The sequence below is a fragment of the Solea solea genome, chromosome 8 (assembly GCF_958295425.1).
Source record: "Solea solea chromosome 8, fSolSol10.1, whole genome shotgun sequence".
In the NCBI taxonomy this organism is placed as follows: domain Eukaryota; kingdom Metazoa; phylum Chordata; class Actinopteri; order Pleuronectiformes; family Soleidae; genus Solea; species Solea solea.
Window position 1 is genome coordinate 11,452,048 of NC_081141.1, and position 72,089 is coordinate 11,524,136.

The 72,089-nt window shown below is 40.3% G+C and overlaps 1 protein-coding gene across 1 annotated transcript; it reads right to left on the bottom strand.

Annotated features, from left to right (window-relative positions):
- Window positions 1–14,125: 14,125 nt before the first annotated feature.
- Window positions 14,126–57,450, bottom strand: rtn4r (reticulon 4 receptor). The gene is made up of 2 exons (XM_058636469.1): window positions 56,883–57,450; window positions 14,126–16,188 (listed from the first exon to the last, which is right to left on the bottom strand). Exons 1-2 carry the CDS (start codon window positions 56,902–56,904, stop codon window positions 14,807–14,809), a joined length of 1,404 nt encoding a protein of 467 aa, XP_058492452.1. The 5' UTR covers window positions 56,905–57,450; the 3' UTR covers window positions 14,126–14,806.
- Between the last annotated feature and the right edge of the window lie 14,639 nt (window positions 57,451–72,089).

Below are 72,089 nucleotides of genomic sequence, written 5' to 3' on the forward strand. Positions count from 1 at the left end.
TTTTTGCAATGAATTCTGATTTTTGGCTAAATCCCTATTCAATAAATTGCCTCAACTCTACACAAACATCCAAACGCAGTCTCTCCCCTTTTTTGTGCCACCAGCTGTTAGATGTGGGTGAGAATAACAGGAAGAACGAGACATGGAGGATTCACAATTTGATTGATAATATCCCTTTCTTTCCCACCCCGTCTCAGTCTCACTCCCCTTCATTTCCCCTCTCCTTACGAACATTTGCATCTGCACTGCAGTGCTTGCTACCTGGAAGTGAACAGGAACATTTTGATCCAGACTTTACAGGGAGTCTTCAGAAAGTCTTCAGAGTCTACAGGAAGGAGGATTCTATGGTAAAGTTTCGAGCCAGACTCATGAGTTATATTTAGTGTGAGTGAAATTCTGTTTTCTAAATGGTATAGTTAAAAGGAGACATTTGTATTGCAGGTGTTGATTGAAGTACACTCACTTGGCCAGAGTCACAGCAACACATAAAATTGCATTTTATGGGGCATCTGTCCTTTTTTCAGCCTTAATGAAAGTAAATGGAATATATAATTAAATCAGTCAGATTTAGTACTCAGGTAGTGATTAATTGCTCAAAGCCACAGTTGCTGTTTGGACATCTGCATACTTGTCATTGTGTCTAATTAAAATTATACACCATTGCAAATGCAAATATTCATCCCTGTAGATAGTGGGGGCAGCACACACATGCTTTTCTGGACATGTAGCTGGACTGTGATCTGCATTCATTGACTCATTGGACTCGGGGTCCTGTGTGGGACAGACCTAGCCCCAGAGTCAAATCAATGCAGAAACATATGAGTATGAAATCAGCCACACAGTTAACGTTATGTTGTTAGCAGAGTAATACAACATGTGTACTAAAGTTAATAAAGCCGCATAAAGTATTTTTTGCATCAATTTTCCCATGTGGTCAGCTGGGATTTGCACCAGCGCCCCTCGCGACCCTCATGTGGAGGATAAAGCTGCAGAAGATGAGAGAGTGAGCTTTTCATGCGTCTCATGTCCTGGCATCATTCATTGCAGTAAGCGCACTGGATATTGTTTGCAACCCCTGCTGAATGGTCAGAATGTGGTATAATTGTATAATTTTCTATCATATGACAGAAGTTAACTTTCAATGAGTGTGTTCAGATGGAAGTTTCAGCTAACCATACTCAGACTCAGTATTATTTTTAATCCTTGTTCGCTAAAATAGAGACTTGATTTGCACTATATCCTTGAAGATGACTACTGTCCATCTCCTGCAGCTACCGAGTCCAAGGCAACCAATCCACAAATCAGATGTCTGTCGCACTCACTAAAACATGCACACAACACACAGCTCTCCATGCACTGCATCTCCAAAATCCCCTGCTTAGGTTAGTTTAACAGGCCTGCACAGTCCCACAGTCACACAAACACCAGACAGTCTGGTTGTTGCACTGATAAAAGGTTCACAACAAGACTGAATCAATTTGCAACCAATGAATGGATGAACAAGCACGGGGAAGGAGGATCAAGCTAATGAACAGGATTTTTTTTGGTGGTAAAAGACTAGAAATTTCTCGATTAGCACGTCATTCTTCATATACAGTATGTTTGTTCATTGTAACACCGTGGGGCATATTTCTCATCTTGTTTTTTCTTCACTAATACTCGGGCAAGCCAGCAAACTAAAGAAAGACTGCAGCTATAAGAGGAGAAATCCTGGCTGTGAAGTGATACGGTGCATATCAGTCCACACAAACCACTCAGATTACACTTTTCAATCACATATCCACACCAGCAGGGCATTAAGTGGTGGATCTCATTGCAATGACAAAGCATTAAGAGTTCACTTTTGTGTGATATTCCATCACTGAATTCCCCCAGAGCTGCCCAGAGGTCCTCTCTGCTGCCGAGTTTATCATAACAGCTTGGGAGTAGATGACCTGCCAGATGTTTGTAATCTCCCACCGATAGGCTTGTGACTGGGGTCACAATCAGATAAGAGAACATAGGAGGGGATTAAAAATGTTGACAGTGGGGAAAAGGCTATAGAGTCGGCTATAATCAGTGATAGATGGCAGATGTCCCAGCACAGAATCTGATAAATGTGCCCATTTATGTAAAAAAACAAAACACCTCTTATGTTGATGGAGTTGTGAGTATGTGAATGTAGGGCTCACACACAAGATGCAAGCTCATTTCTTTTACTAGTGTGTAAGGCCCCATTGAGAGAGTATGGTTGTGTGGGCAGGTTAATGATATCGGCTTTGGAGTGGATTTTAATCACAAACAGACAAATGAGACAGGTTGGGCTGGAGGTGCTCCAGGAATATACAGCGCCTCGTCCCCCCCCTCCCTTGCTCCTTTATGCACTTCCTCACTCCATTTCTCTCCTGCTCTATTTTTCTTCCTGCTTTCTTCTCTGTCTAAACCAAATAATGAAGAGATTTAGGAGAAGCAGAGAGCGACCAATAAGAACACAATGGTCCAGATTAAAAGGAATCACTCATATTTACAGGATTGAACAGCAGGACAGATTCCCCTCTTGTGAGGCACTATAGGAGGTAATTGGCAGTGGAGGAGCAGAATTGAAAGCCTGTCCTGATGACAAGTAGAAAATAAAATACAATGCCAAGAGGTCTTTGTTTCCATCTTTGGAAAAATGTTAAATGTGATGACGGCAATAACAGGATTTAAGAGTGCAAAGTACATGTCTGTTCTTTAAAAGAACATCGTCATTTATTCATAGAATTATTCACGGTAAATCAACAGGGGAAAATTCACTGATATTTTGCTGCGATTCTACAGCCCTGCAGTGCTGCAGGAAATTGGAGCTCCCTTTTTCTGAACACCGTAGTACTGAGGCATGCTTCACTCCATTAGAGAGTGAAAGCTAGAGCCATGGAAGTGTAAAGAATTGGACATCAGTCCTCCTAAGCCCCCGAGGTACATCAAGAAATGTTGGCTTGCCCAGCTCCCCCAGTAAAGAGCATGTTATGCCTGTGAAGATGACTTTGCAGTAGAGCGTATATTAACATCCATGCCTGCATGCCTCGGCCTGTGGTTCATTTTCTTCCAGCAACTTAGAGATTTGAAATGATGGCTGGTTGTTATGAAAAGACATTCCAGTTTAAAGTAATAAACCATTGCATTTTTTTTAATTTTTTTTTTAATTATTATTAGTTAATGCTCAGTAATTATACCTGAGTACAGTATATTGTTAATATTGTGGCCAGCAGTGGCGAGCAACACAAAAACTCAACAGAAGAACTGGGTTTAATTCACAAAACCACAAATCTTCCGAATTAAAACCCTTGGTTGCTCATTCCTTCTCATGGATATGATCAAGTACACACCAATGTGTCTAAAACCATCATCCAGACTATCATCATAGAAACAATAATAACCATGAAGGCTGTAGAATATGAAAACATGGATTTCCATTCTTAAATATTCTGCTCATATAAAGTCTGGAAAAGTCAACATGTCTATTATGTGATGAGAAAGAACCCACTAGTCCATTTATATCAATATGTTGACCTGTTGGTTGTGTCAGCTGATACCAATATTATTCTAGTTTTTTCATTTTTCCACTCACCCTAACCCAAATTCATCATTCTACATGTATTCCAATTAGCTTGTGTTTGTTTGTCACAGTGGATTAGCTGCTGTGCTGGTGGGGCTTTTCTTTTAGAGGGTACATGTGGTGTGAGTCATGCGGACATTTAGTTTGGAGCAGATGGGACCGTGTGTGCTGTTGGCTTTATGAGGAAGACAACACATCAGCACAGATCACCACATGACCTGGATAGTGTGAAGCACTGTGTATGCCTTTGGTCCTGTTTGGACCTCACACCTTGACATGTGCCTTGGGTGATTAAATCACAGGTGGACAGCTCTAAATATGTCATCTCATACCTGGCGTTGGAATTAGACTAACCACTTGTGACTGAATGTCACATCTCTGCTGTAAATGCAAATAACCCCATATGTCATTACTGTTTACAAAGAAAGGTTTAATAAAAACATATATGAAGCTTATATAGATGTTATTTTTAACCAGTTTGACTTGAAGCACGGAAAAGTCAACGTATTTGTGCATGAAAAACACTTTTTTGGACAAAATGACTTATGTAGTTCAGTTTCTGCCAATCAACCTTTAAGATTTGGTTTTAGAGAGTTATGCATTTAACTGAGTTGGTTAATGTGTGGTCAAGACAAAATCCATTATGGCTGAGTGTCCTCCACAATTTAGAGTGCCATGTTCGTGTGTGTTTGCATGTGTATTTGTGTGTGTCTGCTCTATAATCATATTAAGTTGGATTATTAGATGGACCCATTTGCACAGTGCTTTCATGAGGTGTATGGCACCAAATCCTATTGGAAATCATCCTAATCTACGGCAAAAGCTCTGTACCTGCAGTTGCGGCATCAGTGGGGACGGTGTGTCCCTAAGTGCTAGCCTGGATATGGACATTTGTGCAGCATTAATTTGGCCCGAATTAGGATTGAAAACAAATTGCCACTCTACATTTCCAAATCCAGGGATGATTCAGAAATAATGAGAGGCTCAGCCCATATGAACGGTTCATAAGATTATCCCCCTACAGCTCAACCCCTTGGTAAGAAAACCCAACACTTTCATAACAGACTAATAACAAAACTAATCACGGACAAAACAAGCCTACACATGGTGTGAGTCAGATAGGGACATCCTTATCAGGCAAAGCTCCTCATATTGATGTCAGTCTTAAATATTCCAGTTTATAATAAATCTGGGCACATTTGGAGATGGTTTTCTAATCATGTATCAGTGTATCACACATTTCACATCATCTTCAGTGTTCAGATATTGTAATAGCACTGATATAGACTTTGACCTTCTCCGTATCGAGAATTCTTCACTCTACATCTGAAATGCTTCAAGATGATCCCATAGCAGCATTCCATGCTACGATAGCACTAATGGCAAAATGAGACTCATGATCCTAATCATTTAAAAGAGGATCAGGGAGAACGGTTATGCTGAAATGACCTTTGGATTGGGCCCATGGACAAAAAAAATAAATAAAAATACTGTGGCAATTCTGGAAATGGCTGAAGAGGATTCTGAAATGGAAAGTCACCATAGAAGCATTCACAATACAAAAAAGGAGCTTTAGAGCTTTAAGATTTAGAGCTGAGCTGAGAGAGGGGCCCAGGAGAAAGTCTGAGTTTGTTAGTTTACATCAATGACAGTTTCCCCATGTCACGAGCTTGCTGCCAAAAGGTTCATAATTTCAGAGTCTCAATGCATGAACCATGAAATGCCCAAAAAAGAAAGTGACAGCAAGAGGAGGGGAATAAATTGATTCTAAATGACTTATTATGCCAATTTGTAGCAGCAAGTCAATTACATGTGATCAACAGCTTGCTCATAAGAAAACAGCTTCTAGCTAAATTTACACGAATGACAAATATTACTGAAATTGCTGTAAATGTGGGGGTGAAGTCTGAAGCTGTGCTCACACAGAGCAAGGACAATCTCAGATGTAGTGTGTCTAAATTCAGGGCAAAGATGCAAGTCAAGGACAACCCATGTGTTTGGAATTAAACCTTTGTTTGTGTACTGAAATGGTTTAAACCTGAGTAAATAAAACCAAGATAAAAAAAAGAAAAAAAGAAGATAATTTTGTAAGATGCTCTCTAGTTGTAAGATCAGCTAGAGGCTGGGCTGTCACACAGCTGTAAACTCGCTATTAAGTTTCTAACAAGCTTCCAGCTAATATCTGTATGGTTATTGGCTCCCTGGGTCAAATAAACAGACGATGTTACAGGTCCAGCCATGTGTATCATGTGATAAACTGAAAGACACAGAAGCATGCAAAACAGATGCCCTCCTGGTGTTTTCTTTATGTCTATTTGCACTTTACTTGATGTTTTCTATTGTTGTAAAGATGTTTGCTCGACCATTTTTTATGAACAATGTCTGTTGCTGGTTTGGTTTGGGTGGTTGTCTGTTCTTCCTCGACTTGTGTTCGCCAGCACCGTTGAAAACAAATGCACACTGCTTTAACACGGAGGATAAAGCAGTAGACACAAGAGGGCGCTCCAGAGAGAAAAAGCGACCAGACAAAGTTCCGCTTTAATATTAAATGTGCAGGGGAGTCTTTACATTGGCTTTACTGGCTTTAAATGGGTTATCTTTTTTAAACATCATGGACGGGCGACGATAGTTCACTGGCAGAGCGAGTCGTCTTTAAACGAGGGTTGTGGGTATGATTCCCAGCTCCGCTAGTATACTACATGCCGACGTGTCCTTAGGCAAGACACTTAACCCCACATTATTCCTGAGAAAATGCGCTGCACATATAGATGCGCTGTATGAAAGCGTGAGTGGGTGTGAATGGGTGAATGGCACTGAATGAGTGAATGGCAGAACTGCAGTGTAAAGCGGCTTTGCATGGTCATCAAGATTAGAAAAGTGCAGACCATTGACTGATAATAGGACTTTATATTTTTAACTTCATTTATTGTTTTTCTTATCGATTACAGAATACAACTTGTTTCTGTCTCCATGGTTATTTTGTAGGTACAGTGTTATATACAAGTGATTTAGATGTTTAAAGTCTGGAAACACATTAAACACCTCTCTGAACGGCTTTATTCAAAGCGATATTCCAAGCTTGACTGTGCTCATGGCAATAGGTGAGTAGAAGGGCAAAAGAGGAAAGAGTGACGTAAGTAAATAGAGAGAGAGAGTGAGAAGGAACTGGGGTGAGATTTGATAGTGAGAGGGCTTGATAGTGTCACAGTATTTAGTATGCAGAAGGCACTTTTAGCCCTCTGTCATAGTCTGGGAGTCCTCTGCAATGAGCAGGCTCAACTTTCTCACATAAGCCTTTGCCTCGAGCCATGAACTCAAATATTTTAGTCACATTCACTGAGGCAAAAAAAAAAAAGCCTTATTATGATCAAAGGTTGGTGTTTCCTCAAGGAAACATAGAGTGTCTGTTAGAATTTGCATTGAGTTGAAGGCGGGTCATTTTCTACAGAGAGACATGCAGAAACAACTGGAGATTTGTTGTTTTTCCCGCTTTGAAACTCTTCCTTTGAAGAAAGTTTTAACAGTGCTACATTTATTGAGTATTAAAAATGATGAATTATATATATCTTTGTTGTCATATCAGTAAAGCAGTAGTATGTGCCCTTTGTGTTGTCATTTACAGGTCTTTCACACCGGCATCCATGTGAATGTTGAAATAGTAAGCCAATAAAATATCCAACTTGTAAATGATTTGTGACTTTTGGACCATTAAATCCTCTTAAATTTTTTTACTTTTGCCTTTCATCCAATTTCATCACTCAGACTGTCAGCAGCACGTGCAAAGAGATAAATCAATATCTTTATGCATGTATAGCTTCAGGCAGATAATGGATAAATAAAAATGGATGAATAAAAATGAGTTGAAAGTTTTTTTATTGATTCTTTTATAAATAAATCTCTACATGGATATGATTTGATTGACATTTTATATGCATTTTGTATTTGATATTTTGGAGTTTCAGCAGCTGGGCTGTGCACTCTGGAAATATCTTTACAAGGTTTGAGCTTATAATAATAATTTATTCATAAAGCATGTTTAACAAAGTTAAAAAAGGCTCTATGAGAAAAACAGATATAAAAGGAGAATAAACAACTGAACTTAAGCAGTGGAAATTAAATGTTAAGGAATAATATAAATGCATTAACAGGATTAGTCATTGTATAAAAGAAACATTTGTAAAAGCATGATGAAAAATGGGTTTAATATTGACCAAGTTCAATGGGAACCAACAGAAATATCCAGTATTACTGCTTCTTTGTAGCTGTTTCACATTCCCTTGACTTTTCCAAATTTTTTTCCACCTTCAGTAGAGGGAGGCAGTTAATGTAACCTGCCTGACCCCTGCTTAAAAATGATTTCTATTACTCATACAAAGCTTTTATGACACACTAACAGATTCAAGGTATCACGAGGGCCATTATTTATTCATTATTTAAACACATTTTATTCTACAACGGCTAATGTGACGTCACAAAAATTTGCCAGATTTCATACAAATCCTGACACTGAGGCACAACAAATGAATCACTTCTTGGGTGTTTGCATGTTGAAAGCGAAATGCACATGAATGTCAGTAGCTGATTGCAACATTCTTCTTCTTATTCCTCTGGTTTCTTCCATATTCTGCAGTTATTCAGGTTCCTCGCCAAAAGGCTAATCCGAGTCGCATCTGATAATTAGCTTCATTTCTCTTAATCAGTGCAACAGGAGGGTAACACTGTTCGTAACACTGAGTGGTGAGGTTTACCATCTGACGACATACTTCTTGATGTGTGGCAGGGACCCGCAGCCTCTGATCGTCATGTTTCTGTGCACTGTTAAATGGAGCTGTGGCCTTAACATGGCACTGCTGTCCGACCTCACAGTCTTTATCAGTACCCTTAGGGGCCTGTATCGGGAGCCGGGACTGATGGGGTTTTACTCTCCTTGGGCTGCTGACCGAAAGAAAATTAGAACGACCCCTCAGACTTGTTGTGTTGTGTGTTTTTGTGTGTTTGTGGAGTGGACTGTGAAAGTATTTGTGACGGCAAGACCAATGCTGAATGTCTAGAAATAAGGACATAAGTGTAAACCCATCCCTCCTTTTGGTAAAGAGTGTTAAGACAGGACCTGAGGGGAGAGAGAGTTCTGGGGAAGTACAGTTTGAACCTCTACTCACCAAAAAAGACCTCCGTTTTAAAGTTTTAGTGGGCAGTGTTAAAAATAGTTGATTGTCAATACTAACGTTCTGGGATCAAGGCAAAGTCTGATGTTTTTCAGAGAGAAGTCACATCCTTTTCCAACCTGGGAAATCCACGGACGTTACCATTTATTGCCTGGTAAAGGGTTAATTGTCTGACTCTCGTTTCCATTTTTTTTCTAGGTCGCTTTGCAGCACAGACAGTTACCGATGCTTGAATAGCGACCTCTTCACTGAGGGGATGAGTACATAGTAGAACAGGCAATTAGACCCAGGTTGCTGCAGAGGCACTTGGTCCATGGGGGGGCTAGCTCTACCAAATGAGCTATCCGGCACCCCTAAAATACAACAACTACGACAACCTTTTGTTTTGAATTTGTGATTCTGACTTTGTAAAAAACTACACCATAAACCTTGCTTTCTTTTGGCATCCAGTTTTTGGCACAGTTTTTGTGGAAATATGTTGACACAGTTTTTATGGTTGTTTTCTGCTTTGGCCAATAGCCTTGATGCTCCTTCTGCTTTATTGTAAAGTTACAGTTTTAAAGCACCCATATAAACACATTTATAAACACTTGTCATGACATGACACCATTTTATTACCTTGAATAGTTATCATATCCAAACACATTGTCTTGTCAGATGCTCTCAGGGTTTTTTAAATGATGCAAGGTTAACTTATATCCTCACACTGCATAAAAAAAAACACTGTATATAAACAGTGACAGCTATAAACTCTGGCTGCATAATAAACCCTAATATTAGCAAAATATAAAGGATGGTTTAAAAGTAATCTATAATATATTGAGAGAATAACGACATAAGAGGAGAGTTAGAGTGGAACGATGAAATCTAATTATTATGTGTGAATGTAGTGGGAAAGTATACTCAGACGTGAGAATGAGATGTGATGTACCTGTGGAGGCGGATCCTTGTTACTTGCCAAATGTTCCTAATGTTATTCATGCTAGGGGGAACTCTAGTTTCCTCTCAGTGTGAGTCTCTGCTTTAAAGTCTCATATCACACGCTTTGTGTTTGCCACCACGGAAGTGCTGAATATAATCAAGCTTATTTAAGTGTGCTTACAAAGAAGACACTTTATCATATTTTCATCAGAAAGGTGCCTTTTAAGTAATCAACCCTGATAAGAACTTTTACTGCAAAACAAAATGGGGATTACTCCTGAGTGCACCTGATTAGGTTTTTATGTTTGTAAGAGCATACACTTCTATCAAACAAAACCGCAGCAGTGATGATGACGGTAGGATATAATGTGTCTTACTGAAACAGTGCATCATTTTGAGGCATTGCATTTTCCACAAAGACCTAAACTTCATTTGGAAAAATGTTGCCGTAAAACTTTTTATTGAAGAATTTCCATCTGCGGGTGCATAAAATCGCACAGCTTGACAGACAGATGTGTGATTCGTGTACGTTTGGAATTCAAATATAATGAAAATTTTCACCGAAAATTGTGTTCCCACAACATAAACTGAATTGTTGTATATGTTTTTGTGAGAACACACTTTTAGCAGAATATAGTTTTGACATAAGACCAGTAGTGACATAGATCTATGTATTTGAGCCTAACTGTCATACGGATATAGAATAGAATAGAATAGAATAGAATAGAATAGAATAGAATAGAATAGAATAGAATAGAAACCTTGAGCCAAGCTGTGAGTGCTCTCAGCTCTCAAAACCTGCTTCAACACTTCCAATCATCACACATATCAATCATAAAAAAACAAGGCAGGAGAGAGTATGTCACATAGAGGGGATGATAGTGTCATGTAACAAAGTGAGACCTTGAGAGACTACAAGCAGCAGACCAAGGTTCGAGACAAGTTCAACACCAATCTCATAATGGAGCTGTGTCCCGACAGTCTGCATCCTCCTAGTGCCTTATTATTTTAGATTTTATTTCATGTATTTATTATTTTTTCCCGTGATTGATATACAATTCTCCAGGCTCCGCCAAGCCTGTTGTCGTGTTGTTGTAATAAAGGTTTTTTTTTAGGCTGTTGCTCTGCTGCTAGCGTGCAACAAATGCTGGGACATGGAAGGATACACCAGGTGTATCCTTCGCACGTTTCATGCAGCTGACAATTCATGTGATATTTGGGACAGTCCATGTTTGTGGTGCTGTGATGCATTTTGACAACATCCAGATGATAAATCTGTCAATCCCGGAGATGGATCCTCCCCGGTGTGGATTTGTCGTCCAGATGTTGGGAAATTGCGCCACCACACTGCGATTTGTGAAGGACCGTATCCAGAAGTCTTTGCGTGCCAGCAGCAGAGTAGTTTTGTTCACAACACATCCTTCTTGGAAAATTGGTTAATCGTAAATCAAACACAAATGAAAAAGAAGAAATAAATAAATAAAAATAAACTATCAAATAATAACAGCACAAAAATAAGATATAATTATGATATAATTGTCTCCTTATATCATTTTTAACCGTTTGTATCATTTAATACTGACAAGTACTTACTTAGTAATTTGAAATAATTTTATTTGGTCCAGCCTTATTTATAGTAAGTTTCCATAGTGTGTTAAGAGTCGTTTTCTGGATTATTGGATATTGACTCTGACTATTGGCCGTGTCTGTTTCAGGTGTACAAAACCTGAATTGTAATTGAAGGACTTGCACTTTCAACCTGTCTCGGAGCCTGTATTTCATTCATATTGTCTCCTTGGTTCAGTGTGATAGGAATGTATACTTTTAATTCAGAATGCACTCTGGTTGTGACAGAGTTTAAATAAGAAACTGTTTTGGGATATAATTGGCATGTTGCATTCTGAAGAGAAAAGTATTATTATTGTTCACTTTAGATGTAGTTGTAGAGCAGTGCAAAGTTTCAACATCTGATCCACATTATTTTAACATATTTTAACATGAATGGGGCTCAGCTGTGGAATGCTTTGCCAGTCAGATATACATGTACTGTATGTGTGAGGTTGGACAGTTACCAGCTTTCTCTCCGGCTGTAGCTGCTTGAGTATCAGCAGTTGGTAGAGGACTTTGTTGGAAAGAGCCTTGTTGATTATCCCTCTTGATTCCTACCCAAGATCAATATCTCCGCAGGTCCTTTTCATTTCTCTTACTTTCGAGGGTTAATCAACGACAATGGAAAGCTCTGAGGATATGGTCAACCTGCCGTCTAATCCTTTCATTTGTACAATATAAATTGCAGGCTGTTGACAAGATCTGAGTGCAATTTTCTTCCTGACTGACACTTCATTTGACTTAATTTGGTGTAAAATATAGATTCTTACATCATCCTGACCCATGGAAACACCACAGCAGCATGGACATACAACAAACAACTATTCCTATCGTAAACAACATTTTGAAAGGTCACGTTATGTTGAATCAAATCATTGTAAAACTGCAGTTGTCGTGTCAAAAAACAAAACGGTGGTTAATATGAGGCCTTGTGGGTCTTTTACAGCTCTCAACACCAAGGATGTGATGTGAAGCGTAAGCTTTTGAATAAGGAATGAATGGTGTGTGTGTTGGTAAACATTTTATGTTTTTTGTTTTTGTTTTTTTTATCAGTGTTTTCATGAAAGCCTTATTTTTTATGCATGTTTTTCATGACAAAAAAAACACAGTTACTATTTTCTTTTTAACATTTTAATCAAACCTTGAAATAAACAACTGAACACATAACCTGCACCCAACCTAACCAAACAACCTAACCCTGCTCTGAGCTTTGCAGTTTCCAATATCTTTGAAATGCAGCCAGATGCTGCTTCTTCTTTTTTTTCAGGAATAATACACAACTCTGGCCATATATAGGTCACATCTTCAGACTTTACAAAACATATTCTTTCGTCTTCTTAGGTGTTGTTTTTAATAAAACGAGAGTAGTGATAATTGTGCAGAAGTCACAAAATAGACCTTTTTTATTTTTGTTCATAAAAACCTTTTGCGCAGGTGTGTTTGTATAGTTGGTGAAAATGAAAAAAGAAATATTTTCATCTGTCCATATAGGTTGTTCTGAAAAAAAGAAATATATAAGACACTCTATATTGCACACAATACAGCCTCTGTCCTCTGTACATACGTTTTAACATAGTAATGCAAAAAAAGCTGCCTAAATTCTCTGTGTTCTGGATTCCCCATCTCTCTGTCCTCCCTGTGTACCTGGTCTGTACCAATACACTTGCTGTCCCCGGATTGTCTGCCCCCTTCCTCCTTTTACATAATGGTATGATCATAGTCTGTCCTTGCATGTCATTGGCCCACATGGTGTGTCCATCAAAGTAAAGTCCCGCCCCTGCCTGCATGGATTCTCAGCAGAGCTGAGCAGGAGCAGCAGAAGATGAGGCTCTTCCTGTCGCTACAAAGAATCGGCTCTTGGAGCCTGCTCGTTAGCGACCAACACATCACTAAAAGCCAGTGAATATGGGTATCTAGTAATGCAAATCATCACAGTTTAGTGTAATGTATTGACATTGTACTTGTGTGATGAAGAATCGGTATATCTACTGCCTTTCTCTGACCAAACAAAAGCTACTGCAAACTTCAGATTTTACCATTGGCTATTTAGAACTTGCTTTCATTACTGGTGCGCTCTTTTATCACTCTCTTGTCCAATCAACTCAAGGCTTATTGTCCTAGACTCCTCCCCCTTTTAAACAGGATCTGTTAGCACCTTGTTTGGTGTAAGATTTCATGACCAAACCACGTTTTGCACTGTCTCCCTCACTTAGGGCTCAGCCCACTTCTTTTGGCATGTTACAAATCAGGCATTGGGTAAAGTTAACTGCAAAAGAGGGGGTTTAGTTAGACTTTAATAATTCACTCAAAAATCAAGTGGCAGGAGGAAATGTGTGTCGTATAACTAGGTTTAATGGTATGCTTAATGTTGTTAGGCTGCCCGGGGCATTTCACTCAAAAATCTTCATACTGTATGTGCAGACTCAAAACTCAAATGTGCCAATATGCTGCATGAGTGGATGCTGGATGTTGGATTTGACCTTGTTTCAAATTGCATATTATCACATAATCATTTATTTTGTTTGATCCTTCACAAGATGAGGTGAAGGGGTTTCGATTGCTAAAGATAGAGCAGAGGCATATAATATGTATCCCCATGTGTTTTCAGTTAGAACGGCACAGTAATAACAGGGCAGAGTACATCTTCTTAGTACATGTTAATTAGTTCTATAGTTTGGCGTCACTGACTGCTCGGTCAGTGACATTTTAAAATAACCCATAGGATCATCTTCAGTTCATTTCTTTTTTATGAGCTAAACAGTTGTTTCAAATGTAAAAGCGTCATATTTGAGAGGCTGTGAAGTCCATGTGTTGTGTCCTCTTTGAAAGCATCACACCAAAAAGCGAAAGGAGCTACGAAATAAGAACTTTTATTCATAATATATTCATACTTGTACACAAGTAAAATAAAATGCATATCTATGGTTCCTTTGCCATTTCCATAAACAAACTGTGAGCATTCTTTTGGTAAATGTGATCGATTCACCCTTTCTGTCATGAAAATACAACCGAAACTGGAGAAGGAAAAACATTTGCTTTTAGAAACATAAAAAACATAACATTACCCAACAAATGCATCACTTTTATTAAATAATGGGAGGAGATCATTTATCTTTATTGAACAGACCCAACATTCTTGTGTGCACCCCGTCTCTGACTTCCTATTTTTTTTTTTTTTATATTTGTCTTTTTTTTCAGTCTTCCGGTGTCCTGTCTAAGCGGTAAAAGCTTTTAGGAGGGAAAAGGGGAGGAGTCTCTGAAGTTTAGCTTAGACACAGTACAGTTAAGTACATAGAGAACAAACAAATTTGGGCACCATTTCATTATATACATTGGATCTGTAGTGTTCTGTAAAGGCATCCATTATGTTAAATGTACTGTAATGTCTTCATTATTGTTTGTCCTCACCCCTGTTGGGCCATTCAGACTCTCTGCTTCTCAGTCACTGCCTGTTGTAGATGTCACTGCATCTTCTGTATCATTGTCATGAGCATCAACAATCTTGAGTCCTGTATTCAGAGTGAGATCAGCTGTCCTAAGACATGGCTAGAGATATCCAGATCAAGGGAATGAAGAAAAATTGAAGAGCTTGTAGGGTAGTAGCCTCGCTTTTGTTGCATTGGTTGTCTGATTTAGGCTTTTTGATACACTTCTTTTTCTTTTTATTTGAAGCTGTAGATGATTCCAGGTTGTCTATGAGGCCAGGGTCTACATTATCCAAAGACTCATCCAGGGTGTTGGACAAGGTGCCGAGTGGTCCATCATTCTGCTTGTTCTGGGTCTCATTTTTTGTTCTTCCTGGTTCTTTGAATTTTGTCTTGGACATGTTCTCCTTCCCTTTAAGGGGGTTGTTAGTGATTTGGCGGCTCTTGCCAGACAAGATAGAGGACTTGTCATTATCTCCAAGACAACACCTTGGGATTGTTTCCCCCAGAGGATTTTCAGTTGAATGGAATTTCCCAGACTGTGCCTTCGAGTTGAAGAGTCCAGTCTGGATTTGAGGCATTTCCACGCACCCCTCCAAGTCTTCACTTTTAAGACGTTTTAAGTCCTTACCTGCCAGAAGGTCGGGAACGTTGCACTCCAGCTCAGAGCTTGAACCTTTGAAACGTTTGAACCAGTCCCATAAGGTCCTCGCTCGGCAGTCACAGATCCACTGGTTACCATTTAAACGCAAATATTGGAGGGATACCAGTGGGTCCATGACCTCCCCTGACAAGACAGTAAGATTGTTGAAGAACAAGAACAGGGATTTCAGTTTACCAAGATCACTAAAAGCTCTGGGTTGGACATAGATAACCCGGTTCTCATGTAGTAGTAGCCGGTCCAAATTGAGTAATCCACGAAACATGTTGTCTGTCACTATCTTGATCTTGTTATTGTGCAAGTAGAGATAAGTGAGGTTGGCAAGGTCCAGAAAAGTGTCATCATGCAGGGTTAGAATGTTGTTGTCCTGCAGGTAAAGGTACTGTAGGGAGAACATTCCTCGGAAAACCCCAATGGGGAGCTCTGACAGGCCACACCTGTGCAGATGGAGGGTGTGCAGCTTTGTTAAGCCTCGAAAAGCTGTAGGACTGATGGTCCGTAGATTACTGTTGTCGCCAATGTCCAATTCCTCTAGCTTTTCTAAGCCATAAAAGGCTCCAGCTTCAATGTAGCTGATGTTGTTGGAGTACAGCCACAGAACAGTGAGATTGTGGCAAGAGCTGAAGCTGGTGGACCGCACCACTGTGAGCTTGTTGCTTTGGAGGAATATCCGCTGGCTCCGCACAGGGATCTCAGTAGGGATGGAGAACAGTCCTTGTTGTTGGCAGGCCACAGTGGGCCTAGGCTCGCTGTAGCACACACACTTGGCAGGGCAGCTGTCAGTTTGAGGCACAAGGTTCAGCCACATCACCAGAAACAGGAGTCGCCCTCCTACGGACACAGAAAACAAGGCAATTGATTAGTAAATCATTTTTGTAAATAGTTACAGGTAAACTTATCACATACTGTACATGTGTGAAACATAAAGCACATCAACAAAATAATTATTCTGAATTAGAGTATGTGGGCATAGGTATCAAAACATGGAACAAACTGCAGACAGCATCAAATCGGGGAAAAAAATAGAATAAAAACACTTTTAGTTCTTTGGTGACATATAAACTTAAAACAGCTGAAGAACCCTCTAAAGATAACCCCCATCTAAAATTGGGTGGGTGGTTTTTATGTTGAATTAGCTTGCACTAATGGGGCAGACATAACTAATGTTGTTGCAGCATTCTTGAGGCTGGCATTTAGCCTGATGCTGGGAGATGAGCTTTCATAAGAGATTGATGCCTTAGACCAAGGTGGTAAGAGGGCTACAGATGGCCTGCTAGAGTTTCCACTGTGCAGCCGAGACTGAAGCATTTTTGTGAAGCATGAAGATGAGCTATACCAGAGGTGTGGTAGCACTCTGTGTGAAGCTTGAAGGATTATTACATGTATTTTTGCAGAAGGCATCCATCTTTAAAATGATTGAAAATAGACTTTATTAATCCTCTTAGGGAAATTATTTCTCTGCATTTGACCCATCCTAGAATTAGGAGCAGTGGGCTGCCACACTGAGTAGCGCCCGGGGAGCAATGGGGGTTGGGTACCTTGCTCAGGGGTACCCCAGCCCTTTCGACCTGGTGGGGACTTAAACCGGCGACCTTCCGGTTACAAGCCAAGTGCCCTTTCCACTTGGCAGGCATATTCCACATTTGTTCACATTTCTGCCTATCCTCAGCCATGATTCAGATTAGCTTATTGCACAGCACCATCAAACAGTTATAATTGAAATGGCCTGGATCATTACATGGGAATGACATTACTCTGCTGTAGGTACAGCTGGATGAAGTGCATACGTCAGGGCTCACACATCCCTTGACATAGCGATGGAAGAGTCACAGGGATGTGTGGTATCACCATATAAAAGCAGGTACAGCTCCAAATCTCTAAATCCTCTTCGGCTCATGTCCTTACTGAGGGGTTTCCAATCTCCGCTCCCATGCACCCGAGAGGGATCCCAGATTTTCATGCAGTGGAATTCTGAGAAAATGCATGAGTCCTACTAGGCCCTTCCTCCACCCTCAAACTCCTCTCATTCGCCTGCAATATGTTTTGGTACAGCTCATCTCTGGACCTTGTTAAACGGTGCACTGGTGTGGCCTGACAGCAGCCCTCTGCTGCACTTTCCCTCCGGTCTCCCTGCTCAGCCGTCAGACCGCCACCGAAAAGCTGTCAAGATTTTCCACTCTCTCTGCATCACAGCATTTTTCCCTCAGCACTGCCTAACAATAGCAATATTTTATCGCACAGCACTCTTGCGTCTCGCTTCTGCCATCTTCATTCTTTTCACCCTTCTGCTGTCTACTCATTAACAGGCTATTTCCACCGATGCATTGCATGTCAAAGCCCGGTTTGCTCAGCTCTCAGCATAATATGTCTTGTCTGTGTTAGCATCTGCTGAATGACACCATACGCCCTGCAGTGTCATCAACTCTATCCCAATTATTTCTTTTTTTTCCCTCGCTAACAGCTTCTTCACATCTGTAGCACACTGATTGCATTAGCATACAATATGTGTCATACATCAATCTGGGACCAATCTGGAACTATTACATTTTTTTTCACGCAATAATAACGCCTCTGAGTAACCTTTGCATGACTTCACACAGGTTTTCCCCTTCTACTCTAGAGATTTGCATTGTATCTACAGTATACACAGCTGATGCATGAGTTGTGTTCACACTATTAATTAACAACCTGGAGTGCTGATCTTTGCACTTGTATTTTCATGACCATGTTGTTGTCTTGGCTTTAGATCTACAGCATAGGCAAGATTACACCAAAAGCAACTCTTTTTCAGCTTTTCTAATATTTGCTGTTGAGTTGTGGACGAAAACTTTTGACATCTTAAAATACAAGAGGGTTGTGGAGGAAACAAATCTGTTTCTTATCGTCTCCTACCAGCTTTGGTTTCATCGCTTATTCTTCCTCTATCTGCTTTAAAAGAACATGGCTCTGAGCACTGCAATCCCCTCTCACTTATATTATTGTACAATAGCAACCATCGCTGTGTTTAAGAGCTGACAAGCCTCTTTGTTTTCCTCCTGACTGACACTGTGGCTCCTTCACTTCTCAGTAAAGAACACAGTTTAATTCTCCCCTCTCTCTCCTCCTTGTAAAGACCAATTTACATTGAGAGCCAAATACAAAATAATGGCAATGGGGGTTAGAGAATTGCAGTATATGTAACCAATATATATTGTGATGCATCATCCTTCCCTGAGTAATTAAACTGACTGTTATAGATATAGCAGAGGATCTTGGCCTCTCTGTGTCCCATATAAGTGAGAGCGTGATTTTAACTCACAAAGCTTCGGGCATGGCAATCTGTAAGACTTGTAATGAAACCTGTTAACAGCCTACATACTTTAATTTATATGGATTTGAAAAAAAAAAGTTTAGTCAAATTGTTAAAAAAAATTAAACTGAAATACTGAGTTGGTCCATACCACTCCTGTATAAGCAACTAAATGTCCTAAGCCATTTAGTTGCACATACAGGAGTGGTATGAGTGGGTGCCGACAGGTTTCAAGTTTATCCGTATGCAAGACGCAGATGGAGGCGGATCTCAGGGGCATAATGGACCAATCAAATCACACAAAGCCAGACAAGCGGTCAGGCTGAGGTAAACCTGCTCTGTGCGGGCACTGAGAGCACTGCGAGTGCCCGCATAAGCAGAGCAGTTCACCACCAACAACTTCACTGCCAAACTATAAATATGTCATATCTAGATACATGAACCACATTTGAAAATTCTAAATGACACAATTTCTCACCTCAAATGATCTTAAAAATGTGTTCTGCAACACAGAAAAAGTTTTAATTCTAGTTTTCACTTCAATTGTGTGTTTTCTCCATAGACATAAAGATATAAATACGTAGACACCTCATGATCGCAAGTATATGCCTGCCCTTCTTGGCAGTTTCGTTTCCTTTCTACGTGACCAAATCACTTACCAAGACTCCAAGCTCATTTACAAAAGTCTGGCACGTGTACAGCACTAAACTAACTCTCCTTTCTTTTTTCCGTAAATAAACAACATGCCTTTAAACCCTTCCCCGTGCTCTGAAACCCACATTGAACCTAGAGGTCATGTTGGGACAGGAACAGTCAAAAGACCTCCAATTCATCATGGTGGCTTTACTTTGAGGGGCTGGGGGATTGGGCAAGGACAGCTAACATGACAGTCTCATCCTCTTGGTCCACAGTGGAAGTGATGTCTCTGTCACAGATGAATCACAGTGGTTTTCCGAAGGGACTTCCTGCCCCCTTTTCTGAAATCATGCATTATTGTGTTGCTCACAGGCAGACCTGCATTTAAAATAGCAATGATCCCTCGCTGTAAGGTCATGCATCTTGTGCGAATACATCTATGCATGCGTTGATATTGTTGTTTTTTTTTATATTATGAATGAAATCAAGAACATAGGAAAACTACTGAACATAACAGTTCCATGAATCCAAATATTTGCACATCCTATGCAGCTGAGTTGAATTATTGCATTATACAGCTTTGTATGTTTTTTTTTAAAATACCCTTTTAACTGGTATTTGACACCTAAATTGGTATTTGCTGTGTATCTTACCTGGACAGGCTGGTGAATGGCAGTTTACCTTTCTTTGAACCATTTAGGCCTATTATTCTGCAGTTTTTGTCTATGTTGAATTTGTTTTCTCTCTCAAGCCTATCATCTATTCTGCTTCCGTCTGCTTGCCCATCTGGCGCATAATACCAGCAATTAAATCTAAGTTCAGGCCCACTGTTTTGTGATTATAATTGGTACATTACTAATAACCCTGGCAATTTTTTCACCAAGGCGTTTTTCACAGTTGGGTGCAATAAGTCAGATATTTCTTCAGAGAAATCCATCCACTGTCTGACAGACGGACTAGCAATCGAACCACAAAGTGAATGTTGGGTGAAATGGGTTGTGACTCATCGAGTTTGTTCAGTTTGTCCTGTGTGTGACAAATACTTACATGTACATGCTATAATCACTACATCTACTTCCACTTATGGAGTGTTTGAAAGGTGAGATTTGGTTACAGTGTCATGGTTTGAACCTCATTTGGAGTAAGAGAATTGCAGAGGAATTGGACGGTTGGGTTTATTCAAATTGAAAAGGTTGTGGTCAAAATGCAGCATTGACCTTTTTATGATGGCACTGACAGTATAGTTTTCAAAAGAGGATTTTTTATTTGATTTTTTTTACTTTCATTCTGTCTGATTTTTTTTTCCTCATCGTGACTATTATAACATATACCTTTTGACATAAATAAATAAAGTTAAGGTTTAAGTCACTCAATAATCATCGAGTTTAAGGTTTTTTTCAACCCACTTACCAGAGTAAGGCACAGACACACACAAGAGGCACAATTTGCCTGTTTACCCTTTACAACATTTATGTACCAGATGCAATGGTGTTAAAAAAAAGATGTCCACATCAGATCAAACAGGTTATTTAGGACATGATGGGACTGGCAAGTCCCTTAGCTAACCATGGAGTGGGCATCCGTGACGACTTCAGCATGTCGATGAGGACACAATTGGAACATGAACGGGTGGGGGGACAGATGAGGTTGTGTTTCACACACATCTGACACAGCACTTGCCCAAGCAGATGGCTCATGAATAAGTGTAGGAACCAGCAGTTGGCTGGCAGAAGGAAAACAGCCTGTGTGGAAAATGATCATCTATATAAATCCACATGTGTACACACATGGAAAAAATGGAATCAATACCAATTCACAAACTGAAAATATGTGCCTACACATAATGGTGGCATTGGCACATAGGTTGTCATTTGTCACTGCAGAAAAGTAACATCAGTAACAACAGCCTGTGAGGCTTTTTTGTGACGTTTATAATCAGATGGCTGTCTGATCGAATCTTTGTTAAAGTGGAGAACAACTGGAAATGAAAGTGAATGTGAAGAGTCCTCCATTTCAACAATACAACATGTAACTAACTACAGTCCTTTTTATGCCACTTTTGAGGGCAACTTCATCACATTTCCTGGTCATCTCATCTGTACTCCACTCTGACAGCTATATAATTTACAGGCAGACACTATCATCATCTTAAAGAACATTGTGTTAACCTCAACACACTGCAACATGTTGTGTTCCCATTGCGTCTCCAGTAATATAATCTAACATTGAAATTCTTCCTGCACAAAGGATATTTGTACCTGTACATGCTTTTTTATTTGGGTTGCATAATTCAAAGGGATAATGGCACTTTTACTTAAGATTACAATGGTGAATTATTTCCATGTAAAGTTCCATGACATTTAGAGATGTAGAGAAAAAGAAGCAGAGGCCACACCAGTCCAAAACAGAGCTAACATTGACGTGAAGTGTTCCTTTAAGTAAAGGACAGACAGTTCTTTTTCTGGTGAGAGAATGTGCTGGGAGCATTCCACTGGCCGTCAGTAAATTTAGTTGTTGTCAATGGTTTATTTTGTTTTAGTTGAATCTAAAATAGCTGGGATGCAGTTACATGTGCTTAAATTCCACCACAGTGGATTCATTATTGCTTGATGGCAGCGTGCCAATGGATTAGAGTGCAAAATGGCACATTTTTCACAATTGTACTGTTGGCAGCAAACCAAGTCACCCTCAGTGCTGCTATGGCTCGTGAAATATTCCATGGGAGGCATCAGGAGTCAAGTCTACACCTAGGGTTTTGCAGAGGGTACAAAATCCAGCTTTGTGCCCACCTCCACATGTCACATGGCCTATATCCACATGTAAATCCATGAATAATTCAAGGGGCTGCAATAATGCAGGCATCCACCACACACTTGTGTGTGTAGGCAATACAAATAATACATTTTCAAGGATTTCATGAAAAGCATGAAAACAAAACAAAACTGTTGGTAAGTGTGTAAGGAAACACCCCCTTCATTTACAGGCTAACATTCATTATTCTCGGCACAGAATAATCGACTACTGCCAATTTGGAACATGGGATTGGCATAACAAATGTTTTAATTATATTATTTTCAATAATTATTAATCTGTTTATTTATTTCGGGGGGGGGGGAACTGTTGGCAGAGAATGAATTGAGGTAATTAGAAAAACTCTATTCCCACAACCTTCTGATGATAAACAGCTTATTTGCAAAATGTGATTGACAGAAAACATCATTTTGACCATACCACTATTGTTTTTTCATATAATGAGGATATGTTGATATTTTATGTATTTGGTGGCAAATATTTCATTGCTGAGAATTAGAACAAATACTTACATATATGTGGTCTTGCTAAATAATATACACATTGTGTGACTGTTCCACTTAGGCTCACACTGCTCTTAGATAAGGTAAGGGGGAGACTGCGATCTAGTTCAAAGATGGTAATTGTGAAAAGTTATCACATCACTGGAAACAGGAAGTGCTTGATGTCTGAGTGTCCTATTCGACCACATTCACAGAGAATCGTTGAGTCAACTTTCTGAATGATCTTTTTCGTTTGTAAAACTTGAGGTGTTCAAAAAACAGTCCATGATGCTCTGCTCCTCTCCTAGGCTCTCATGCAGTTCTGGGGCTCTCATCTCAACAATGTGAAATTACACTGGCATGAAAGCAAATGGGGCATAATGAATCACTGCTGGATAACAGCTCCAGTAAATATCGGATGATAGTTGCTGATAATGTTAACGCCGCCTCTTGTGAAGTGTCAGCTGGAGAGGGAGAGAGCAGTGACATCGCCTACAGGCAGCATCATATACTTTGGTCTGTAGAAATGAAAAAACACTTTGAGGTGAGCCGAGCGAAGAACACGCTGCAGTGGTTTATGAGTGAACATACATTGTGGAAGCATTAAAAGCTGCCCTAGGTGGATTGATTGTTGAGTCTCATCCCCAGGTCTTTAACATTGTAAGAATCTGTCCCAATTCCATTTCAGCAAATGACACAAAACACACATGCTCCATGTAAGAAAAATGATGTGAAGCAATCTCCCCATCTTTGGCACTCTCTGATGATAAAGTCTTTTTATGTTGCCACAGTGAAAGTTGTTGTTGCCAATGGTGGAATAATGACCTCTCTTTATTCACCCTGTGATTGGTCGATTTCTCCCATCGCAGGCTTGATTTCTCTAAAGGCTGCAGAGCCTAGAGGATTGGTAGAAGTCTAGATCTCGCTCAGAACACCTGATTTACATTGCTAAAGGGTTATAAAGTAATTATTGGTCAATAATATTTAGCCAGTTTAAACTAAAGCAGAATTGGTGTGTGGGTATTTCATTTAGTTGGAGTGTAGAATTGAAGGGAATGCTAAAAGGATTTTTAAACACCTTTGCTGCTTTGCTCTTGACATGGAGGCTCAACTTAACCTTGCAAAGCCTTTGTGCCCAGGATAGAAGCAACTAAAAGCACACACATTAGTCATTCCAAGGTTATGCTTAGGTGAATCCACCGTACAGCAAAGAGTATTCTGAGGAGGGAAATGTTCTCATTCCAATGAAATTACAGTGAGTAATACAGTGTAAATCCACTGGCTGGCGGTGAGAGGACAGAGTACTTCACAACAGAAACCATTATTGACAACCTTTTCTTTCATAATGTGTCGTCTAACCTTCATCAGTCTTCTCCAATATCACAATATCACACTCTACTGGAGTGGCCAGCTGACTATGCACACTGGCAGCCAATGTGACATCTGCAATCACCTCAGACCAAAAGAACTGACTAAGACCAGGCGAGCACACACACACACACACACACACAGCAAGTAATTGCATCACCTGCTCGCAATGTCCACATGTAGAATTGGCCATGCATGATCTTGACATTTTAAATGTAAAAATAAAAACAAAAAAGGATGGCTTTTTTTTTTTTATTGAATATGAGTTTATGAAAGGTTACAGCATGGAAACCAAATCCAGTCTGCACTTTCTGTCACTTATTTAGAAAGTTAGAAAGACATTTTTGACAGGTGACAGTTATGTTTCCACTTCAACAGCACTTAAAGGCAACAAATATCCTTATATTATTCATAGCTGAATTCATGTACCATATATACTTAGACAGTATATTGTGATTTTTAAAACATTAAGGGTTATAACCAAAATGTCTGTAATATTCCAACAAAAAATAGTGTGTTACCTGAACAAAATATGACAAAATAACTCTTCCATTAAGATAACCAGGGTTGGAGGGTTGTCAAGAATATGTCACACAGTATGTCGACAGAGCGCTAAACTGCTATCTCTTGTGCTGGCCACAAAGAATCTGAGCCATGCTGTGACATTTGGAGAGGATCATGTAAGGATGTGAGGTTATAAAAGAAGTGGGCATCTCTTTTGAATGATAGATAGCAGCTAGATTACTGTTGACTGGAATAAGGAGGGCTGCAGTTTGTAGTGACGGCCCGGCTCATTGTTGTGTGGGTGGTATTTACATTGTCTGTCTCATCACCTCAGAACTCATACTGTATTTAGATCCCATTCAGTAACTCATAAGGTAAACCGTTACTTACATATTATCTCTTCTACACTTTTACCTCTTTTTTACTCTTTTAAATACCTTTAAACTTCTTTGTGAAGGATTTAACATGTATCCCATGGATACACTGAACTTTAAAACACACACAGGAGCCAGCTCTCTCACTTATTCTCGAGAGAAGTTACTGGCTCTCAGGAGGACAACAAACGGACTGAGGCACAACATCCCAGCGGAGCTGCGGAGGAGCTACCGGGGCTGTAAGGCTGGTGCCAAGCTAAAGGCTAGGCTAGCGGAGAACCGGAGGCGCTTCAAACCATCGCTTCCCTCCGTGATTTTGGGGAACGTCAATTCGCTGCCGAATAAGATGGACGAGCTGGCCGCTTTGGAGAACCAGCGGATCTATCGGGAGTGCAGCTTGTTCATCCTGACGGAGACATGGCTAACCGACAGCATACCGGATGCTAACGTGGACCTGCGGGGATTTACTGCGGTGAGAGCCGACAGGAACGCGGAGGCATGCGGCAAATGCAGAGGTGGGGGGCTCATCATTTACGTCAACAACCGATGGTGTAACCCCGGCCATGTCACCGTGAAGGCGGCTTTGTGTGACCCGAATCTGGAGCTGCTTGCCGTTAGCCTGCGGCCATACTATCTGCCGAGGGAGTTCAGTCACGTGATCGCCCTGTGTGTTTACATTCCTCCGGAGGTCAAGGCGCAGGCTAAAGCAGACGCTGCTTGTGATGAGATTCTTAAAGTCACAGCACGGCTGCAGAGGCAACATCCTGAAGCCTTCATAATTATTTCTGGAGACTTTAATAATGTCACCCTGGACTCTACCCTGGCTGCTTTTCACCAGGTTGTCAACTGCCCGACCAGGAAGAATAGGATGATTGACTTACTGTATACCAACGTTAAGGAAGCATACAGAGTCACCGCCCTACCCCCACTGGGAAAGTCAGACCACAACCTGGTGTACATACAGCCCCAATACACCCCCCTGGTCAAAAGGCAGGCTGTCACCACTCGCTCCATCAGGAGATGGACTCCTGAAGCTGAGGAGGCACTGAGAGACTGTTTTGATATCACGGACTGGGATGTGTTGCTGGGTGAGCATGTTGAGGACATTGAGGGGATGACTCACTGTCTCACAGACTATCTCAACTTCTGTGCAGACGTGGTCGCCCCCACCAAGACTGTTCGGTGTTATCCTAATAACAAACCATGGGTAACACAGGAAGTCAAGGCCGTCCTCAACAAGAAGAAGAAGGCCTTCAGGACTAATGACAGAGAGGAGATGAAAGCAGCACAGCGGGAGGTGAAACTCTGCCTGAGGGAGGCAAAGGATTCCTACAGGAGGAAAGTGGAGCAGAAACTGAGGGATAACAACATGAGGGAGGTCTGGGAAGGTGTCAAAACCATCACAGGCCACAAAGCCAAACCCAGGACAGAGGGGGGAGGAGTGGAGAGGGCAAACAATCTGAATACCTTCTTCAATAGATTCAGCCACTCCACCCCACCTCCCACCCTCACTGCGGCCCTCACTGAAGCCTGCTCCCCTCCCCCTCCCAGCACATCCCCACCCAGGTGGCACAGCGGAACCTTCCCCTCCTCCTCCCCTCCTGCGACCACAGCCACCCCCCAACCTGCCCTCCCACTCCCACCTCTCTCTGACACCAGCCATCCCCCCCCCCTTCCCTCCTCTCAGCCACCTCCCTGCTTCACAGCTGATCAGGTGAGGGGAGAACTAAGGAAGCTCCGGCCCCGGAAAGCAGCAGGACCAGACCAGGTGTGTCCACGGCTCCTCAAAACCTGTGCTGCAGAACTCGGGGAGCCACTCCAACGGGTTTTCAACCTGAGCCTACAACTCGGGAGAGTGCCCACCCTCTGGAAGACATCATGCATCGTTCCAGTTCCAAAAAAGAACCGGCCCAGCGAGCTGAATGACTTCAGACCGGTGGCACTTACTTCACATCTGATGAAGACTCTGGAGCGGCTCTTCCTCAACCTCCTCAGGCCTCAGGTACAGCACGCTGAGGACACCCTACAGTTTGCCTATCGGGCAGAGGTCAGTGTAGATGATGCCATTCTCTACCTCCTACACCGAGCCCACTCGCATCTGGACAAGGGAAGTGGCACAGTCAGGATCCTCTTTTTGGACTTTTCGAGTGCCTTCAACACCATCCAGCCCCTTGTACTAAAAGAAAAACTCACCAGAATGCGAGTGGACCCCTGCCTGGTTGCTTGGATTTCCAGCTACCTCACAGACAGACCACAGTATGTCAGGCTGAAGGACATCACGTCTGACACGGTGGTCAGCAACATCGGAGCTCCTCAGGGGACTGTGCTGTCTCCCATCCTCTTCACTCTGTACACTGCAGACTTCTGCTACAACTCGGAAACGTGTCACATCCAGAAGTTCGCAGACGACACGGCCATCATGGGGTGTATCAGAGACAATGAAGAGGAAGAGGAATATAGGAGCCTGGTGAGGAACTTTGTTGTCTGGTGCCACATCAATAACCTGCAGCTCAACACCTCTAAGACCAAGGAACTGGTCATCGACTTCAGGAGGGACAGACCCAGTTCGAGACCAGTTCTAATAGGAGCAGAGGAGGTGGAGGTCGTTCAGACCTACAAATATCTTGGGCTGTGGCTGGACAACAAGCTGGACTGGACAAGCAACACAAGGCATCTGTACAAGAAGGCCCAGAGCAGGTTGTACTTCCTGAGGAGGCTACGATCCTTTAACATCTGCAAAAAGCTCCTGTGGATGTTCTACCAGTCCGTGGTTGCCAGTGTTCTCTCCTACGCCGTGGTTTGCTGGGGCGGGAGCACAACTAAGGCAGACTTCCACAGACTGGAAAAACTCATCAGGCGGGCCGGCTCGGTGGTAGGAATGAGGCTGGACCCTCTGGTGACAGTGGCAGAGAGAAAAACTGTGGACAAACTGCTGAGCATCCTGGACAATGCCAGCCACCCTCTGCACACTGTCATCAGCAGCCAGAGGAGCCACAGAAGCCTCAGCAACAGGCTGCTCCTCCCAAAATACAGGACCAACAGGCTGGGGGACTCGTTTGTCCCCCGGGCCATCAAACTGTACAACTCCTCACTGGGGGGGAGGAGGGCAAACAAGCAAACAAAAAATAAAAAAACCGGTACGAACTAAACAAACAACAACCACAACAATAACATAATGTGCAATAAAACCATAGACATGTGCAATAAAACCCTGGGCATTACGGGGTAACTCTAGGTGTGTGTGTACCTATACCTATGTGTGTGTGTATATATATATATATATATATATGTATATATGTGTGTATATGTATGTATGTATGTGTATGTATGCATATATAAGTATATGTGTATTTATATGTATGTATGTGTGCGTATGTATGCATGTATCTGTGTATGTATGTATATATATATATACATTGGTTGTGTGTATGTAGGTATACATACATATATATAGCATGGGTCACTTTCATTTTTATATTTTTATTTTTATTCTTATCTTATTTTATTCTATTCTCTATTTTTAACAGTGCTGTGTATGGATGCTGGAGCTGTTAATTTCCCCGAGGGAACCTCCCAAAGGGATTAATAAAGTCGTCTGTCTGTCTGTCTGTCTGATTTTCTGGTCCCTGAGCACATCAGAGCACACTCATCAGAAACATACAGCGGAAGGGAGACAGAGACACAATATGCTCTGAGAGAAATCACCAGGGGACGAGAAAGACGTCCCTGGACTAGCAGAGAATGAAAAGTATAAAATAAACAAGTGAATTAGGTAGATCGTTGTTCATGTTTTAACTACTTCTGGCCAGCTTTCTTGTAGATCCATCTTTTTCGGATATGTCAGCAGCCCTCGAGGCACATTGACCTAAAAAAAGACCAACCTACATGTACCCCTTCCTTTCATCTTTTTGAGTCAGTCCCAGCAAGCAAATGAGTTAGAGCCAATAACATGAGGCCTACTTCTGCTGCTCTGCTTCGTAACAAGGCTTGTGTCTTCAGATCTATTTTACTCCCCTCACGTTGGATTGTTACAGGACTCCATTTCCCTGAAAAAGTGTTGTCAGGGGGATTCGTTAGGATTTGGTACAGAGTAACTGAAACTCAGGAACATATATGTGGAGGCAGCAGGGCTCTCTTCATGAGCATGTGTAGGTTGATTTTTGACATTACAGAGGTATAGGATCTCATATCTTGCCCCGCCTCCGCATATATCTGATTCATTTTCCATCCTAGACCTTTCACTTAAACCTAAGGCATGTGAAAACCTCAGCTTTATACAGAATTTAGCTACCCTCTCTTTACTCAGACATTATTTATTGCATATTTTAAAGCCATGAGGAGAACAGAGACCTTCAAAACACCTTGAAGGTCTCTGTTTGTGTTATATTTGAAAAATAAATTACACCATCATATCATTCACCAGGAGATCAGACTGTGGGATAGAAATGTGTGTATCTCCCATTTAGATTATTCCATTTATTTCAATGGTTAAATAGGAGCGAGTGGGATAATGGACCCAAGCAGCAGATTTTTTTAGAGGACATCCTCACATTCTCCCCATGTCATGCCTGAAAAAGGAGAGACGCAGCTGTGGACTGGTTGTTTAATAAGCTCACTTTAGAGAGGATCTTAGAGTGAGTGCTCCTTCCTTTGGAAGAATGAAAGGAGAATGACTTGTGCATTATTTACCATCTGCCTCAGTTCTGCAGCACCCTGTGCAGACAAAGTGGGCTACTGCAGGAAAATGGATTTTTCTGCAGAGGAGCTTCGATTAGAAGGATAGAAGGAGATAAACACAGAAAACCGAAAAGGAAGGGATGAATACAGAGAGAGAGAGACGTCCCCACCCAGCCAAGCCCGGAATCACCAGAATTTCTTTTCACCAGCCTTTATGCTATCTGCTCCTCTTCATCACAGATGGTCTGATAAGGGCAATTCTTTACATCAGAGGCCTCCATGGACCAGTCACCTCTGTTACTGGAAAGGTTGGGCACTGGCCCAAAGCTTAGTTCATGCTGGGAAGTCATCATTCCAGCTCTGTCCATGTGAGGCCAAATATGAGGCTATAAGTGCCGTGCCAGGCTGCCCCCAATATGCCCCCAACCCCTTAAACTCCTCCTCACACCTGCTTGGGCTGAAGCCAGGGAGATAGGAGAAGAGCTGGAGACATATGAAAACCAGTTTCACAACATTTCATGGCAAAGCGGGCATCAGATAAAGCCTGGAGTAAAGATCCAGTAGTGGCAAGTTGTCACAGCAGCACCGCATTATCTGAGCAATGTGTTGGTTGGGGTATCTCCCAACAACCTTTACTGCGGAGCAAGATGAGAAGAAGGGATAAACATGTCAGCATATGGCAGCCACCTGAGTCTTTTCCCCGACTTTGCCAACCAAGTGTGTGTCTATGCAAAGCTGTGCGCCATTGAATGTGTGTATGATTATTGTTGTCATAGCCCCAGAATGAATGTAGCACAGTAAGTGATGCGCTGGCATAATTTGCATGTCACTATACAGTGGGACGACCCAAATGACAAAACTTCCTGCTTTGCTGCCTGGGTAATGAGTCATTCCAGCCCTGGAGAAAAACAATCTGGTATTTTTAAACTGCATCCTTCAGCTATTCACTTCTCCCTGGAGCTCCAGCTTGTAAGCTCTTGCTGGATTGTAACATGAATGCCGTTTCTAGTGCTTGTGCTAATGGGGCAGATATGTCTGAATAATACAAAAGCATTACAGTGCTTTTAATAGTGCTCTTGCTACTTCCATGCCCTGCTGATTAAGAGTTAATGCCCTGCGCAATGCAACCAAATGCACCATGTGTGCCAGTTAAAACAAATAACCAAAACGCTAGTTTGGGATGTAACATTCAAATGCAGAAAAGAGGAATGGTATTAGTTTTACTTCAGTTCGAGAAAGCATTCTTCCCTTTAAGAGCCTTAGTTTCAGTGGCTAAACAGCGCTGGACAAGACAGTATTGATTCATTATGCAAAAAAAATAAAAGAAGTAGAAGATCCTGATTTAAAAACAATCTTTAAAGGTGGCTGATAATTGAAAAATATAATCAGTGAAATAGTTCTTCAACCTAACTAAAAGTCTCAGTGTGTTTTGTCCTGGGGTTAAACCCATTTAAACTGAAAATATACTGTATCTAAGAGCGAAGGTAATGGATGCAACAAATCAACGACCTATACTGACCTATGCTTTATTCATTCTATCCTATAGCCTCTTAGATGAAATGTTTTCTTTTTTCCATCCCCTCACATGAAGAGAAAACAAAATCCTCCATTAATCACTGATTGAAACACTAGCATATTTGTACCCATGTGTTTAAATGCTAACACCACACAATGACAGTGATAGTTAATCTGTAACAGTGAATGATGCTTTTAATTTGCGTGTGTATTAGCCTACATGAATCTTACTCTACAAAGTAAGTGGTAACAATGGTTGTTTCTGAAGGAAATACGTAATATAATAAAAGTACTATCATTAACTTCACCAACAATATATTAACGCTTGGGTTTGTAAGTCTAGAACGTCTAGCAATAGCAGGCTGCACAGCTGATACACACCAACCCCTACCCTCGGCCTCTTTTCAGAGCTCTGTCCTCGGAACACTGAAAGTTGTTGTCTGTCGTCAAACTGGGAATCTTGGCTCCAATTTCTCTGTCATTTTTACGGTGACTTGCTTGTTAACTTGTGGCCATCGTCTCTGCTTTTGCAGTGAATGGCCTTCTAGCTTGTTTTGAAGACTCACACAGGTAGACAGATCAGTGAGTGACGGGTAGGTATGTCAGCCAGTCATTCACTCTTTTTTTTCCTTCTTTTAGACAACTGTATTTATCGACGACGATCAGAGCCTGGATTTTAACAGATCATTTCCGAAATTCCGTCAATTCAAGTCAGTGTTAACAACATATCACATCTTCAACATTTTAAGCACCGGTCATAAATAACCATCAGGTTTTTCCAGGTAATCCTCTTGTAACATCTTTTCATTACTTGTGAACACATGTGCCTCTTCACTTTAAACATTGTGTTTACATAATGTATATGACGAGAAACAAGAAAGCATCCGACAGCACTGCACTGAATGAACCAATTTTCTCTTGATCCTCCCTCATAAGAAAACACCTTAAGTCCTCTCTCTCTGTCTGCACTCTGCTTTCACACACTTTTATTGTGCTGCATCACCTGAGCAGCCATCACCTGACAGCAGGGACTTCAATCACTCTGCTGAGCTTGTAACTTCATCTCCACCAGCACGCAGCCACCCACCACTCTCATGCTAAATTAACAGAGCAAACTGATGTGAGCACTCACACTTTAGAGCTTTCTCATAGACCCCATAATGCGCTAGGGTTTAATGTTATGCATGATTTGAAACTGGATAAGCAAAGAAAGTATTTTTCCCTTCTCCTGAAGGAAAAATCTGTTCATTCACAGGTCATAAGATAACATGTGCTTGGTTATACACACATAGACAGATAATACAGAAAGCTATGAGAGCCACTGTACCTGCATGTAGCTTGACGGTTACCAGTGCATTTCTGCAGGGCATCTAGAAATAGTAGCTGTGCAACAACTGCAGTGGTTAACAATAGATAATGTTTGCTCTTCCACTTCTGTTGGCTATATCTATGGTAAACCGCCTCTGGTAAAGTAGAGTAAACAAGAAAATGGAGGTTCTCTGTCTGCTCTAAGCAACAAACCACTCTCCCACACAATATAGGTACGCGCGGTTCTATAGCCAGGAAAAAAGTAAGACAAGAGGCTTATGCCTCAATGAATAGGACAGAACAACTGTGATCTACAGTGTCTATATTAACTTGTGTATGAAGATAAAGGTACAGTAGGCAGGATGTTTTGATCAATAATTATATAATAATGATGACCTATCACCATAATCTAAATCAAGTGATATGAAAAAGAATGATACTCCTTTTACTTCCTGTGGGCTTTGTTGACAGCTTGGCAAACACATTTGACCAATTACAAGACAGTAAAAAAGAGACTGCATGCTCTTACTGACAACATCTTTCGATGCTGAAACAAAACCTAATAGAGGCACGTACCATTCAGACAGTGAAACAATATGTACACAATAAAATGCATTTTAGTATTAGCAGAGTTTCAGAGATGGAGTGATTGATTCAGGTCATGAGAGAAGCTCAGAAGAAACAACAATCGTCTATTTCCCCGCCATCTTCAGCTTTAACTAACAGCACCCTCGAATAGGCTAATATTGATACTGTATCTGCAAAGCTCCGTCTGAGCATTTGAAAACAGAGCACTGTAACACTGTAGCACGGTGCATCCACACTTCATCACGAACATGACATGCCATTTATGAATAATGGCGTTATCAGCTGGCCTAAGATAAGGGCTCAATTAGCTGTGCGAGCAAGGACCTTGACGCTGTCTCTAGTGACTAATCCCAAGGCTTTTGTTATGATCAGCAAGTGCAGACTTTTAATTGCAGCTAAAGATATTGGCCCAAAACACAACTGATTTGTTTGCGATCAAAAAATGCACTTCTGCTGTGCTTTGCACAATTTTTGTGGTGTGCCATTGTGGCCCCAGTGTTTGCGTCACCCAATCTACCGATATCTACCATTACACAACATAAACTGTATATTCCTTGCAACAGCAGCAACGTCAAGAAAGGTTTGCTGGACCTCATTCTCTAAACAGAACTGTCAACCAGATGTGGATCTCAGACTCCACGGTACAAAGTGGTCCCCAACAAAGCTCTTAATATAAAAATAATCCAAAAAATAGTCAAGGACAAGCGTTTCAATCTTTAATTTGATGTGAATACTTTAAGCGAGGCACAATAAGGATTCAGCGGAGTTCTGTTTATTGTCAGACTCAAGGTTGAAATTATTAAAAAGCAGACACAAACATAAGACAAGAGAAAAACAAAAATATACAAAATAGATGATTAAATACAATAAAGGTTTCCACATGCATCACTGATATCATATAACACTAAACCTGATTTTTTTTGTCATGAATTTTGCATTTGAAAGCTTTGAAAGTACTCACTCCTGCTTCACAGAACAGGTTACTTGCACTGCTGCACCAGTGTTTCTTCAGCAATATCCATACACAATCATTATTTTTGCATGCTGGCTTTTTTAAAAATGAGTCAACAACATAGCAGTATAAAGGAGAGTGCAGTTTGCCTTAAAAAGCCTGATTTAAACTCGGTTAGAGCTCAAAAGGTATGTTCTTGCCTACATATTAGCACAGGCATATAATATGCAAAGCTGCCACAGCGCAACAGCATCGGACATATTTTTTTTCCACTCTTGTTGTTATCTTTTTATTATTCTGTATTATTCAGATCATATGAGAACTCTATAGGACATGTATGAGATCCTACCAGAGTAGGGGAGATTTCCTGCGGTAGTTTCTGCAGTCAAACCCATCCTACATGATGCGGCACTTTGTAGCACTCACCCTCTGCAGGGAGAAACGCCGTGCACCATCTGTTCCCTGAGCCCCGACAACAAACAACAGGCAGACAAACGCAGCAGATAGACCAACGGATCCAAGCGGGTACCACTGCTGCACCAGCAAGGAATTGTGGGAAACAGAGAGGCAGCGACACAGATGCACAGATGCACAGATGAAAGATGTCATCAGCTGCTAGGACTTGATCCAGAGGCCTGAGTCTGACACCGCACCCCCACTAATGATGCAAATTGAGGCAGAAACTGCAAAGGAGCAACTGTTTAATAAGACAGGCTTGATAGCAAGGAAGGATAAAGGGAGATGATGGACTAGGTCAAGAGACAAAGGGGAGACAGAAAGAAAGAGAATGTAGCCACCATACGAGTGATCTTCAACATGGGGGAAAATACAAAGAGATTAAGGCTAGTGTGTCTGAAGAGACAGCCACAGTGCAACAGTGACTTGACAAGGTATGAAGGGGACACTGGGAGAAAGATAGAAAGAGGGAAGAAAAGAAAAAGTGGAGACAATGTGGGGATGCAATTGATTATGACTCCAAGGTACAATACCTTTACTTAATCTGAATGCTAAATAGCTCAAATTAATGTTATTTTTGGATTCAAATGAATGTGGGTCACATGCAAGTATGTGATATGTACAGTCCATCACACACATGTGCCACTGTAAACATATACACACAAAATACAGTGGTTAAGGATGAAAGAGAAGAGAGATGTAATTGGCAAAATATGCTATGGACGGGAGAAAGGCCTAAGCTTGCCCCCTAGTGTTCACCACAGTGATGCTGATGGCATAAGATCAACAGAGTGCTAATAACTCTCTGTCTTAACAACACATTATGTCTGATTTTACGCCAGTCTTTTAAAAAAAAATCACAATAACAAGTCCTGCACGCACAGGACAGTATTAATATTATACTTGTTTTCACCACACAGTTTTATTCTGTAAGCAAGTGTCATCATGGTGATGATGGTGGTTTTCAGCCTTTTACACTATGGTTTAATCAAAGTCTTACACATTTAGACTTAATATACAACACAAGCTTCATTATGAACAATGTGAGAGACAGACATGTGGGATTAATGATTAATAAGAATGATTTCACAGTTAATACAGTCGGACAGACAGTCGGACAGACAGTCGGACAGACAGTGAGGCTTGTTGAGTAAATACAAACAAATCCAAAACCCAAGACAGGAGATGCTCAAAGGTGTTGTAGTAGACGACAAACAAACAACCCATATGGTCATTGAGGTTGGACATCTCTCGTGAGCAAATCCTTTCTGCAGTGACCTTCATCTATTTTTATTAACATTCTCCAGCTACCCATGAAATAGCTGTCTGTGTGTGTTGCCCTTGTGTCCATGCAGGACCCCAGAGACATGCTCAAAACAGTCTTTGTCTCTTGCATCCATTTGTTTTGAGATAAGCTTAAGAGTTTGACAGCTCAAATCCCAGTAGTCAATACTATAATGGCCGAGTCACAGCAAAGTGACAGAAGCAGCTTAGCTATCTGCTTAACGTGGATATCACTTGTGCTCTTCTAATATCTGTGAACAGTGTCAATAGCCCTCATTAAGATAAATTCCGATGAACAACATCTTGTCAAGACAGGATTTATTCCCCTCTGATGTAATTGTATTTAAAGACAATGGGACAAAAACCCTGATCAATACTCTACCTGTAAACACAATGGGTCACTTGAAACAGCAAGACCAGCTATCCTGAATGGATTTTCTTTGTACAGAAGGATCGACTAAATAATTTAGTTTTCACAACTCTAAAACAAACAGTAAAATATGAAGAAAATGATCTCAAGAAATGTATCAACATAGCATTTTGTCTGCTATGGATCAGTGTAGAAAGGTAAGTAATAATAATAATAATAATAACAATTAATCATTTCTGTTATTATTATTTCATATTTTAATAGTTCAAACTACTATTAAATCCTTCGTTAAGGCCCTGGTATACATCTGCCAAAGCTTGCACACACCCCAACGCGTGCCGTGCACATGACACATGCACGTGCAGCCCAGATTTTAGAACTGCGTGCAAAGAGCATGTTGAGTGCACATGGACAGCCCTTGCTCTTCTGCTTTGGTAGAATCCGTCCTATTCCCTGCATTCAGATTTGTACCGCCACCCGATGGTGAAGTGGGATACTACGGTAGCCTGATGCACGAGTATACCAGGGTCCACAGCGCGCGCGGCATGTGCGTGGAAGTATACCACGGGTTTATCTTCAAAACTAAAATAACAAAAAATGCTTGATATTTTTGACCAAATGTCCAAAATTAAAGAGTGTAAGAGTGGATGGTTGTTTGTCTCTATATGGGGCCTGTGATGGACTGGTAACCTATCCAGGGTGTACCGCACCTTTTGGCCTGTGTCAGCTAAGATTGGCACAGCTCCCCTCGCGACCCTCATGTGGAAGATAAAGCGATAGAGGATGGATGGATGTTCCAGTTTATCAACTGATATCAAATTAATAAGGAAATGAACAATCAATCCTCACATCAATTACTTGAATAACATTTTCAGCACTAAATAATTTTAGATCTGTTTATTCTTTTAGATCTATATTTATTCACTAGTCATCATTGTTAAAACACTGGGTTGAATAATCAATTCTGGTTGGTCAGTTACAACATTCAAGACAATGTCTTCATCATCATCACAATTCTTTTTAAATCAACATTTTGGGTCCTGTCTCACCTTAATGGTACGTGTGTTATGGTGTTAAGCTTTTTTTTTGTTTGGGAAACGTTATAAATGAAATCCTGACAGCCCACAACTCTGTCAAAAGACTGTCAAACACAACCAGGGTAACAGCATAAAACCAAAAAAAAACTTGCTGTTGTTTATAGTGTGATTGAAGGTCATGTTTTAATCAATCCAATAGCCTTGAAATGTATTTTTTAATTATTAGGCTTGTCTTTTGTCTTGTCTTCCCATTAAGATTTAACAAGCTGCTGATTTTTGGACCTATTATCAAACCATTTCTTCTTCCTGTCGTGGAAGGAAATTGCTTTTAGCATGACTCCTTTACACAGTGCAATAGGAGAGAGGGTCGTGGGAGAAAAGTATGTTTCTCACAAACGGAAGCATCCAACTCTTTTTTTTTTTCTCTTATTTGCTTCTCTTTTTTCCCACACAAGAGATGGCCACTCTACACAGACCTGGACATGAGGGTTATGACCTAATGTCTCAACACCAGATTAGTTTGACCAAAGGATCCTATATGAACAAGATAAGTACATGTCTTTAATAAATGAAGTAAATTGGGGTCCCCCTCTCTTGTAAAGGCTGCCATCTGATACAGCCGGCAGAGCTCAGGAGGGAAAATGCACAGCTATCACTTTATTGCAAGGGAATAGAGGCTTTGTGGATTTTTTTTTTTTTTTAATAATACAATACTATCCAAAGGTATCAGCCCACCCTTAGATTTTTTGTTTTTGCAATACTATAATTACCATACGTAATAATTATTATTTCTCAATCACTTTTATTGGAAAACATCCAGAGCATACATGAAACAATTATGCAGTTTTAAAGTCCTACTCTTGAACAATTACATGATCCTGACTCTGTTGAAACTGGGGAAGAACCCAAATTAATGTTACTGGTAAAATGTGTGTTTTTACGGGCTAACTCAAGACATGTTGACATGAGTGTTACATACACACGTTGCATGAGTTAAATTCACTTATATATATATATGTTTGTGTGTCTGTATTTTTTCTTGTGCGTAGGCAAAGAGATTAGTGTCTCTGAGAATCCTGCAGGATTGATGTTGACTGTAACCTGACCAGCCAGACATCACTGGCAGCACATAGGAGCCAAAAAGACTTAACATCAAAAGGCAAACATCAATGCTGAATGCTGTCACCTTGGCTAATTCCATTATTCAAACTCCAGTATTTCCTGTTCTGCCAATAGTACTTGGCACAGACTAGTAACACTGTGCTGATTTCTTCCCTCTCTGCGAGAATTATATCTGACCAGGAAAACTTATCGAATCAGACCTCACACTTGAATGGACAGTTTGAAGATCACGGCTCATGTCAACATTTAAAGCCTATTCCCTAATTCCAATTCCCGTATACGTTCCCGTGAGCAGCGGGACTAGACACACTCCCCAAAATGCAGTCAATAAAGTATCTGTTCATCAGGAGAGGTTGACAGCCTGAGAGATGAGACCCAATCAATCATGTGGACTCCAACAGCCACTCTGTAGCTCAGATAAAATAAGGGGCTGCACACTAACAGCTCCTTAAGAAGGCACCAAAAGATTTAACTGGAGACATTTTTTCATACCTCTTATTTGGAGGTCAAGAGGTCATCTCACTCTAAATGTTGGGGTGTTTCTTTGCTGTGTTGATTGAGAGCCTTACACTTTCTGAAAGCCATATTTTGCCTTCACTCTTTGACGTTGATTTTTCTGAGACGATTTGTCTTTCATTTAAATTAGGGAAGAAATTAAGAGATGAAATGACTCAAGTTCATTCATTGGTGCCAATCCCAGCTGACATAGGAGGGGAACACCATGGACAGTTCTCCAGTCCATTGCAGGGCTACACAGAAAAAAAAACAAAAATCATTGCAAACTCCAGGCAGAAAGGCACTTGTTTCCGACTGGGACAGTGCTTACCTACTCTAAACCAACCATGTGTCCCTCACCCTCAAGTTGTCACTTCTAATTTCTGCCATAACAAACGGCAGAAATCCAAAGTGAGCTGTTTGATGAATGCAAACCGTTTGTGGCACCTGGCTCCCTGGGGCAACTTCAGAGTAACTACCACCACCACCGGCATCTGTTGTGTTCTGGCAGATGTTGAGTATGGATGTCACCCACAATACAAACATGTGGCTGTAAGCTACTTAAAGGCATGTTGCCTTTACATTACTGGGTTTGCATGCATTGTGTTGGTGGTGAGACTGAGCTTGGACAGAGGTCCCATGATGACTCGCCTACTTCCCTGTTCGGACACGTACCTTTCTCTCCGACATCAACCCTGCAGTTAAACAACACCATTTGGCATTTTGCATTAGGTCAAGTCAAATCTTTCCACAGTACGCATTTACAATTCACAAATGTTGTCTCTATGTTTTGTGCCACAAGTTCTCCAACTTATAACAAGTTGATGGATTTTAAGATGAACCCCAAAGTTTACTAAGTAAATGGAATGCTGCTGAATACAAGAGTCACTTCGGTCAACAGTTTTACAAAAGAAGCTGTGCTCCACTAATTAGGTTAGTTTGTCAGCCTGTGGAAAATAAAAATGACTGTCCATGGTGGCTCTGAAGGTAGTGCTTCAAAGTCTGAAATAGCAAATAACATAATTAGTCATATGCCATTTGTGTTCATCCACAACAATAATGACATTTGATGGTTCCAACTGGAGGATTTTCTGCTTTTTCTTGTCCTTGCTGTTATTGGAAATTGAATGCTTGATTGTTGAGAAAACAATGTGTGAGCCGCGGCTAGGGCTGAGGTCTGTTTGCAAATAAAGATACATTTTTCACAAAGTTACCTCCTGGAAATGTGTTGTACCTGTGGTTTGGTTGCACTCTGATTATCTTCATCTAATTCATCCATTGTCAAAATGAAGAAAGAGTCCCACAGATATGGATACACATATACACGCCGATTGTCCTGATCAGTATGAACTGGTAACTGTAAAAGCCAGCTGGTGGTCTGTGGTTACATGGAGACGAATGAAACCTTTCACTGAGCCATAAATTGAAAACACTGTGTGATTCATTACGCTTTGTCGAGCTACGACTATCAAAGGTGTCGAATGAGGGAGTATAAATCAAGCTTAAGTGTGGTGGTGCCTCACAGCAAAAAGGCACTCGCATGTTCTTTCCATGTCTGTGTGAATGTTCTCTTGGCTTTCGGTTAATTGAAGACTGTCACTTGCACAAAGGTCTGAATGTGAGTGTGAGAGGTTGCTTGTCTCTGTATGGGCCCTGTGATTGGCTGGTGACCTGTTCAGGCTTTTCTCTGCCTCTCGCCCGATGTCAGGTGGAATTGGCTCCAGCTACCCAAAGACCATCAAAGCACTACAAAGGCATGTATAATTGATGGGTTGGATTTTGACTTTTTCCTTAATGTGACTGACGGCCAATGAGTCACGTGTGATTCCCTCCTCCATAATGACACAATTCCAGCATCAGCCATGTTCATTTGTTTTTATCACCTTGTGTCAGACATATCAAATAACCCATCCATTACATTGTAGTTAATATCACAAATATAGTATGGAATTCATTTATCTTCGAATGACCAGTTAGGTTAAGTTAATTAGCATTCCAACATACTGTGTCTGTCAGTTAAAACGACAGGATTTGTTTCTGATATATGGTGTATCTTATTTGTTAAAATCCCCTATCATAAGCCATCAAATAATAAATACATGATGTTTGCAGCCTGTCCATTTACTCACAGTTTGCAACAGGAGTTTGCACAACAAGCAAGCAAGTCGTACACCGCTGAAGCAGGGACAATAGCCAGAAGTTAGTGAGCGAGTCGCGGAAAATGGCAAAGTGCAGCCACTTATGGACTTAAAGACCCGAGCTTTAATGGCTACATTGCACCATATAGCTAATGTACAGGGACATCTAAACATTGTAGACATCTCGTTCAGGTTGGCACCAGGGTGAAGGGAGTTGTATATGAATCAGTATGGGAAGCAGGAGAGCAGAGAACAGTATCAGTATGCATGCTTCCCTTCTCCTTTGCTGCCTTCTTCAGTTCCCAGTGTTCTCTGCCACAGTGTGATCTTCTATGCCATCACCAGCCCTGCAACATTGTCTTCCACAATCCTTTATTCCCTGTTTTATTTTAAACATGCCATGACAGGGGCATTGATGTTGGAGAGGGAAATAAGCAGCTGAAATCCTATTCTGACAAGCTAAGCAAACAGCTATACACTCAAATCTCTAACATAATGGTGTCGGATGGGATGGCACCACAGAAAAGGAGAGGGATGTATACTACACGTCTTCTAATATAAACACACCAAAGAAACGTTCAAAGGAATGGTAGGCGTTCTGGTGTTGAAATATAAATGTGGGGGTAAGAGAGGAAGGTTTTGTCATGCAGTCACATGTATGTTCCTGTTGTTTGGTGGCCGTCACACCAGAATTTAGATTTTCTATTTCCCTGCTGATTTGATAAGACCACGCTGACTTACAAGGACTTTATTTGGTATTCAATGCAAGTTGCACTTGTCTTGACTTGTTTAATTTCTCTCTCTCTCTCTTTCTCTGTTAAGCAAACCAAGCAGGGAACAGCTGTAAGTCTGGGGTTTGTGTTGATGGCATAGAAAACAGTCATCAAAGCAGTTTCTCTGAGTGTCTGTGGCGTGTACCCATGAATTGCACTGTCGCCTGGGAATCCAGCAAATTCATAGCAGCTCGCCCTAGATAATATTGAAATTCATTGCGATTAGATAGATCGGGATCAGGTTTACTACCTGTTGGCATCACCAAAATAGTAATAACAGTGCAGCTCTAAGTTCCCCATTTACTGAAACTAAAATGTCATGCACACCTAATCTTATTCTGATGTAAACCCAACAGTTTCATGATCGCTTCATTGACCTTGTCAAAACAAAATATTGAAAAATGTGTTATGGGATGCATTTTAATTTGATGTTTTTGTATGTCTTTAGGAAAGATAATTCATGTAATTGTACTTATATAAATATATAGAGCCCAAAACACTAAGTATCATCATTTACAATCTCAATATGTGTCTTTATTAATTAAATAGGTATAATGTATGCATGAAATACTAATTAATAATAATAATAATAATAACAATAATATCATTCCTATGAATTACTTTGAGAGTTGCATAAGCAAAATGGGGCTGAGGCTGCACGATGGATAGAGATAGAGTGAATTCATTCTATTTTAGGTTTGGAATGAGCTAAGAGGATATTCTCAAAAGCCTGGCATTGCAAGTAATCATTATTACCAAAGTTAAGTTAAGATAGAAAGATATTCACAGATTTGAATTTCGATCAATAACATTTAAATGGTTTTTGAAACATGTGTGAGACATATTTTGAGTCATACTGACAAGCTAGAAGCTTATATTTATTTTGTGGCCACAAATAATAGTTTGTTCTGCAAAAATTAATATTTAAATTAGAGGTTTTTTTCCTGCGTGTCATATCTGGGGCTCTGTACATGGCTGTTTCCAAAGTGTCTCTGATACGTTAGGTTCATTCCAGTTATACAGTTCTTTAATTTGGGCTGGCATCCTTGAAATTAATCCTTGAAAAAAAGAATATAAAAGGGGAACAGGGCTTTGTTACTATCTCTTTGAAGATGGAATCAATCTACCTTTTTACCATTCTTCCCCCCTCTTCTGGCATCTGGTATTCAGCACAGTGGATGAAGGATAACTGCAGACTCAGCTTAGCCTAACGTACGTGAAGGAAGAGGTGAAAGCCCACCTCTTTCATCTTGTTCCTTGTGGCAGAAACAAGGCTTAGTTTTGTCTTTTAGTAATCTTCATCTGGACACTGAATATTAATATATGTAATTCCTTTATATTTCCCTACACACACTGCATCTCAAAGGGATAGCAAAATTGCCACTATGGTTTGTAAGAATGGTAATGGGTGTGAGATTTAAAGTATAGAGGAAGAGAAAACACCTTTCTACTCCCAGGCTGCAGGCTGTTGTCAAACACTTTCTGAAATAATGGCAGCAGGCAGAGTAATCGGGGCGATGTGCGTGCATTTGTAGTCATTACGCAAGTCCTTTATGCATTTAACCTTCAGAGTCCTCCATTAGAAGTCCTAAAGATTAAAATGTTATGAAGTAGATACGGCATGGTACACTGTGGTGTAAAACTAAGTTAATTGCATGCCAATTTTATGTAAATTCTGGTGATGTAACCAATAATTATTCCCGACAGGCTCTGCATTGTTTCACAAAATAATATGGTAATGGATTTTTTGTGTCGAAAGTGATCAGTGTCAGCTCAATGTGCCTAATAAAGGGGGTATTTGGACAAAGTAATATTTGGGTGGATTAAAACATTGAGTACATTTTTTTGGAATAAATCTGTTTACTTTTGCAGCTGGTCTCTCCCTTGCTTTACATTGCTAAGCAGGCACTCTAATTAGCGTCTTACATAATGTATAGTTTATTCATTTATTCGGTCTCGACCATCATTTATTGGCTCTCATCCAGTTTACAATGCACAAGAGGCAAGTCCACCCCGGACATGTCACCAGCCTATCACAAGAACCACGTACAGAGACAGACAGACACACTTGGATTCACACAGTTGACTCAGAGTCTCCTGGTGCTTAACCATGATCTGCATGCCACATTTAGATTGTGGCAGGAATCTGGAGTACCTGGAGGAAAAAAACCACAAAGACAGGTAGAACACACAAACTCCAGACAGAAGGGCCTTGGTCAAACCAGGATTTAAACCAGAAGTGAGGTGCCAACCACTACACACAGTTGTGACGCCCATTTGAAGTGCAAATGTTAAAAAAAAAAACATGAATGAAAGCAGGAGATTAAAAGTTGACTCATGAGTTCCTCTAATCTAATACTTCTGTGAGCTCTTGTGCACCACTTAGTTTCGTTGCTGATGTCTTTTTCCTTCTATGGATCCTCGAGGAGCGCTATTGAACTAATAAAGTGTAAGAAGCAAACTGAGTTTTGATAACACTCATATCAAGAGTCTGCACCCAAACCCTCTATCTTCTCTCTCACCCCTTTCCGGCCGCCAAACATGTCGTGCTGTGCCTTTAATACCCAGTTAATTAGTCTCATCTTGACCTGCCGGTGAAATGAGCCTTGCTGCCATCGCCGCTCATGTTTCTATTATCAACGCAAAAAAAGCATTAGCATGCCCCCACTATTAATGGCTTTAATTAGTCGTAAACGTAGCTGATTCTCCTGTTAAGTGGATGAGGATTCAATACTGTAATACAGTCCCAATATGCAAAACTACTATTCTCTCATTGAGAAGGAGGTGCACAGGGGGATTGTTTGCACAGCAATGGGAGGGGGAGTGCTGCATAAATCCATTCAATAATAAAGTGGGTATCACATACTCCAGAACTATATCATGCTGTACTCACACACTGCTCACATATGAAAAGAACATAATTAGAGCACAGCCAGTGCTGTACTGACAGTGTAACCTTTTTAGAGGAGTTGATTCGATGAAAGAAAGTTTCCACTGAAGCAGTGGGAGCTCCAACAGAGTCTATTGTCAGTGGATGGAAAGGAAGCCATTTTCCTGTCATCGTAAACACGTCTGTGGGATGAGTGGAAAGAAATACAGAAAAAAGCTACAATATGCTCAAAGATGTCTGGAATGATAATGTCAAGAAAAATACATTATTGTTATTTTAGCTTCAGTTGACAGGTTTTGCCTTACAAATGCTTCCCTAATAATAAAAAGCCTGCAGATGCAGTAAATGTGGCTTTTTTGATGAACATAATCTTAAGTCAAGGTCACTTAATGATATCGACTTCCATTTATCTTCAATAAAATTTCCAGTCTCCAGTCACTCCATTTGCTGACTAATGCTTAGCCTCAGCAGTGGTGAGGTACAGTGCTCTTACACTGGAGGCTGTTTATGGTTTCTAATGCATGATGCTATAGCTTTTGAAATAACGGGTCTCTATAAGGACATTCTGTAAGGATAGACTCCATTGACAGGAAACACTGTGATACCACAAGTGACCTCTTACAAAGTCTGAATGTTTATGTCTCATCAGTTTTTAATGGATCAGAACTGCTATATTAAATGTAGCTTACCTGGAGGATGTGCTCATAAATGGAAAATACAGAAGAGAAGCACAGGAATCCCAGAGAACTGAGAGGATCTATAAAAACTGCTCATGTCAGCTGTACTATAACAGGGACTCTAGCAAAATTCGGGTTATGGGGTGAAAAAACACAGATTATCAGCTCCATGGAGAAAATGAATTAAATTGAGATAGGAACTTTTTCAAGGACAAAGATAAATAGAGAGATGAATAAAAAGCTTGTGTTGCTTACTTTAGAAAGTGATGAATACTCAACCTCGGAATTTTGAAAAAAAACTTCGGAATAAGAAAACTGAATGTCATTGGTCACCCTGAGTAACCTGAGGAACTCTGGGCAGGGCCACTGTTACTGGAAGGTCAAGTTCCTTCTAACGTAGTGTTTTCATGACAGACAACTGTATCTTTGTTTTTCTTTCAGAACAGAAAACTGCAGGTTGTGTGGCTGTAGTTAAAGCAGCCACCCACAGAGAACTATGTTCATGATAAGCTTCCAGGCCCCACCCAATCTGCATGCTGAAGGGTCCTTGAGCAACACACCAAGCACCAAGTCACCAAGTACATTTACATGACATTAGAAAAAATGTATTATTGTGTCCGTCCAACTAAAACCAGCATCCAACCAACATCTTAGTCAGACTGAAATTGTGCTAAATCAATTTTCTCAGTCAGACTAAGAGATAATGTGACTTAGAGTCTAATTACAATTAGTCCCACTGAAGCTCTGCACATGTTCCACATAGCCACCAGCTAAACCTATTACTAACATGTTGAAAGGGGGCATATCTCCACATAGTGTAATGGAGAGTGACTTGAGTCAATAAATCAATTTCTCATGCTCATACACAACGAGGGTAGTTAAATTAAACTACCCACCTACTTGTGATAGAAATGTGCTGCATTTAGGAGGACCGTAATGTGTTTGTGAAAAGGTGAATGCGTTATATGAATTAACTTATGCCCTTCTATTCGATGTATTTATAGTCGGTGTAGTCATTAGCACTGGCACCTCATCCCAGAAGCTCTTGCTTTGACTCCCGCCTGGATTCAATAGATGGATGGATGGACAATTATGTTACTCATTTTTGTGATCTTGTCTGAGATAAAGTGTTCTCTTGTTACTTCTGCTGGTTCCCAGAATAGCTCTCATATATATATAGCATAGGGACGTTAGAGGCACATCCTGACCTCTTTACTCAGTATTTATACATGTTGATTGCACTGTAGTGCAGCTGATTTAAAACCACCCTCCATGCAGTGAGGGTGTTTTGAATAAATATATAATTTAAATTATTGTGACAGGAATTTTCAATATAGTTGACAATTGCTAGTAAAAAAAACGGTTATTTTTAAATCATTATTCTCAATTTCAATCGAAAAACGTACTTTTACTAAATATTACTGTGTGATATTTGTGCAGATCTGTGAGAAACAAAGATGTTCCATACAGTCCTTTGAATAGGTAATTCAACTAAAATTATATTTTGACACATATTAATTGTTCAGCCCTACTGTATACTCAATGGTTGCTAACGAAGCATTTGTTTGAAGAGAAGGTTTGCATAACGATATGTGATACTGTGTCCAATAGGCTGCTAATGTGAGTAAAAAAATCAAGCATTTTATTGAAACAAGCATGATACTACATATTATTATTAATCGACAGTCTCATAAACGCATTTATTGCTACACTGGGCTACTGACATTTGATCTAAACACAGGTATTGACTATAAGGAAGAGATTTCTGTGCTTCGACTTGTCAAACTCCTGGGTCTGATTTTTTTTCCCTAGGAGTGAAGAGATTTGCCCTAATTTCATCATTCTGCCAGAGAAGACAACAATAACTGGGAGAAAAACCAGGGGAGGCTCAGGTGTGTCAGAAGGAAAGGGTACACCAATGTTATGGCTGTTTCTCCGGAGTGTACTCTGGAAGACGGTGAAGTAATGTGAACCCACTACATCCGAAAATCTGGTGCACATCTTAAACCATGTGTGGGCCTTCTAGATAAAGTGTGTGTGTGTGTGTGGGTTTGTATGTGTTGAGGGTCCCACTGAAGTGTGTGCGTGTATAAGCAAACAAAAAAAGAATGTGCTTTTTCTTTCCTGTCTCATATTTCTCCACAGTGTAATGTGCCGCCTATTCATGTGATGCCTTTTAAAGGCATGGTGGGAATCACTTCACAGTCAGGAATGAAACTCAATATGCTAATGCCTTCCAAGGGAGCGATGGATGGGGAGAAAACATAACCTGTCAATTACCTGCGGCAAAACCCACTGAAAGATTTATTGAAATCCATGAGAAATTTCCACCTGACAAAAAAGCTTAAACATGCAATAGATCAAAACACAAGCCACCGTGTGTATGACTAATTACCAAATCATGTCAGAGAAATTAACCTCCTAAGACTTAATGAAATCATGTTCAGTTACATTATGTCTAAAGAATTGGCGGGATGTCTTTAATTACTTGTTGAAAGTTCCAGGTGGAAATTGCAAGCTTTAATTCACACTAACAGAGAGAAAAACTCATTTTCCAAACAAGTGGAGCACCATCAGAACTTTTGATGACAGGACCATTACAGGTGAAAACAGCTTGAAAAGACTTAAAAAATGCATGCATCTGAAAGAGATCACTGCAATCACCAATCCAGTGGCTGGGACCATCTTATTCACACGGTTGTCCGCTGGCAGAGGACCCACAGTCACAAAGCACAGCAGGGCCATCAGAATTGGAATCAGACTATCCCATTTATCACACAGACATCATCAAGACCCCTCAGCCTAATTTGTTTACAGCTCAGAGATGGAGTGCTGGCAGTGCTCATCTCCCTCACTGGAATAATTGCTGTGATGATAGGCTTTGCTGGGAACACGTACAGGCATGTGAAAACAAGCAACATTTCTGATTAGAGGTTTGGGAACCCGAGCCAAGGTGATCTGTCTGTAGCAGCAACACATCCCAACCATAATCTTTCTTGCTAATCAGATGTTCATGCTCTCCAATTCTGAATGTCAGGGATTTGATGGATTTCTTTGTACTTGAAGCTGTGTCAAGATACAACACTGCATAATCAGAATTTTTTGATATAACCATTGGCAATACGTTCGTAATGGATTTCCATTCCGAGATATTTCGATACTAGACTGTCAATATGGGCCCCATAAGGGTTATATAACAATATATAGTCACATTATGTGTCCCAAGTGGGTTTGTCCACGGTCTAAATGGTAGTCCCACCTTATGTGGCCCACATGGACATTCTGGCAGAGCTCATTTCTATGGACCCACCTCCAGACACTACTGATAACATAACTGCCATCAGGCACAGAATAATATCAACATCTATGCCATACAGAGGTTTTTGCCACATTTTCTCACCATTAGACAGCGTTTTCTGGCTGAAAACCAACATTTGTAAACCGTTCACTCTCCCACACCACAGTCCATAGAGGAACATCAAAATGAAGGATTTTAAACACCGAAGTCTCAAGAAATCATTGAGAGTGCATTTCTTATCCAAACACAGCCAATTTGAGCAGCTCACACAATGGCGGTGCCCTTAGTACATTCATTTTGTACAATAACTTTGTTTAAATGTATATAATGTGTTCAACTGGCTGATCAAGTTGGCTATTGACAAAGTCAAACAACTAAATTCAATGAAAAAGCCTTTTTGAGAGTCTGTTTTTAAGCTAATGAAAACATTTCTGGTTCACTCGAATACAGAGCTATGTGGATATAAGGTATTATACAAAAGGGATATTTTGGGTACTGCTACAGTCTTGGATGGAATTCTGGTTTCCTTTGACATAAATCCATGGGTGACATATGGTTTGGGTGTCCATGCGAACCTCGTCAGAGAAGGAAAATCCATTTCCACTATTCTCCTGCTATAGCCACACTGAATCCCCCTCTATCATCATCCCTTGATACTCCTACCCGTCCTCATTGCGTCCACTGAGCCAGCAGATTACAGATATCATTATAATGGACATCCTGGCAGGCTAGCTGTGATCCCATTTAATTTGCCATGGACTGATATCTACATAAGATAATCAGCGTTTTATACCTGAGAGTAAAGACAGAGAGATGAGTGACGCTGTGAATGTGGATAAGACATTACAATACAATTAGAGAAAAAAATAGTGACCGTCATAATATGAAGGGAGAGAAAGCAAGAGTTTGTGTGCAGTCAGAAAGAAGATGGAGGGACAAAAAGGAATAAAATGCACTTGTAAAAGTGCCAGCGAGCCAACATCTCTGAACATAGATGTTGAACACAGCTTGAAAACACTTTCATTCACACAGTGTATTTTTGAGGGCAGGCCTGCCCAATTACATGTAGATAAAAGGTGTTGTTCTGTTAAAGTGTACATTGCAGGGTAGTTCACCCCATGTGCAATTCAAGACATTGATCCATGATTTAAACCGTTTTTGGATTTCTTGTATAAAGTCAGTCATATTATCACCTATAGATTGAGTTTTCACATCAACAGCATCTATTTCCCCCCCCCCCCAATCCAAGGAGTGATGGCCTATTTCCTTTGAGAGGTTGCCTTGCAGCTGAACTCTTCATAATAGACGCATTGCTGTTTAGACCGCACTGCAATGTGACTGGATGAAAGTGCTACTCATCACAGTTTCTGAGAGGCTTAGTTCTACCTTAATCTTTAATAGGAGTAGACCATAATGAAAAATTCAGGATTCTAGCTGTCTGCCTGTACAAGCTGTACTACTGAAAATTTTCAGATACACTGCATTAAATTCTTATCTAATAAATAATATTGATTTAAACTCCTCTCAAAAAATAACAATTTGACTTTGTTTAGCCCATCCCAGCTGCCAGATAAGTCACATAGGTCCACTTGATGTTTACACATGCATCTGCCTGGAATAATAATTAGTTTGAACTAATTTTCCCCCCAAGAAAATTATTTTGTTGAAAACATATATTTCTCCTTATAACTCTGTTTGTGAGCATAGACTACATATAAATCATGGACATAGTCTAACAGAGCCGCTGGATTGTGAGTCTCAAAAATCATGCGTGTAATGGACACGCTGTAAACTGGATTTCATGTGCGCACACATTAATCTTCCCATTGCGAGATGGATAGATACAAAAGCAATTCAGCATTCTATGTATGGCTTGTCAAGCTATTCCCCTTGAGTATAAGCCACCCTCTGTCATTAAATAGGCTCCTTACCCCATTATCCCAAGGTGCCTTTTTTACTTTTACCCCACACTTTAAAACTACATTTTGAGAGCTCGCTTAAATGTGCAGAATCTAAATTCAGGAAGTTGTGTTTGTCCTTTAAAACCCCCACATAAGCAGCTATTTGGGCAAATCAAAGAGTCTTTCTGAAGTGATACTTCAGAGCTTTACCACTGGTGAAGCTAAATAATGAGAATAATAGGACCCAATCAATGTTACACTAAATAAAGGTGTCTCCCTTGGCTTAAGAGTCTCAACAATGTGTTGCCAGGGTTCGACATCAAAACATCCAGCTCCCATCTGTCGAGTCCGCAAAGTAATCAGGCTCACAAAGGATGATCAAAAAAATGGTGGGAATCCATTTTGCATCACTGACGCTAATGAGATCAACATGGCTAAAAATACTGTTTATTTTGTATTATTATTTATTTAATTATGCATCAATCCATGGTGGAAAAAAGAAAACAAAAAAGGGAAGGTTCTTCCTCAGGATATCCACCTTCTGAAAAATGTAGTCTGACAGCTCCAATGTTAAAAGCACAGCCTCCAAAACCAACTGATGGCAGACTATCTATCTATCTATCTATCTATCTATCTATCTATCTATCTATCTATCGCCATTTTAAGAGTTGAACTCTGCGCCATTACTTATGATGAACGCAGTGGGAGATTATCAGGGCCGTTTTTATGTGTTTATCTGTTATCTGCCACCTCCTCCTAACAACGTGATCAATGACACATTCATGCTCGCGTCTTGGATCAGTCAGCCACTTTATCTGTCTGAGTGGTACTGCAGCTGCCAAGAAGAAGAGGAGCGGCGCTGACTTATAAGGACGACAATGACTCCATTCATGTGTCTAATTTAGGAGTGGCTTCTTCTCTGTCTAATTAATAATTTACTTGGCCATGAGTTACCCTCCCCTTTGTGGTACAATCATCGTCGTCCGTGCAGCTTGGTGCACCTGCACTGGAATTGAGGCGCAAAAGGGGGAGTTCCAAGGACTAAACAAGAATGAATGTGAAACCCGACATTGAAAGATGACAATGTGTAGTTGTGGAGGGAGTTATGTGACAGAATGTTCCAGTTTGTGCACACTAGGAGAGGCATACTGCTGTAAAATGTTATTGCCATGTTAAAGGAATCCACAGTGTATATTCACTCCCCTGGGGGAGGGGTTGTGTCACTTGCAGGCTCAGCTGGGTTGGTTTATGTATCACAATTCCAATGTAAACACAGTTCTAATGCACCGGTTGATCATAAGCACAATGGAGGTGTGTGTGTGTCATATACTATATGTGGAAGCACCAAGAGTATAATATGTGCAATTTTTGTCCAAAATGTCAAATAAATCCCACAAATTGAGACTCCACCCACACGTTACATGATAATGGTTCATCCAGCCCCTTTTCCACAACCTTGTCTGAGTTTTCAGTTTCCTATTTTCTCCCCATAGTTTGCTCTGTATAAACAAATAGAATTCATCTTTTTCATCCACTTAGCTCTTCTGTCTTGCTGATTAGCAGTGAAGGGCTGGGAGACTGGGATGATCTACAGCGGATGGTTCCAAGGATATCCGACGCCAGCGTGCCTATGTGTGTGTCAGTGGGAGTCTGTGTGTGTGTGTGTGAATGTACGTGCGCCGTATAAACAAATGCAGTGCTACTTGTAGGGCACAGCCAATTAAAAGAAGCCCCTGAAGGAGCATGCTCATCAGGATGCAGTGAAAACAGCAGATCCACTCTCAGATAGCCCGCTGCAGCTTGTCACTGTAACAGAGGCGTCAATACCATGAACCCTGCACTCTGCTTGTGGTACAAAATACTAACGTTTTCATCCTTTTGAGTTAGAGCCTTCATGTAGCTCAACACATTACAGATATTTATGAAATCCAATATGTTTATCAGTGACACTAATGCGTACATGTTCTGAGTGATGATGCCTTAATCCTTTCATTAACCCTTGAAAATTGCAAGCTGGACCCAATATTTGAACAATAAACTGTGATTAAGATTTTCAAATTATCATGTTAACCTCAGAATCAAGTCTACAAATTATGTCACAAGTCTTGTAGTGTATGACTGATTGTTATTTATGAATTACAGTATAATCACATGAGCATCCATGCATTACATTCAACTACTAGCAATTAGATGTTCTATTTGAATTCGGCAGCACAACACAAAACGCCCTTCATCTACCAGTTATGATACTATCTGTTGCTAGAAAGGTTTGATTGTAAAACTGGATGAATGGGTGAACATTTATTCATGCGTTGGCTACCGCTTCCTCCTCCACATGAGATGAGCATTTAATTGGATGGCAATATCATTGACTTGTGAGAGTAAGCAAACCTATGTTGTCGTTAAGAAGTAGAACATGCAGTGTTGTGCAAATAACACAAAGACAAGTGGAAGCAAGTATGAATGTCTGCTGCACTGGACTGCACTGAGGCTTTAATCATTGTTCACTGATGCCAGTGGCAAACTCATTAGACAATGCTGATGTGTAGCCGCAAGGGAATCACCAAGTCAAAACAATTTACCTCTTCTCATGATACTCTTTCTATACTTTTAGCATAAAAGTGTGTTGTAGACATGTAACCACATTTTTATAAATGATCAAGTGTTTAGTGGTTCAAAAAATGCAGGACATGCTTTTACATTATAAAACGTAATTTAGTCTGTGCTCAAGCTTAATTAATTACCAGTCCAATTTAAGGGTGGTGGCCTTGAGTAACCCCCGTGGGTGTGATGAAGTTCACCAAGTATAGGAGAAAAATAGAACCGTGGAATATAAATGTCCCTCGAGAGTGTGAGTGAACATTACCAGCATGTTACAGCAGCCAGCCTCAGTCACGTACATTCCGCCGGGAGAAAGTTATAAAAGTCAGTGAGTGTCCAGATGAGATGCAGCACACTGTGTGGAGAACATGTCTTAATTCAACCTTCTTTTGAATGCCATGAATGCTGGACCTCAACCCAATACAATTTAGATACCACTGTACTCGAAATGATGGTTTAGGTATCAGATAGTGGACAGCCCCTGTTCTTGTAACATTAAAGCTGTAGGATTACTCGGAAATGTGTGGACAGATGCACATTTGTGACAGATGGCCCGAGAGGCAATCTCTTCATCTCTGAACTACTCTTTTTTGAGGTTGCTTTGCAGTGTAGGCATTTGTTACCAGAGCTTGACTAGCAACCTATTCCACTGAAGGGATGTGTATGCAAAGCTGCTCAGCCAATGAAGACTCCCTCTCCCTCTCAACTGCCTTGTGTTTTTGGTCAACATCTCCTGTTCTGGGCTAGATTTCCCCAAGGTTGGAAATGCAGAAATCTATAGTTCTCTGTAATAATTATAATATATCATAATTCATTCAAGTGGGTATTTTTTTTTAATACTGGGTTGACAAAACAGTAATTGATTCTTGACATTGATTGACACAATGTAATATGTCTTGTTTGACATGGTGCGCTGTATTTGATTTAGATAAATAAATGTTACTTGTGCGGTCATTGACGTGTTTTTTTCCCCCCATATTATTAATTCTACTGTATAGCCTGGGCTTTCCGCCTTAAAGGCATGATTATGCAATGTTTGGTCTTTGTGAAATTGAACAATAAATACATGAATTACCTGAGCTCTCATCTTCCCACCATCATAATCAAATAATGATTTAATCCAAATTGTTTTGTTTGTTTGCTTATTTGTTGTTTCTACACAGATGTCTTGACTCAAAACATTAGCAGAATGTATTGCTTTATCTGCTGTCCTTGGAGCTACATGGGACTCTGGCACAGCTAATGAGCCTTATTATTCTTCATAGCTAAATGTCTTGCTCATATTTCTTGGGAAAGTTGTTTGACAGGGAGTGTCCTGAAATGGAGGCAAAAAAAACAAGAAATGAAAGCCAGAAATCTCTGCAACTGGCAATGTAATCGGTGAATCACATGTATTGCTTAACAATGTTCCCAGCATCGGGTTGTTATTATGGAAATGAAAAATGTCCACATACTTTCTCTTGAATACCCCAAGAGAAGAGTTGTGGTTTCATCGGTCTCATTGCTGACCAAAGCCAATTAAGAGGAAACAAACCTCAACTAGAGCCGAGAAAAGAACACAAATCCTCATTGAGTCAGCGTGAACAGCTGCCAATTCATTTCCTCCTTTTTTTTCTGCAGCTTCCACGCAGCTGATATACAGCACACTGACTGGAAGACACATAGTGTCCAGGCAGACAAAGGGCAGGCATGATAGGTTGCATAACCTTCACACTCGTGAATTTTACTTGCACCCTTTTTTCCCTTCCCTGACCGTCTTTCCTTCCACTGCCTCTCTCTTCCTCAGACCTCCCCATATATACCCACAGAACACTACACCCACACACATATTATGCCTCACAAGCTGCACTCAGTGCAGTCACATTTACTGTACACTCATACAAACACAAAGATGGATCAATTTACCGTTCCCTTCAGGGATGGTATGTCTCATTCTCTCATTCTACATATTCTGCATTAAAATCAACAATTAATATTCTTTAATTGCATGCCTTTTATTTCTTTATGGCTTGATATGTTCTAAAATTCATCTTGAAAACAAAGATGGTGCATCTTGTGGCCCCATTTTGAAAAAAAATGGGGCAGTTTTTTTTGGCAAAACAATAACAAGGTTAATACGCTAAAAAAAATGTCCTTATTATGTCGAGGTTTACAACTTCCAGAGAGAGAGAAAGCTTTCAGTTACACCATTATGGAAATCCATTCATTTGGGCTTTATTGGCTTTGCTTGGCAGTAGACAGGGAGCAAAGACGCCCCTGAGCAAATGCTTCCCCACAGAGGCATTCAATCATATGTTGACTGGGTGAAAAACAGTGTAAATTAAAGTCCCACCTCACTCTGACTCTTTAAACACAAGACACAGCAGGCTATATTTTCTCCCACCAAATCAGAAGACTGAAAGTTGGATCCCAGTTATAATTGCAACAGGAAAAAAAAAAAACATATTCAGACATATCCAGACAGCAGCTTGGTGCTAAATCACACCAGTAGATGGATGAAGAAAAACCTGCTTGTATGGTCTGTGGGACCCAGAGCCTTTCTATGCCAATGAAGGGGAGTGTGTATTTGAATTTACATCACCCTGTGACATATCAAAGAGAATGTATGAGCAGATATGCCTCTTTGCAATTCCTATCTCGGAAAAATCAAAGTTACTCAGTAGGCCCGTAATCTGTGGCTTTCTCGACATAATCCCTCAGTTTTAGCAAAGTAACGAACAGCACGGGGAAGAAACAGTGTGTACTGCATGTTGCATAAGAACTGTTCATGTGGTATAGTCATTTTGTCATGTTTCTTGTTTGTTAAACACCAACCTTGGTCCTTAGAGGGACAAACGCTGAGTCTTAATGTCATCTATGGGGTCCTAGTTAAGGTCAAGGGTCTAGAGTTAGGTTTAGCCAGTAAAGACAGACAGTGTCCTCATATAAGAATAGCTGTGCACATGCGTGTGTTCTGAGGCAGAGTGTGTGCAGGGGTGGGGCAGGGTGGAGATGATGATGATGATGATGGGGCTTTTCCGCTAACTAGTGATGGAACAAATTGAACGTTGCACACATGCATCTCATCTCCATGATGATCAAAACATCATTCGCCATGTCAGTGTTATTCTCTCTGTGCTGTATTAAACACATTAACAGGGACCGGCACCATCAGGCCTACAGGAACACATGCAGGCACTGACATGATGCCAGGTGCTTCTTCCTCCACCCTGCCCCCAATTCATACACGGCCGTTTGTAGCCATTTACAGTGGGATTAAGCACCGTTTGTTAGCCTCTTTTTTTTGATTTTAGAAAATCAAGACCAAGTCGAGTCTGTGAAAGCTTCAAAGCTCCACATTCACTCACTTAAGCAGCATCCTGAGTTGGATGAAGCCACACTAACATCAGTTATGAGCTGAGGAGTTTCAGAACAAGGCGGTGGGTTGTTATTGGGCCGCCAAGCGAACCATCTGCAGACTTCTCCTAAAGCGCAGCCCACAGCGTCCTGAAAGGGCTGGAGCGGATGCGCGGATTAAGTTCTGATATCACGCTGATCATATTGACCACCACGGACCGCTCTGTCACGCGCCTTCGCGCGCGCTGGCGCACTAACACACACACACACACACACGCACACACACAAGGGGCAAGAACAAAATCTTCCCGAAATTACAACCCAGACCCCAGAACCATTGAGTCAAGGTCATTTACAGTAGCAGTTACCAAAAGTGACACGCAGGTTGTTGTTAGTGTGCTCTAACGCAGAGAAGAAACTTGTTACTGTGCAGATTAGATGCGTTCTGCGCACATTGTCAGTCATTGTACCAGGATAAGCAAAGCCCGGAGGAGCCAGCAGAGCAACTCCAATTAGGACACGTGATTTATCTTTGGCTGTGTCTGATCTCCACAAAGCAGAGACGCTGCCCGATGTGGATGTCATCAGTGAGATAATCCGTCAGATTGAAGAGAAAACTTTAGTTAATGAGCAGCCTACTCACCATCAATAATAACGGTCTTCATGATTTGGATGGGGGTGAAATCCAGACGGTGTAAAATCCAAGTCGAGTGTATCCCAGCGCGCGCGGAGACAGATAAGATATCCGCTGTTTGTGGCAATTTATGGGTGACTGCAAATCCAGTGAAAGGTGGGAGACGGAGAGCCTGAAACACCCCGGCACCCTTCAAACTTTAGGCTTCCCGAGTGGGGAGCCACGTCTCTGGCTGCACCAGAGCTCAGTCATTTGGACGAAAGATTTGAAAAATAGTCACCAATAAACATCCAAATTTTGGATTTGAAGACTCAACACGACCAGCCGACACCTCCCCAACACACAGGACGCGCACACGGCTCCGTGGAAGAGCTCAGAGTGTTAAATCAGAGGAGGAGAATCAGCGACACAGGAGGAGAACCACGGTCTGATCCATCTTTAGATACCGCAGAGCATATCCAGTTGGATAAGTTGTCCCGTTGTACATTATCCCAAGTGTACACAGAGAAAAGTGTGCAGCGGATGCGCACTGGTGCGCGTTAGTGAGCGTTTACCACAGGGAGGTGATGAGGGAGGGAGGGGCAGCGAGGTGCGTGAGGTGGAAAAACAGAGAGGAAGAGAGAGGCAGAGAGAGAGAGAGAGAGAGGGGGGGAGATAATTCAAAGATGAATGTTTTATGGGTCTGTGTCACGCTGCAAAAAAAAGACAAAGAAATGTTTAATTCAAGTGGATTTTGGATTAATATCAGTCAAGGAAAAGAAAAGAGATTGTTTTTAAAACTAAATGCACTCTGTACTCATGCTTGAAAGTGCTTTGTGAATAAAATGATTATTATTATTTACATTCGTATGCTGTGTTGTCTGGTTTTACGACGCCCACGGTTGTTTACAGAAAATCCCTCCGATAAAAAGAAATATTTATCGGGGAAAAATGCTCTATATGACATAACTGATGGACTCTGAAGTGAAACTGAGACTTAATGATTTATTCAGACAGACATTTCTTCCAGCGCAGAGCTGCACTCTATGAATGTTTTATGTGCACGAGGAGGTGGGTTTGATGTGGTGGGTGGGTGGGTGGGAAGTTGACGTGAGGCGAATCTATTTGGATCGGACACGACCAGACACGCATAGGCAAACGAATCCCGCCCCAAAAGACAAGCGAAGAGCCGGGCAGGCCTGCTGGTGGGACTCGCGCTTCCTCTTTGGGATCAGCAATTTGGCTGATCCCGATGTTCAAGGCGGAGTATGTTTAAGACCAACAGAAACAAACACACGGGGTTGTGCAGCTTTTCTTCTTAGGACACTGCATTGACTTCCATTCATCTGGACTGCCTCTACCAAGCCTTATCCCTAACCTTAACTATAACAAGTGAATGCTTCACCTTAATCTAACCGCAATTCAAAAAATCCTCAGAAATAATGTCTGCTGCTCCCATTAGGACCAGGTTTTAGCCTCCATGAGGACCACGGGTCCTGAAAAGTCAGTATTTATGCCAGAAAATATCCTAAATAAGTAACAATACAACAGATTAACCTGATACTAAAAATATTAAATGCATTATCCTAACCATATATCTCGTCAAAATGAGTATGGTTATTATTAGTAGTAGTAGTACTAGTATTGTATGTCAGTACCTGTATGCACTGAATGTTCTTGCACACAATCCACTATTCACTTAAAAAAAAAAAAAAACAAACAACTCAAGTGAAAAGACTACTAACACGCTCTGACGACGCTGATTGGGCCGAGGAGCAGTTCGCCGTTGCTGTGGTCTGCTGTAATGCAGGTAAAGCTGAAACGCTTTGATTGGGTTCTCAGCAGCTTGATTTTATCTTTAGGTCCCACGCGCCCCCTACCGGTGATGATGCTTTCATTTTCAGAACCATCCATGCAGGATGATTCCCTGCTCGCCTCAAGAGACAGTAAGAAATCACACTACATGTGCCTCTAATCGCCTGCAGATAAATTATTGAACTCACAATGGAGAATAAGTTGTACTTTCTATAAGAGAATATGGAATATTTCCATATCCTGTACATCCATAATGAAGTATATAGGAGTGTTTTCAAATCATACAATAAATCATTCCCTTGCAACAGAAGCCGCTTTCAGCAGTACATTGTGTATTTTTGAGCAACACTGGCACAGAACCAAAATGCTTGTGTTAATTACAATATGGTATAATGAGACAGGGAAAAAAAAGACAAGAGATTATCAGAGGGAGCAGGTAAACATATGGTGAACCACAGTCAGGTGGGTGGTGTCGCTGAATGAATTGGAGGAATGTCCAGTCAGTTAATCCCAAGCTTACAACTACCATGAATACAAAATCACATAATCAGAATATGTCAGTGAGCCACGCGGCTTTTGCTCACAGCAGACATCGGCAGAGCCAGATGGCCAGTATAGAGACAAGGTCCAAAGCTGCCGCAGCAACCCACTGGGACTGAGGTCACCTCATGAGAGAGAGAGGGAAATGCTGTCACCTTTCCGAGTTATCTGTCTCCCGTGCCTTATTCGAATCCCAACACATGTGCTGATCCTCTTATGGATTTGTATGTATTTGTGAGGACTGTAACAGAGTATAGCACCATTTCTGCAACTGTTTGGAAATTGATGATAAAACGAAGTAATAATGATGAGCAGGGTGCAGTGTACTTGACTGTTATACCTCCTCCAGCTCATTATGCAACATGCCTACTCACTCCTGAAGCCTCCACTCATTCCATTATAGTATATCACAATGATATGCACCGGCAAGTGAAAAGGACATAGGTAAATCGTCATGGGAACTTGGAGGCCGGAGGCCTTGCACGACGAGCGACTGTAAATTAACTGAGGGTGGATCATTGCTATGCAATTGAAAAAAGAGAAGATTGGGAATCTTTAATTCATGACAGTAATGAAATGAGTCAAGCTGTTGCTTCTCGATAGCTCCCTGGGCTAAGGCTCTACTATTCTTTTCATCACAAGTCTGAAGCATTAAGAGGACAATGAGGGCATGAATTACTTCCTGTAAGTTGGATGTCCTAATAGCACTGAAGCTACTGTAAGTGCGCTGTTAATTACAGAATATTTATGACAGAAACGTAATTACAGATGGAAGATTATGAGGTCGGAGATGTACGTTGTGTGCTGTGTGTTAAAGTTTATTATTGCTGTTATTAATATTATAAATGAGAATATCCACCCACATAATATTGTGCTGATAGCTATAATAGGGAGGTAGAGAGCAAAGGTTCAGATGAAGGATGCAGGGTACAAGTATTGTTGTTACATTGTTGCCAAGAATAACACAAATTACCCAAATATGAGCATTATAGCTGATCCAGTGTGTATAATTTAGTGGCTCTACACTATCATTGACCACATTATTTATAATGAAGTTTTTGAAAATGTATTTTGTTACCTTAGAATGAAATGCATTACTACACTAAGAGAGAATTGTCTTACATGGAGCCCTTCATGTTGAACCACCATCTTTGTACAGCACAGGATGGGAAATCAAATACTCACTATGAAGGATTATCTATTTTGTTTCCATACAACCTGAATGCCACTGTGGTTTCTGAATGAACGTAGGTGAAGAAAAATTAGCCAATGGTTATTTACTGGTTGCAATATGAAACTCCACCCCTTGGTGCCACTAAATCCTACACACTGGTCCTTTAATTGGTGCTGCTGCTGTCATTCCATCAAAGAGTTGAGTCATACTGTCGTCTGACAGCACTTTAATACATTAGCCATTTTCTACCCATCTCTCTTCTTTCCAATTTTCTCCTGTCACCCCAACCATTTAAGGCAGATTTTTTTTTAATATTATGTATTTAATTAAAACAAAAATTCACAGTAATGAAAAAGTAATTGTAATTTATTTAGGCGCTTTAATTGAGATTTGTATCTCTTTCACACACACACAAACAAACACAATAAAACAAACAAAAACACACACAAATAAAACTGACAACAGATATATGGTAATTGAAAGCAGATCCTCCATCTGCCTTTTGTTCTCCTCCTCTCAGGTCAGGAAGTATAAATAAGAAGAAGAGAAAATGCAAATCTTCCTGGGAGAGAGGAACCCTGCTGGCTGAGTTCCATGTGTGCTACAATATAATATGATGGGTAAAGCCAGTTAAGAGCAATGATGCTATTTTTTTTAACACTGATCGTTGGGATAAGAGTTATTTTTATTGGTTTTGTAATGTGGCACATAATAAAGAAATTGGTGGATTGTTGCTGTAGGTAACATTAAACAAGCATGCACACTAATGTGTGTGCACACAAACACAAAACCAATATTTAAAAGGCATCACAATAAAGCAAAGCAACAAAACACATTCAATCGAAAAGTCTTGAAAGGAGTAAGCCCTGGTGTAATGTCCTTTTGGCACTTTTTTGTTGTTGTTTTTCTCCACATTAAAAGCCAATTGTAGAAAGTATTAGCATTAAAAAAAAGAGTATTAAAGTGGTTTCATTGCCTTTTCCCACAAATTGGGTTGTTTTATTAGTTGGAAGTGACCATAATGGACAGTTTGATCCAGTGGTCTAATATCCTTCTGTGCCTTAATGTCATTTTAAACGTCTGCATATGCTTGTTTGTATGATTTTTTACAGAGATACAACTACTGATATCACTCGTCTTTATTGACTATCCGCAAAAAATACAACATGTTTAACAGCTTATTTGCAATTACCAGTCATGCATGATCAAATCTTGTCTTGAGCAGTTGTTAAAAAAGAGCATAGGATTCAGGGAGCTTTACACATTCAGTTTTTAATGTCTACTACCACATATGCATACTGTATAGACACAAAATATTCACATATCTGAAAGTAAATCCAAACTAAAATGTATACATTAAGCTTAGACACAAGTCTCTGCTGTACCCACAATACAGTAGACACTCTTTATGCTGTGTGTGTATTATTGCTTCCCTAGTGTCTTATTATAAAGGGTTATGTTGTATAAATTTGCCAACATGCACTGATAATCTGTTCTTTAAAAACAGTCTTAAAATTGCATTACACCAGGCTGTGAGATGGTAAGGCAGATGCTGGCACCAACAGGGAAATTACTTGCAATCAGCTTTTTTACAATCGGCCACAACTACTACTGCTGCTGTTTGCTGCTGCTGTTCGCTGCCGCAGCTACTGCCTATTTTGTTTAACTTTGTGTCTAAGGGTTTAAGTGATAAGAGAATATGGGTAATTGTCCGATGGTAAGACTGATAAGGCTCACAATTTGCCATCGAGGAGCAGAATCACATCTGATAGAGACTTATTCCCTCACACGAGCCTCTACGTTCTGCCTCATGCATGCCTTACTTTGCTTTATTCATTCATTTTTTTTTTATTTCTTATTAGTGTTTTTTTGCTTATCTCCACCCCTCTCCCCCCCTTTTCTTTTTCAAAACATCTTACGGGACATAGATAACGCTCCATTTTCTCCCAGCTCTTGCTCATTAGGTCTATGAGTCAGATATTAATTCTGGCCCGGGTGAAACCCCTGCCACCATTAAGATCTGGTGACAGCTCATTTTCCTTGGTAGAAGACAATAGCAATGATGGAATTGTTTCATTTATTTATTTATTTATTTTCCACGCTGCAACCTCATTAACTCATAGGAATAAAGACAATATAGAGTTGTTTGCATTAAGCTGTAATTATGCTGATTCATTCACTTTCTCTTTCTTTTTGTCTTTTTTTCTCTCCCTCACTCACTCACTCTCTCCTTTTCATTTCCCATTTTAATTAGATTCACTTCTTTCCAAACTATGACAATATGGACTTGCTTTTGACTCATGAATCAAGCTCTCGCATATCCATCACCTCCTATGTGGATAATCGTGTGCGAGAGGAGGGGGAAAAGGGAGGGAAAAGAAAGGTAGAGGGTGATGGAGGTCTCCAGGCAAACATGCCATATGTCTTCCCCAGCCGTATATTAGCAAGCTTGACAAGGGTACATGCCTTGTGTGGGTCAGAAAGGACATACTGTATGTGAAAATTTACAATGCGCCTTTGCTTGCTGTCCTTGATTCCCTCTTTTCAAGAAACAGCCAGGAAGAGAACAAAAAATATAAAGATACTGACAGGGGAAGGGGGCTCTGTGCATCTGTCTTGCATGTGAAGTTGATTTGCTCTTATCTATAGGGTGACAGAGGCATATGTCATCCAAAGTTCCTTTTCAGTCCTCAAAAGATACAGAATAATAAAAAATGATGCAGGACAAATTAACCGACTTAATTAGTGAACATCAACTTGAGTATTCATTACCAAGTCTACTGACATCGTATGGTTGCTTTTTTTTTTGCGTGTCAGTAAAAAAAATATCTATAACAAGGCCTAACTTCATTCATAACAACAAAAATAAAATAATATGTTGCCCCACTGTGCAACACAGCAGTTACTGGTTATCAGCACCTTTGGTGTGTGATGTTTTGTTTTTTTCTGTTCAATTTTCGCAGATCCAACGTAACAGACCTTTGAGTGCCAACTCCAAAAAGTAAGACATCAATAAATCAATTTGAAATTTAAAACAATACATTTCCAGTGATATAATATAATAATTCAGAATTCACAGACTTTTTCTGGGCCTGTGTGGCTCTTACAGTAAGCGAGTCATAACTTAATAAGAACTATCTGTGTTGCTGAAATAAACGATTTGGAATTGAGGAAAACCTGCCTACATTTTTATTACATTAAAAACAGCAGCTCCCTGAGGGCGTAGTATACTTTACGCTGTTTGTGAAAATGCTGGAAGGTTGAAATAACACACACATAATTTTGCCTTGCCTTGAGCGTAAAGATATGACATTTTTCTTGATATTTCCTGGGTAAGGGGAGGACATGGGGCCTGCATCACAGGCCTATACTCTGTAGTACATTTTGAGTATACAGTGTGTTTGCACTGGAAAAGTGACAAAATGCACTATACACAAACCAAATTATATGAATACGATTACGACTGATTTTTAAATCTGCTGTATGTACACTATTCCCCACACAATGCAATGCAATAAAGACGAGTAAGAGCAGATCAGCGTTGGGGAAACATTTGAATTAGTTGATCGTTGTAAATATTCAGTTGGTATATATTTATATCTCGTCTAAACAACAGATCAGTACATTTATATGCACTACTTTTCTTCGATTACACACCATTCATGAAGGCACCTTTGGGTTTAGTGTCTTTCTCAAAGATGTTTTGTCACATGGATGGGAGGAGCTGGGGATCACATGACCAAACTTCTGGTTAGAGGATGACCCACTCTGTCACCAGATTCACGGCAGCGAGAGGTTGTGAGACAAGTGCAAAAAGGAAAAGAACAAAAACGTATCGCATTCATATGCTGTTTTTAAGTTTCTGCATTTCACTGGTCCATGTACTCTCTCTGAGGGCTCTCACTTGAGAGGTTGTCTCGCTATTGTTCTTATTTATTCATAATGAACTAAGATTAGTTTATTTTTATTTAGTAGACAATATTATTGAATTCTTCTCTGAACATCCCCTCCTTTTTTCCTGTGCCTGGCGGTAATGTATAGAAGCTAAACACACGAACAAATTGTCCTGACTTGCCCTGAACAAAGCATCTAATCAGAACAAAAAAGTCAAAAGAGGCCATATTGTGCTCGCTGGGAATCTAGGTCAATGTAAATCAAAGCCCCATCTGAAACACCATTTTGTCTTTCAGTTCCTTATTCCTTAAGTCGCTCTGATTCCAGATTTATTTGGGAGTCTAATACCATCGCCACTGTAGATAAAGCCGATTACATACAGCCTCGGAAATGGTATTAGGTCATTTGCCTCACTTCATTAAAGATAATCTTCCACCTACAACCTCACCTGACTTGGTCATTCTCCCTCTATCTTAGAACCTAAAACATGACAGTTTGGAGAATAGCTGAGTGGGACATAGTATTTCACACAACAAGAAAAAGTTGTCATTCAAAACCAGTGGTTGCAGTCGCCACATACTAAAAATGGAAAGTATGCCACAGTTCCAACCGACCAAATTTTCAACAAGTCTAAGCTTTACCACCAAATTCCAGGCTGTTGGAGGCTGCTGTTATTCACAAGCTGAGTCAGTGCAGATCTCATTTTGAATTAGATTGGATTACGAGCTTAGTCTATTTTCCCTTCATGTGTTCCCATTGTATTAGTCTCGCAAAACTGTCTCCGGGATTGAAAAGTGTTTCACATGAGAATTATAGTGTTAAGTCATTTGTTTTGAGTAAATATGACATGGTGTATACCACAAAGTTGTTCAAAAAGACTTATCACTTGATGTTCTTTCTTTTCAGTGGAGTTCAGTATTAAAATGCAAATGCATTTCCTGGAGTTTATGATGTGAAATCATATAATGAGATATTCTTAACCCCTATAGATATATAGATGGTATCATAGTCCAACATCAAAAATGTGTGATACACAAAGCAATTAAGCCAGATTGATATAGTCCGATGATATGGCAGTGTTCACATTCAGCTGTTGAATTTTGTCATGTGTGACTGTATTATCTTTCTTCCATGCTTAAACATAAAATATAAGCATCACTATCACAGCCCCCTGGCCACTAAAATAATGACCCCTTACAAAATGACTAACAACACAAAAGAGCATGAAATACTGTCGCTAATCGACCAGTCTGGCATTCAAGTAACTACTAATTTCCTTCTGAATTCTTCTCTGCCGGCTAAAGACAAACACCAAAAAACCTAAAAGTCTCTCTGTTGAACACATCAATGTGAACAGTCGTCTAGAAACACTGTAAACAGTACTCAGTGATTTTGATTTATAGAACTGACCCTTCTAAAAAGAGGGTTCAAAAAAGAGAAATCTATAGGTGACCCCAAGCCTGGAAGGATGCATCTGCTAGCTTTTTAAAAATGATGGGGAATCACAAGGGCCTTAGTCTGAATATTTGATTGAGATATCTAAATCACAGTCTTTTGAAAACATTAAATATAAACCTAAGTTTGTAACATTCAAAGCGTTGCCAAACGAGTTCACACACCGCCGATCAACTCCACATGAATCTCTGGGTTTCTCAGTATAGTAGGTTTCTTCTTTTTTTTTGTTTGTTTTGTCTTTGTATCTGAGGCGACATCCCTGTGGTGCACATAGAGTCATGACTTAGTCATGACTTAGCAGGCAAGGCCAAAAATGCACACTCGACAGCTTCATACAGTTGCACACAGTTGCTGAAAACAACAAGGAGCACCCATGAACATTTTGAGAGGTGGATTCTACTGCTAAAAATAAACCTGGAGGACTTCACATTTGTATCTGTATCACAATATTTCAAAAACTCTACGCTGGTTTTGGTCATTCTGGTTGTGCCAGCCTGTGGAGACCACGTCATTTACACTGCATGTGCCTCGTAAACTGGGAAAACAAGCAGTAACCGTGGTAACACTTACATGGACAGGGTAACGAACTTAGCTCAGCTTACTTTAACTGCGTGAGGCTTATGTCGGGTTTGGAGAGAAAATAATGTGGTGTGCCCACTGTGTCATGAAACAACTGAACAGCACTACCAACATTTCCTCCCGGCTGGCAGCCCAGGAAATCTATATGCTCTGCCTCTTTTACTCTCTACATGACATGTTTACCTGCAGGCAACCGAAGCATCAAACGTGACTGTTTAACCTAGAAATGGAAATCAGAAGGCTTCCAATCCAAATATCTTATCTCTCGCCTTAAGATTCTGCATATTCAAAAGCACAATCTGTGTTATGGCTCAATTGGTTTCACAATTTTAGACAAAAACTGTGGAAGAAAAGCATAAACTTAAAAATTATTTGGTGAATTAAACTGAATGAAATCTGGATATCTGATCCAAACCGAATTGTCTAGCGTTAACCCTTTAACACTGAGCATATCACATATTTGTGTAAGCTCATTTTTGAATTACCATAATTACACAATGGTTTGTGCTACTGGAAAAATTCCAACAGTTTCTGAAAGCTGAGAAGTGGTTATTACGGTAATTTCAGTCACAGGAATCTGGCAAGTCAGGGGCTTTGTCACCACAGAGGTGAGAGTGGGAAAAACACCTGTACATACACTTGTGTTTGGACATTGAAACAAAGACTATTGCAAATTGGGAGTGTTTTCATAAGAAGGAAAATAGTATAACTCAGTAAAAGACACAGCTGTAGGATTAATACATTTAGTTTATTTGTTTATTTTTATTTTTTATCAGAATATATTCATTGCGATGACAGGTTTTCTTTGGCATCAAAGTGTAACTGCCATTCTCACTCTGTCCCTCTGCAAGTGTTTGGCCCTAAGCATTTGGCGATATCCACTAAAGGTCAGTGGGAGCCCTACAGGCTTATAAAGACAGACCAATTAACGCATCCACACTTGGAAACCTGCATTATTTATCCAGGATCCCTCCTTAGGATAAGAATGAGGCAGGGAGGATGTTGGATGAGATGAAGGAGATCAATGGAAATGTGGAGTTTAATTACCGCAAGCAGGCAATCTTCACAAGACTAAATCCTCAGCAAAAAGCTGGTGGAAACTGGCAACACCCAGAGCTTCACCCTTCACAGTGGATTTGTGATTAACTGAACTTAGATCAGGGCCAAAGCAGTCCTGTTGACAGAGCTGACACGCTTTATGATGAGTAATGACAGAAGTGTTTTCATCAAGAGCCCTTAATTAGCTGAAAGGAGTAGAGCATTTGCCCGGAGTTCGAAAAACATCCTTTCTTGACAGGATGTAACTGAATGCCCTGTGTAGATAACGTCCCGGTCATGATGCACTTACGGTGTCACTGAAAACAAACGTGTTAGCCCAGCGGAGGGATAAACACAGTTTCACGCCAAGTAAAGGAAATGCGATTAAGTCCCTATATCTACACGTCAAGTGATAAACATCATTAGATGGAAACTGCTCCATCTAATTTGTTGTGATGTGCCTGTGATGTCATGATTGGATGTGCTCCCCTAAATGAGAGTGAGGCATTTCCAGCTGGTACGGAAAATCACTTTGATTAATCGTGCTATGCTGTTGACTGCAGTTAAGCTGCGATAATGAAACGGGTTATTTCAGGCACGATTCACCACGGCCAGACACGCAGATGCACAGTTCAATGCACCTGTATGTAAAATGATGTAACACCGATGCTCTGGTGGCAACCTTTTGCACAAGAACACATCACGTATTGACTATTCATAGCATGTTACGGTTGTCTTTTCATGTGTTGTTTTGGTACATTTACATGTAATACAGCAGGTGCAATTGTTAAATTCATATTCAGGCAAGCCGTACATTTCTCGTACTATACATAAAAGTACTTTTTGAACACATCGAGGAAGCACATTTCCATGTAGTCAACAACAATATAAGCTTTGTGATCTGTCTCCATGATGTCAAGAGACTTCCGCAGGTAGCAGCATCTTCATCATTTGGAGAAAAACTCTCATTGTCAATCAAATTTCATGAGGCAACAACTTATTTAAATTCTGGTCTTCTGTGGGAGAACTCAATTAAATATAACAACTTTGAATATGTGACAGAATTTTCCAAATTAAAATCCTGAAAAGACACTGCAGGTCAAGTATGCTCCTTTGCTAAAATTAAATTAACCTTTATAAATTAGTTTCTGAATTGTTGAAATGATGCTCACATAATGAAAAAAATAAACTTGTTGAACCTGTTTGCAGTTGCACATTGGATCAAAAAAATCCTGCCTTTTCACTTTATAAAGGCAGCTTTTTAAAGCCTCACACTGATGTATATTGATGTACAATAACTGGACCTTGAATGTAGGAAATGCTGCAAAAGTCAAACTGCTCTCCCTCACATATGTGTTCTAAGTCCATAAGGAATCTCACTAGACTCCATAAAAACAGACAGACTCACCCTTAACCTAAGGCAGAACATGAAACTGAGGATGTAGGCTGGAGGGCAGGTTGTCTTTGACCACTGCCCACAGTTATTGACTGGCCATAACACAGGCAGTGGTCAATACATTGAGACCCAATTAAAGGCTTATTCCTGAGCACAGTGAGTGCTACTGCATACGAGGATCACTGAAGGTAAGGAATGGGGAGCAGGCCCTAATTTATGATATTAAAGTTTCATACTCTAAAATTAAAGTAATACATTTTCTTGCTTGGCGTACACATTGCTCAGAAATGAAAATAAAGTCTGAGATTTACAAGACTTTATGCATCAGGAACTTCAATGTAAGGGACTGAGATAACAATATTACTGGTTCTATCTGATTTAAAAAGTTTTGGGAGCCCTTTCAAATCACAACAAACACCACCAGAGATATTTAATTGTGTTCATGGACACATTTAGTACAAATGACATTCATGCTTGATTTATCTATGTTAATGTGCAGATTTGTTCATTTCCACATTAAGTTAAAGCAGCAAAATGTCAGACAAATACAGACCATGAAAACAGACATGTAACATAATATGTGCATTAAATTATTTTAGAGCCCAGGAGGAGAAGCGCCTTCTCTGGATGTAAAATCAGAGAGACACCTATACAGTTGGATTGTTTTAACTACTTTCTGCCACTGGGCAGCTTATTTCATGCTGTGCAAGGCAAGGTCAGAAGGGGGGCAGAGGTTATTGTTGCAAAAAAAAAATGTAATTTAAGACTTAATGTAATGCATCATTAAGTAATTTATGCATATGAATGATGCTCTATGTGCCTTAAAGTCCCCCCCTGGGGATAAATAAAGTGAATTTGAATACATTGTGGTTAAATTATGTTCAGTTTCCACATAGCAAAACCTAAATGAAGCGACATCAACTAAAGCCGTTACCAAGACAATACAAATTAAACACTTTACCAGTAACCTTGCAGAGGGTGACAGATTATAATGCGCCATGCATCGAGGTGATTAATGTTGCTCCTGGTGAAATTTCCCAGTTCTTGTTGTTGGGTGAAACCATTCAGTTCAGGGGACGGGGGGTTGTGTTTATTGTATATCGTGAAGTTGAGATAGACAGGAAGGATACAACTATATTTAAATTTGGGGAGGCAAAATAATTGTTTCCAGTGGCAGCTGCCACCGCTTGCCACCCCGTGGATCTGCCCATGGACACAACCATGATGAAATAAGTGTATAAAACTACAAAATACAATGTCTAATGCACTAAAGTGACTTTAGCTCAAGTAGGCATATTATGTTATTGATCATGTTCAGTTGTTTACTCCCTGACTCTTTGAGTTTAAATGCTAATGGGGCCTTTAAACAATTACAACTTAACTAGTCCCAGTAATTCTGTGTGGTTTGGTCAGGGCTGATGTGTGTTAAGTCTGAGGTAATTGCTTTGACCAAAAATGGCAACTTCTGGCCCTCTCACATATTTTCCAGCGCCAATGCCTGCCATATACATGCAGTACACAATGTTGCAATGCACATTAGTGTGGCTTATTCACTGAAATGAAGTGGCTACTGTGTTTTTTAGACCAAGCAAGTGGGTGTTAGTCATTAGTCACTGCTGGGGTTGCTGCTGCATTGCTGTTAATGTGTGAGTGGGTAGGGGATGTATATTATTAGGTTATTGAGCTGATTCTCACATCCTAAGTTAATACAGTAGAACAGTTTGGCTGACAGCTGAATTTTGTGACATCATGAAATTTCTCTGGCACTTATGTTGATTCTTTGATTAGCCTACTTAGAATTTGTGATTTACTGCTATTGTGTGTTTTCTCGTCACAGACCTGTAACCCTGGTGAAAAACCAGGTTAACTAACATGTCCTTTGATGAAGAAAGTTAATAATTATTAATAATTATTTCATTAGTTTCGTTTTTTATTTTTATTCGTCAAATGCTGAAAATTCCCAGGTGCACATGAAGGCAGCATCTCCCGTATTGCAGCAGCTAACCAAACAGGTAGCAAAACGTCATTCCACAGCCAATTAGATGCCGAGTCGCGGGAAATCTTACTTCCTCTTTTAGTGAAACGTTGAGGTATAGTTTTCTTCATAAAATGTGGATACAATTTATTTTAGCTAAACCAGCTGTGTTCATAGTCTTATTCTGTGTTCGGTCCGACCCAGGAAGGGTAAGAGTTCTGTTCTGGCGTTAACGGCAAACGAAGCTTCTCCACTTTGTTGAGAGTGCAGTCCGGGGCCCTGACATCGCTCGGTAGGTGAGCATGACTCGGTGAGATATGTTTGGCTATTAATCACTGGTGCTGCGGTTTGGTATTCATTTCTTTGTTACATGTTGAGTGTTTATTTAAATCGTTTACCAACCTTGTATGTGCGTTAGCACATTAAACAGCACATTTATTAGTTGACTGTCATTTTATTAAAAGTTAATGCCTGTGTCTGCAGGTAGCCATTTTAGACTTCAAGAAGCACAAGGCTTATTTTTGGCTTAAGCCACGCAGCTATTTCTTTTGTCAGTGATGTGTAATTAAAGGTATATGTTTTATATGTCTAGAGATGGTGTATTTTACTAAAAATGTGAATTTATTGATGTATGGAATTAGTAGGGGTTTACACCATTAATTATTTTATTTAAAAATAATTTCTTAAGCAGTATTTTGATACCATTTTAATAAAAGTTTACTGTTTACTGTTTAATTTATTTGTTAAAAGTCATGGTGCTTCCATGATAAGTGAAACACAGAATACACTCAATGTTGTTTTCACTAAATGTGAGGTTTATTGGTTTAGTGTGTAATGTGTAAAATGTTTCTGTTGTCTTCCTTGATACTGGTTAAGCTGAAACAGTTTAATACTGATTTTTGGTTTATTTTATTGCATTAAAATGTGCTAGGAATATATTCTGTTAGAATCAAATAATTCTACAGTAATTTAATTTGAGAATTTTGAAGTTGAACTACTAGACAGTACTTTTCATAGTAACTGCATTTCGTAGTAATTGATGTTATAATCTGGTAAAATGCTGTACAACAAAAGATAAATTTGAGATGAATACAGAAGAGAGATCGTCATATGATAAATGAGAACAAAGACTAAAAGCCTGTTTTTAAATACAGGTCAGGATTTTTAGTTGGAGTAAAAAGATTCCTGTGGATGATTCCAACGACTTCCAGCAGATTCCAGTGGATTGCGAGCTACCCAGTTTGAATTCAGGAAACAGGATCTACACTTTCTCGGAAATAGCAGACAAACAGTCTGCTTGTGGTAGGATTGTGCCAGTCACCTGTGGCGGCACCAACTCGAACACACGTTAGAAAGAGTGAACTCCGACGA

Bases quoted from the DNA above. Each gene is read 5' to 3' on its own strand.
- rtn4r (XM_058636469.1), bottom strand. From the start codon at position 56,904: ATGAAGACCGTTATTATTGATG. The intron at 16,189-56,882 runs GTGAGTAGGCTG...CTGTGTCCGTAG, and splicing joins GAAGACCGTTATTATTGATG to GAGGGCGACTCCTGTTTCTG.